Genomic DNA, 72,089 nt, shown 5'->3' on the forward strand with positions numbered 1-72,089 from the left:
AAGCATGGCATCAGAAACTATGATCTCTAAGTTGTCATTGCAAACATGTTCCTCTCACAACAAACCTGAACTAGGAACGATGAGCTAGTATATTTACAAAAACAAAATAGATCGAGTTCATACCAGCTTTTCCAGGCTCAGTCACTTCATCATATGTCAGCATTATTGCCTTCAACTTGCACGACCGAATGATGTGAACAATAATAAGCGTGCTCATGCATTGGACTACGTTGGAATCTGCAAGCAAACACAAAGGAGAAGACAAAGTAATATGGCTCTTTGACAGATAAACAGATATGCATGCGAGAGGCACAAAATATTGTAACCATGGTCTTCTACCTTGACCCAAAGAAAAAAAAACTATTTACACGGGAAAGCTCCCAACAAGCAAAAGAAGAAAAAGGAAAATCTTTTTGGGTTTTCTCAAACTAGACAGACACGCAAAAAGAAAACGAGAAAAAGAAATAAACTAGCATGGATGATAGAGTGGCAAAGTGTGAACGACAAACAAAGTGAAAGCATAAGCAAGATTATAAAGTCGGTGAGAAACACGTACTCCCCCAAGCTTAGGCTTTTGGCCTAAGTTGGTCTACTCCCAAGGAGGGAAATAACCAGCTCCGGTGTACTCCGGAGTGGACTAAGGATGCCACTGCTGTGTGAGATCCTCTGGCTCCCACTGATAAACTGGCGTGTGGTAGTCGACTGGTGGCTCGGGCACGGGCACCTATGGTTGGGCTATGCCCCAATATGCGTAGATGTCCGAGGGCATAATAATGTACCTGCTTGCATGAAGATTGAACAAAGAAGGAGCATGCAAAGTAATAATCTCACGAGTACCGTGAGTAAATACCAGGTTATAAATCATCCTTCTATTTATATCTCTATCAAGAAAGTCATGGAGAACCATGCTATCATAATCTAGATATCTCTCAGGAAGAAGAATCTCTTCTTCCTCGTCCAGTCTAATAGGTATCTCAAAATGTCTAGCAAGACGAGTAGCATAGATACCTCCATAGACCACGCCTTTACAACGGTTCATGTTCAATCGGTGAGCTACTATAGCGCCCAAGCTATAAGTTTTATCATTATAAAGGGCTTCGCGCAAGACTGCAAGATCTGGGGAGCTAAGGGACCCAGCTTTCCCACAGCCAATCAAACATTTTCCCACAAATAGTGAGAAGTACCGAAGCACGGGAAAATGTATGCTAGCAGCTCTAGTGCAAGAAACGCCTCTCTCTTCTCCTACAACAATAGTTTCGATGAAAGCTTCCAAGTCCCGTGGACGAGGTTCATGAATATCTCCAACAAAAGGCAATTTGCAAACATTGCAAAAATCCTGGAGTGACATGCGCTGGGGGATATCATATAATTTGAACTCAATCATAGGAGGATTCTTCCTAGGGTAGAAGTTAAAGCTTTGTACGAAGATATTAGTGAGGAGGAGGTATTGCGGACACTTATCTTCAATGAAGGCGGTAAGGCCTGCGTCCTCCACCAAGTAATAAAAGTCCTCATAAAGTCCGGCGGCGCGTAAGAACACATCGCTTGGCCACTCGCACGCTCGAACTTCTGCAACTCGAGGGACCAGATACTTGGGCTTCTTCTCACTTCCATCATCCTTGGGGTCATGGCTTGAAGAGCCTCTTAAGAACCTCCTCATCTTTTCCCTTTTCTATCTCTGAAAATTTCTGAAATTTTTGTGACTCTAAGGAAAAGTGAACAAGGCTCAACGAAACTCGGAGCAACTACTCCCACAAGTGCCTAGAGGCCATATTACGCATCCAAACTACTTGGGACCAGCTAAAATTAGCATGCAAAGCTCAAGAACATGGTCACCAAGGCAACAAAAACACGCAAAGTATAAGGCACTAGAGAAAAAACTAAGTGGACCAATGGAGGAGTCACTTACCAAGGAGTAATTTCCCCAAAACAGTTCGGTGAATGGTGCTTTGCACAAGGAGATCGAAAATCCCAGCAAGAAGAGCAAGAACACGGGTTTGAGCTGCGAAACGATTTTTCCTGGAGGTAGGAGAAGCAGATGGGAGCTAGAATGAGTGGAGGGGGTGCACATGGGCCCCACAAGCCTGGTAGGCACGGCCAGGGGGTTGCCCGCGCCTCTAGGGCTTGTGGCCCACTGGTGCAGCCCCCAGACTAGATCTTCGTCTCTGTATTTTTCAAAAATTCCAGAAAAAATTATACTTGATTTTCATGGCATTCGAAGAACTTTTATTTTCGGGGTACTTTTCTACGGGACGCTAAAACAGAAAACAGGGAAAACTAAACTAAATCTATCATTTTTCTTCTAAGCAACCGAAGGTGAAAGCTTGGAATAGAGGTTTGTGACTCCTCGATTCATCCATGTCATGGTCATCGAAGGTTGATCAAGTCTCCTTGACAATCTTTTTTGAATCGCAAAAGAGAACGGAGAATTTTCGAATAGTCATTAGGTCACCTCAATGGGGATGTGTATCTCCCCAACAAGCAAATCATACTTCATCTTAACAGGGGGTATAGGGCATTCAAAGCTCCCAATAAGAATCGATGAAGTTTTTTTGATAGCATTGATGCAATGTACTCGATATTGTTTCTTCGGAAAGTGCACTGTATGCTCATTACCGTTGACATGGAAAGTGACATTGCCTTTGTTGCAATCAATAACAGCCCCCGCAGTGTTTAAAAAGGGACTTCCAAGGATGACTGCCATGGCATCATCCTCAGAAATATCCAGGATAACAAAGTCTATTAAGATAGTAACCTTCGCAACCACAAGAGTCACATCCTCGCAAATGCTGATAGGAAAAGCAGTTGATTTGTCGGCCATTTGTAGAGAGATTTCGGTGGGTATCAACTTAGCTAGTTCAATTCTACGATAAAGAGAGAGACGCATAACACTAACACCGGCTCCAAGGTCGCATAATGCAGTTCTAACGTAGTTGCCTTTGATGGAGCAAGGTATAGTGGGCTCTCCGGGATCACCTAGTTTCTTAGGAGTTCCTCCCTTGAAGGTATAATTAGCAAGCATGGTGGAAATCTGAACCTCAGGTATCCTCCTCTTATTAGTCACAATATCCTTCATGTACTTAGCATACAGAGACATTTTGAGCATATCTGTCAAACGCATTTGCAGAAAGACAGGTCTAATCATTTCAACGAATCGCTCAAAATCCTCATCATCCTTTTTCTTGGATGGTTTGGGAGGAAAGGGCATGGGTTTCTGAACCCATGGTCCCCTTTCTTTACCATGCTTCCTAGCAGCGAAGTCGTTCTTATCGTATCTCCTAGCCTTAGGCTGTGGGTTATCGAGATCAACAGGTTCAATCTCCACATCCTTTTCATTGCTAGGTTGAGCATCAACATGAACATCACTATTGATATTATCATTAGGCTCATGTTCATCACCAGATTGTGTTTCAGCATCAGAAACAGAGGCATCATTTGGACTCTCAGGGGTAACAACATATGGGTTCCTAGTGTGCAAGTTCCTATCATCTTTCTTCTTCTTTCTAGGATGACTAGGTGCATCAGTGCTAACTCCTTGAGAATCTTGTTCAATTCTCTTTGGATGACCCTCAGGATAGAAAGGTTCCTGAGTCATTCTACCGCCTCTAGTAACAACTATGACCGAATTGTCATTCAACTCATTGAGCAAGTCATTTTGAGCCTTAAGTACTTGTTCTACCTGAGTAGTCACCATAGAGGCATGTTTACTCAGGAGCTTAAGATCATTGACATTTCTGTCCACACAAGCACCTAAATGACTAAGCATACGAGCATTCTGTTCCAATTGTCTGCGAACATAATCATTGAAACTCTGTTGTTTGGCAACAAAGTTATCAAATTCATCCAGGAATAAGATAGCAGGTTTATCAAAAGGAATATCACTCTCATCAAACCTAGCTGAGAATTTACTTCTACTACCTCTATCGGGTTATCAAGACCATGGATCTCTTCAATAGGTGGTAGATTTTTGACATCTTCAGATTTAATGCCTTTCTCTTTCAAAGATTTCTTGGCTTCTTGCATATCTTCAGGACTGAGGAATAGAATACCTCTTTTCTTCGGAGTTGGCTTAGGAGGTGGTTCAGGAATAGTCCAAGCATTCTCATTGCACACGATATTATTCAATAGGATCTCAGCTTGTTCTACAGTTCGTTCCCTAAAAACACAACCAACACAACTATCTAGGTGGTCTCTAGAAGCATCGGTAATTCCATTATAGAAGATATCAAGTATTTCATTATTCTCAAGAGGGTGATCAGGCAAAGCATTCAGTAGTTGTACGAGCCTCCCCCAAGCTTGTGGGAGACTCTCTTCTTCAACTTGCACAAAGTTGTATATTTCCTGCAAGGCAGCTTGCTTCTTATGGGCAGGGAAATATTTTTCACAGAAGTAGTAGACCATATCCTGGGGGCTACACACTCAACCAGGAGCAAGAGAAGTGAACCAAGTCTTAGCATCATCCATTAGCGAGAAAGGAAACAGCTTGAGGATATAGTAGTGGCGGATCTTTTCCTCACTAGTGAATAGGGTGGCTATATCGTGCAGTTTGGTAAGATGTGCTACGACCGTTTCAGACTCATAACCGTGAAAAGGATCTGATTCGACGAGAGTGATTAACTCAGGGTCGACAGAGAATTCATAATCCTTATCGGTCACAAAGATAGGCGAAGTAGCAAACTTCGGGTCGTATTTCATCCTAGCGTTCAAAGATTTTTCTTTCCACTTGAGCAGTAATTTCTCAACATCATAGCTATCCTTACAAGCAAGAAAGTCCTCAGCTATCTCTCCCTCCATAACATAACACTCAGGCATATCAGACAATTCATGTCTATGAGAGCTAGTTCTAGTAGGCAAAATAGCAGGTTCTACTTCAATAGTATCATCAGTTTCAGAAGTATCATCACATTCAACAGCAACTCTAGCAATTTGTGCATCAAGGAATGCACCTAGTGGCAAAGCAGTATCAAGCATATCATCATCATAAGCATCATGGGTAGCAGAAGTAGCATCATCAAGCACATGCGACATATCAAGATTTCTAGCAGGATGTGGTGTCGCAAACTTACTCATAACTGAATGTGAATCAAGTGCAGAGCTAGATGGCAGTTCCTTACCTATCCTCGTAGTGGAGGGAAAGACTTTAGTTCTTGGATCTATCGGATTCCTCATAGTGACCAGCAGACGTAAATCCCAAGTGACTCAGAGAATATAGCTGTGCTTCCCAGGCAACGGTGCCGGAAAAGTTTCTTGATAACCCACAAGTATAGGGGATCACAACAGTTTTCGAGGGTAGATTATGCAACCCAAATTTATTGATTCGACTCAAGGGGAAGCCAAAGAATATTCTCAAGTATTAGCAGTTGAGTTGTCAATTCAACAACACCTGAAAGATTTAGTATCTGCAGCAAATTATCACTAGCAAAGTAGTATGATAGCAGCAGTAGCAACAGTAACCAGTAGCAACAAAGTGACAACAGTAGCAACACAGTAACAACAGTAGTGACAGAGTAATAGTAGCAGCAGTGACGGCAGTAGCGACAAAGTAACATAGCAAGGACCAGTAGGAAAGACTCGTAGGCATTGGATCGGTGATGGATGATTATGCCGGATGCTATTCATCATGCAACAGTTATAACACGGAGAGATATGTAACTAGCTCCAGTTCGTCAACGTAATGTAGGCATGTATTCCGTATGTAGTCATACGTGCTTAGGGAAAAGAACTTGCATGACATCTATTGTCCATCCCTCCCGTGGCAGCTGATGTCTACTACGCAACCTTCTTGTTGTAGATGTTGTTGGGCCTCCAAGTGCAGAGGTTTGTAGGACAGTAGCAATTTTCCCTCAAGTGGGTGACCTAAGGTTTATCAATCCGTGGGAGGCGTAGGATGAAGATGGTCTCTCTCAAGCAACCCTGCAACCAAATAACAAAGAGTCTCTTGAGTCCCCAACACACCCAATACAATGGTAAATTGTATAGGTGCACTAGTTCGGCGAAGAGATGGTGAAACAAGTGCAATATGGATGGTAGATATAGGTTTTTGTAATATGAAATTACAAAAACAGCAAGGTAACAAATGGTAAAAGTGAGCACGAACGGTATTGCAATGCGTGGAAACAAGGCCTAGGGTTCATAATTTCACTAGTGAATTTCTCTCAACAATGATAACATAATTGGATCATATAACTAGCCCTCAACATGCAACAAAGAGTCACTCCAAAGTCACTAATAGCGGGGAACAAATGAAGAGATTATTGTCGGGTACGAAACCACCACAAAGTTATTCTTTCTGATCGATCTATTCAAGAGTCCGTAGTAAAATAACACGAAGCTATTCTTTCCGTTCGATCCATCATAGAGATCATACTAGAATAACATCTTAAGATACATATCAACCAAGACCCTAATGTCACCTCGATACTCCATTGTCACCTCAAGTATCCGTGGGCATGATTATACGATATGCATCACATAATCTCAGAATCATCTATTCAACCAACACATAGAACTTCAAAGAGTGCCCCAAAGTATCTACCAGAGAGTCAAAACGTGTGCCAACCCCTGTGCATAGGTTCCTAATGTCACGAACCCGCAAGTTGATCACCAAAACATACATCAAGTACTCACATGAATCCACGTGTGCCAACCCATATGCATAGGTTCCCAATTGTCACAAACCCGCAAGTTGATCACAACAGATAGACAAGTGCAAGACATACATCAAGTGTTCTCAAAGACTCAATCCGATAAGATAACTTCAAAGGGGAAACTCAATTCATTACAAGAAGGAGAGGGGGAAGAACATCATAAGATCCAACTATAGTAGCAAAGCCCATGGTACATCGAGATCAAGACATCTCAAGAACACGAGAGAGAGAGAGAGATCAAACACATAGCTACTGGTACATACCCTTAGCCCCGAGGGAGAACTACTCCCTCCTTGTCATGGAGATCGCCGGGATGATGAAGATGGCCACCGGAGATGGATTCCCCCTCCGGTAGGGTGCCGGAACGGGCTCCAGATTGGTTTTTGGTGGCTACAGAGGCTTGCGGCGGCGGAACTCCCGATCTAGGTTTCTTTTTGGGGGTTTCTGAATTTATAGGAATTTATGGCGGTGGAATTACGTCGCTTGGGCCCACGAGGAGGTCACAAGCCTGCCCTGCGCCACCTAGGGGGTTGGTGGCGGCGTCATGGCTTGTGACTCCCTCGTGGCTCTTCTGGCCTTCTTCCAAAGCTTCGGGGGTCTCTTTTGGTCCAAAAAAATCATCGTAAAGTTTCATTCCATTTGGACTCCGTCTGAAAATGGGCCAGAAACACGAAAAAAACAGAAACTGGCACTTGGCACTGAGTTAATAGGTTAGTCCCAAAAAAGATATAAAATAGCATATTCATGCATATAAAACATCCAAAGTTGACAAGATAATAGCATGGAACCATCAAAAATTATAGATACGTTGGAGACGGATCAGCAGCGGGGTCCTAACGGAAACTACGGGATATTAAGGTTCTCATTTTAATAAAGAACCGGACCAACGCATTAGCACTTAGTGAATACATGAACTCCTCATACTATGGTCATCTCCGGGAGTGGTTCCGTCTATTGTCACTCCGGGGTTGCCGGGTCATAACACATAGTAGGTGACTACAACTTGCAAGATAGGATCAAGAACACACATATATTGACGATAACATAATAGGTTCAGATCTGAAATCATGGCACTCGGGCCCTAGTGACAAGCATTAAGCATGGCAAAAGTAGTAGCAACATCAATCTCAGAATATAGTGGATACTAGGGATCAACCCCCGTCAAAATAACTCGATTACATGATAGATCACATCCAACCCATCACCGTCCAGCAAGCCTACGATGAGATTACTCACGAACGGTGAAGAACATCATGGAATTGGCAATGACGGAAGGTTGGTGATGACGATGGCGACGATCGCCCCTCTTCGGAGCCCAGAACGGACTCCAAATCTGCCCTCCAGAGGAAGAACAGGAGGTGGCGGCGCCTCCGTATCGTAAAACATGATGAACTCTTCTCCCTGATTTTTTCCGGATGAAAGGGACTAAATAGACCTGAGATTGGAGGCGGTGGAGTTCTGTGGGCCCCACAAGCCTGTCAGGCGCGACCAGGGGGGCCCGCGCCTGGTGGGCTTGTGCGCTCCGCACTCCACTTCCTCCGGTGATTCTTGCGCCAGTATTTTTTATATATTCCACAAAAATTCTCCGTAAATTTTCAGGTCATTCCGAGAACTTTTATTTCTGCGCAAAAACAACACCATGGCAATTCTGCTGAAAACAGCGTATGTCCAGGTTAGTTCCATTCAAATCATGCAAATTAGAGTCCAAAACAAGGGCAAAAGAGTTCGGAAAAGTAGATACGACGGAGACGTATCATCGGCGACGGCAGCTCATCGAGTATTTGCGATAGGAAGAGATTGACATTGTGGGACTGAAGGAGACGATTCGCGAGGATTTTAGCATGCATGAGCTCCAGAGGCTATCCCGTCACCAGTTTGCCTGGCAGTGGTTGCCTGCTACGGGCCAATCTGGGGGCATCCTACTCGGAGTAAGGGAGGATGCTTTCTCGATTGAGGTTATGGATCGTGGGGAATTCTTCGTGAGCATGTCCGTCATTGACCGACGAGTCCACCTCAGTTGGGAGGTGATTATCGTCTATGGTCCGGCGGACCATGGCCGCTCTGCTAACTTCCTCGCCGAGTTGAAAAACAAGGTGGAGAGGTGCTCCACTCCGGTGGTGGTGGCCGGCGACTTCAACCTCATTAGGTGGGCTTGTGATAAAAGCTCTCCAAATGTGGATCGGGTCCGAATGCGTCTCTTCAACGACTGCATTGCTGACCTGGCGCTCCGTGAGATAGCCCGCGTAGGAGCTAGGTTCACGTGGTCGAATAAGCAGGCGGACCCCATCCGGAGTGTTTTGGATCGGGTCTTTGTGTCTGCTCAGTGGGCAGTGATGTTCCCACTTTGCTCCCTCAAGGTGGTCACTCGGATTGGCTCCGACCATATGCCCCTGCTTTTCTCGTCGGGGGAGGGTTCCCCCTAGGACCCGTCGCTTTCGCTTTGAGACGTTCTGGCTGGGGCAACCGGGTTTCTTCAAGCTGGTTTGCGACCGCTGGCTTGAGGCGGTCTCGTCCCCGCCTCGTGTGTTTTGTTCGGTGGATGTCTGGCACCACTATGCTAAGTTGGATCGTCAGGCCATGAAGGGCTGGGGGCGAACCTGGGCGCTGACCTCCGGGCCCGTAAAGGGGCCTTGCTGGATGAGATTAAGGTGCTAGATGGCCTGGTGGACGGGTCGGGTCTGTCTCCTGATGACTGGCTCAGGAGATACTCCCTTTAGGCCTCGCTCATGGGCATCTACAAGAGCGAGGAGCTGTTCTGGCAGCATCGAGGGGGCCAGAACTGGCTCCTTAAGGGGGATGCGAACACTGCCTACTTTCAGGCGATTTCAAATGGCCATAGGCGGAAATGTGCCATTCCTTTCCTTTGGGATGGGGATGTTCTCCTGGAAAGCCCAGATGACATCTCCGCCCATATTTACTCCTTTTTATAAGGAGTTGTTCTTGGGTGAGCCGCCTGGAGGCGTCTCCCTCTGCGATGACTTCTGTCTGCTTACTGCCCAGGTCTCCGAGGTGGAGAATGCGGAGCTTACTCTCCCGTTCTCCCCCGAGGAGGTGGATCGGGCGATTGCTTCTATGAAATCTTGCTCGGCCCCGGGGCCGGATGGTCTCCCAGTAGTTTACTTCCAGAAATTCTGGGAGATCTTGTGTCCGATCATCATGCCCATGTTCCATGAGTTTTATATCGGCACCCTGGACATGGCTAGGATTAACATTGGCGTCATTGCTCTCATCCCCAAAGCATTTGGGGCTTCAGATATTCGACAATTCCGCCTCATGACGGTTATCAACGTGCTGGCGCGAATCTTTGCAAAGGTTTGTGCGACCCGTTTATCCCCCGTGCGGAAAGGATTGCCCACCCCCTTTAGTCCGTGTTCCTGAAGGGCGGGCGGATCCATGACGGTATTCTTGCCCTTCACGAGATTGTCCACGAGGTGGCGTTGAAGGGCTTAAGGGGTTCTTCCTCAAGTTGGATTTCCAGAAAGTGTATGTCCGTATCGACCGGTCCTTTTTGAGGTTGGTGATGCAGTGACGAGGATTTGACGAGAGGTGGTGTTCCTGGATCATGCAACTGGTTAAATCTGGTAACACGGCGATCAATATCAACGGGGAAGTGGGACCCTTTTTCCAAGCTTCGAGGGGGGTAAAGCAAGGGGATCCAGTACCCCCTTGCTTTTCAACATCGCACTGGATGCCCTCACCGACATCCTGGATAAGGCCAAGCTTTCCGGCCACCTTCAGGGTGTGGTTGGCGACCTTATTCCGGATGGTGGAGTTTCCCACTTGCAGTATGCCGACGACACCATGATCATGGTTGAAGGCTCAGACTCAGACATTGTTAATCATAAGTTCCTTTTGCTCTGCTTTGAGGAAATGTCTGGACTTAAGATTAATTTTGATAATAGCGAGGTTGTGGTCCTTGGCTACTCCGAGGCTGAGAAGCACATGATCGTGGATAAACTCAATTGCACGTTGGCTTCCTTCCCCATTTCTTACTTGGGGATGCCCCTGGCTGAGTCCAGGATCTTGGTGAGCAGGTTTGATCCACTTGTGGGACGAGTAGCGTCCCGTGCGGAGCCCTGGTGCGGTAGGTTCACTTCTAAGGGCAGCAAGACCATCCTTATTAGCTCTAACCTTGCCAGCCTCCCCATGTATATGATGAGGATGTACATCTTGCCCGAAGGTGTGCATAGTGCCTTTGACAAGGAGCTGTCTATGTTCTTCTGGCAGGCACGGGATGGTCGACCTAAATACCATATGGTGAAGTGGGATGACATCTGCCTGCCGAAGGATCGAGGGGGTTGGGCATACATGTGTCTCACCGTATGAACGTTGCCCTCATGCTACGTTGGGTGTGGCGGATCCTGCGGTGAGATGAGGGTTTGTGGCTACAACTGATTGAGTCCAAGTACCTGTAGGGTAAGCCCCTCTTGGCCTGCTCGCACTCAGCTGGGTCCCAGTTCTGGAAATCTATCCAGGCCATCAAGGATGATATTAGGTTGGGTTTGCGGTTCTCGGTGTGCAATGGGTCTGGGACCCAATTTTGATTGGACCCCTGGCTTGCTAGAGAGCCTTTGCACTTGCGGTTTCCAAGGCTCTTTGCTATTTGTGAAGACCCGGTTGTCCTTTTATCCGCGGCTGCTTTGGAGGACGGATGGCATTTTCCGTTCCGCCGCTCCTTCGGACCAGCTGAGGTATAGGAATGGAATGACTTGAAGGAAGTAGTCCCTCTTCCGGTCTCTGCGGTCAATGACACAGTTCTTGGAGTCCCTCAAGGTGGCAACTTCTCCGAGACCGTTTGCCTTCGGGGACTAAGGTGTTGAAACGCCATGGTCCGGGAAACGACATCTGTCCCTTGTGCCTCATACCGTAAACGGGAACACACATTTTGTTCTCTTGCATAGCTGCACAGGTAGTTTGATGCTTTGTGCATGAGGCTGTGGGACAGAGTGGGAGGCTCATGATCTTGCAGAGTTTCTGCAGGTAAGGGCCACTCAGGTTGGCCGTAAGCGCCGATTGTTCTGGCTTGTCTTCTTATCTATGATGTGGACTCCTTGGACTACTTGCAATAAAATGGTGATTGAGCACCTGTTCCAGCGGCGTGCCTCTGACTCGTTCTTCAAATTTCTTGCATTCTTGCAGCTGTGGCATCCGCTCGTTAGTCCCCGAGACTGTGACCGGCTTCAGCTGTATTTGGACGCGCTGCTGACATCCGCCCGACGGCTCTCCGTCCGTTCGCTTGCTTCTTTGCTTGCCCCTATGGTGTCCTTTTATGTTTCCTCTCCTTTCACTTGGGCGCGATTGTGCTGTGGCCCCAACAATTTTCTTTTTCTTCACTATGTTGGGTTGTGGTTGTTTGGATGCTGGAATATTTGCTTTATCTATAAAGCGGGGTGAAACCCTGTTTCGAGCAGTTGTGTATGAACGGTGGATAGGAGTAAACTTTACAATTCTGTTTGGGAACCACCAATAATGAGTTTAGCATGGAATATACTGAAAACCTTTGTCGTAATGTTGATAGTCAAGAACACCACTCAAAAACTATATCTTCAATCCCATTTTAAAACTTGAGCTCTGGCACCTTTGCAAATCAATGCTTCCCTCTGCGATGGGCCTATCTATTTACTTTTATGTTGAGTCATCACCCCCTTACTGAAAGCACGAGACCAGAGATCACTATTGTCATTCTTATCCATTGAGTCTAGTTAATGTTGGTTGTGAGCATGAACTCGATCTTTTCAACTCTGAATTTTAATGTTTAGTCGCTGCTTGAACCTCAGAGGTGCTCCGCATTTATGTATTGCGGTCTTAGAAAGGGCTAGCGAGGTACCATTTCACCATATTATATTATGATTGTTTAAAAAAATTGTTGGCATGTGACATATCTTATTATTGCTTGCTAGTTGGTTATGTATTTCCATGATTGAATATGATGCTTAATTTTTATCATGGATGTGATTACCTATGATTAATGCTAAAAACCTGAACACTAGCTAAGCATATATATACAACTACAAGAACAGACGAGTTTGTAAAAATTTCTTTATCACTTTCAGTTTATCAACTAAATGGCTTTAGGAAAAGCAATGAGTTAAGCTTGGGGGAATTTATACATCACCATCGTATCTATTTTTTCACACACTTTTTCTATGGTTTTGGACTCTAATTTGCATGATTTGAATGGAACTAGCCCCAACGGACGAAGTTTTTAGTAGAACTACCTTGGTGTTATTTTTGTGGAGAAATAAAAGTTCTCAGAATTGGACAAAACTTTTTGTGAATTATTTCAGGAATAAGTAAGGAATTATGGAGCGAAGAACTACCAGAGGGGGCTGCCTGTGGTACCCAAGGCAACATGGCGCGACCACCCCCTAGTTGCGTCGTGATGCCTTGGGCATCCCACGTGGCTCCTCTAACCCTAATTCCAGTCCTATAATTCCTATTCTCGGAGAAAAAAATAGAAGAGAAGATTTCATTGCATTTTATGAGACACAGTTGCCGCCACCTCCCATTGTTCCTCGGGAGGGCTGATCTGGAGTCTGTTTGGGGCTACAGAGAGGGGGATTCATCGTCATCGCCATCATCAACCCTTCTCCATCAACAATTCCACGATGCTCACCACCAGGTGTGAGTAATTCCTTAGTAGGCTCGCTGGATGGTGATGAGGTTTGGATGAGATTGATCATGGAATCGAGTTAAATTTGAGAGGGCTTGATCCCTAGTATCCACGATGTTTTGAGATTAATGTTGCTATGACTTTGCCATGCTTAATGCTTGTCACTAGGGTCCGAGTGCCAAGATTTCAGATCTAAACTTATAATATTCTATCTAAATATGAAATGTCTTTTGATCCTATCTTGCAAGTTGTATGCACCTATTACGTGGCTTGATCCGCATACCCCGAGGTGACAATAGATGCGATTCTTTCCGGTGATTGCCGTAGTTTGAGGAGTTCATGTATTCAGTATGTGTTAATGCTTTGTTTTGGTTCCCTATTAAAAGGAGGCCCTAACATCCCCAAGTTTCCAATAGGACCCCGCTTCCATGGGAGGGTAGTACAAAAGATGTCATGCAAGTTCTTATCGCAAGCACATATGACTATATACGGAATACATGCCTACATTATATTGATGTATTGGAGCTACTTATGTGTCGCTCTAGTGTGTAACTGTTACAAGATTGATGTCATCCATATCCTCCCATTGCTGACCCATGTGCACACCCTTTACAAATTGTAACGTCCCAAAAGGGACGCTCTAGAAGATTCCCCTTTTGTTCCATTGTCATCATGTGATTCATTTGGTTGTCACATTCATCATCACATCACTCGCATCATCCGCATTGCATCGACACTATGTTTCCGTCATTTTTCAAAACGTGCATCCGTTATTAGTTGCCGGTTCTCTCCATTTTTGCCGTTCACAGTTTCGAGACCAACGGGAGACGCACGCGCCCGCGACATCATTAAAAATATTGTTTTAAAAACTGTGTATGAAACTTTCTCGGATTGGGTCGAAATTTGGCGCGCGGTCTTATTTGTTTGTAGGTAGACCGCCTGCCAAACTTCATCGCAATCGGATTCCGTTTGATACCCGAACAGTCGACCATAACGACATCGTCATCAGTTTATTCATCGAATATTTCGGTGTTTTGAAAATCTTGTCACGGGCCGCATCTTCCCTCTCTTCTTAACACACAACCCCTCTCCACAACCCACTACCAGCTAGCCCCCCTCCACTTTTAGACCATCCGATGGAGATCAAACGGTCCGAAAACGGAGCAAATCCCCTAACCCTAGCCCCTCTTGCGATATATAGTTGGGCAAGCCTCAAATCCAGGGACCTTGTCTCATCCCCGCCACCACACGCTCCACCTTGTCGCCTCCACCTCGGGATCTCCCCTCCCAATCCAACCCATAGCCCAATGAGAGCCTTCCTTGAGATCCCCATCGCCTAACCCAAACTAACCAGCCTCTGGCCAAAACCCTCCATCCACTCCTTTAACCTGAGCCCGAGCAGCCCTATGTCGTGCCTCCCTCTACGCTCCTAGAACAAGAAGGTGGTAGCACTTGAGCTCCATGACCAGGCCACCCTCCTCTGCTGTCAGGCCCCGAGCTCGTCGAGGACCCCGTCGCCCCTGCGCGTCGTCGGGGCAGCACCGTGCCTAGGACGTGCTCTGCCTCCCATGTCCGAATCCCTATCTCTTCTTATTCCTTCCCTAATTTTCCCTATCTGAAGTCTTTGTCTTGTTTGCTTCAGGCAATAACACACATTAGGGACGCCAACTCCGGCAAGCCCCCTCCGTGCTACCTCGTGCAGATCCAGGGAGATGGAGCTCCATGCCCAAGCCGCTTCCGTTCAGGCCAGTGCCCCGTGTGCCCCTACTCCCTTCGCGTTGCTGGTGCTCTCCCTCTCTCTCCTATTGCTCATCTATCTTCCTCTTCTTTTCTTCAAGGAACAACCATGGCGCCGCTGCCCTGGATCTCCGCGTCCGCGCCGCCCCAAGCCACCTCGGGGCCGGGAACGGAACCCCTATCCCCGGATCTATTGAACCCCATCGTTCCCGCGCCGCTGGGCCTCATCCCCAAACCAATCCTGCACGTGCTTCGACCCAGGACGTGACTACACAACTATTTTGATTTCATTTTCGTTAAGTTTGCAACACGGTATGGTCTTTTATCGAACCGTGCATGATTTGGCATAGTTCCATGGCAGCACAACTGGTTAGCATGTTGGTATCCTTTCGAGAGATCTGGGTTCGAATCCCAGGTGTGGCAATATTTTTTTGCCCTGTTCTATTGATCTGCACGTTGTCCAAGTGCTACTTCATCCGCAGAAATTTGTGTGCAATATCAAAACAGATTGCTAGCCTACTTCAGTAGCGCAGCAACACCACATGCATGGGGTCCTCTGTTTTGACTCCCAGCTTCCCCAATATTTGCCATGTTTTTTCCTTTTGCACACACACACTATGTTCCGGCCCGGCCCAGCTCTAGCAGATTTGGCCCGTAATCATATTTTTTTCACGTTCAGATCTGGAAAGATTTCAAAATTAACATGTGGGGTCGTTTCAGAAATGATATATGTCATTTCTGACCTCATTTAACATGCCTAGATAGTGTAGCTTATTTATGCTTCACCTCTTTCCATGTTTAACAACATTTGGTATTGTTGTTTACCTAAACTAGAGTCAACCAAGTAATTCAAATATGGAGTTTTCTCAATATGCAACTCGTTGCATATTGAACTTCATTTAATGTGTAGTAATAAATTGTTGTGTTTGCCATGCCTTGCATAATTGAAATGGACATGCATCATATTGCTTGCAAGTCATGTCATGCATATGTGTGGTGTTATCGTGTGTTGATTGTTGTTCTGGATTGTTTCTTCTCGATAGAGTTCCGCAAGCGTGTCAGAGTGTGGGGATCCATTCGACTACGTTGGTTCGTCTGGTTCATGGATTCGTTCTTCTTCCAAGCAGGATCATGGGCAAGATGGACATTTCCCTAGATACCATTACTATCATTTCCATGCTACTTGTCTCATTTCTTTTGCTTGTCTTGGTGCCTACCACTTAAACACCAGCCTCCCAACATTGCCATGAAAGACTCTAACCCTTCACAACCCAGCAAACCACTGCTTGACTATGTTACCGCTTGTTCAACCTTCTTATAGTACTACTAGTTGCAGGTGCACTTGCTTTCATGTGAAAACGTGGGTTCCTTGTTATAGCACCATATAATTGCTATTTAATTTAATGCACCTATATACTTGGTAAAATGTGGAAGGCATGGCCCTCAAGCCTGGTGTGTTGTTCCACCATTGCCGCTGTCGTGGGTATAAGTCTGACAGTAGATGTGTAGGGTACGAAAGGATGGGCAGAGCCTTAGCTACGACAAGGATGTATGAGTTCAGGCCCCTCTACGGTGAAGGTAAAAGCCCTACGTCTCAGTGCTCTTGGGAGCTTAGTGTCAAGTCGAATATAGGATTACAGTAAATGCCAACCCCTGCACCAGTGGGGAAGGGCGGCTTATATAGAGTGCGCTGCCCTTCATAATGGCCCGGTGGACAGGGGTGGAATAGTGGCGAATAAATGCCTACGTTACAGGTAACGTAAGCCTCAAATGTTAATAATGGTGTATAGAAAAGTATGACCATTGCCCTCCTGGGATGTTACGATGCATAGAGTGGAATCCAATCGGTACGTTAAATATGCTCCGAGTGCTCGTCACCGACTGGATGATGGGGGAGTCCTTAGTTCAGTCGGAACTGTCTAAGGGCCTCGTCCTCTATGAAGGGTAGTCCTTGGGTAGGACCTATAGCGCAGGCCTATGACCCTACCCTGGGACTATAACCCCATCATTAGTCCCCGAATGGATCGGGGTTGGAACGATGAAGTGATGTCTGGAGTATGGATCCGACTGGTATGGAGGTGACTTTGGCGTTGTTTGCCTCGATCCATTTTCCTTTCAACCAGTGATCCGAGTGAATATATCAGTGAACCGAACCTTCAGGGACCGAGTGCTTCCGCGGAATCTTTCGACATGACTGGTCAAACTGACAGCACCGAATTTTCCGGGATCCTCAAATTTCGGTTGCCGCGCGCTCAGCGGGGATGTCGACATCGCCATCGAGTAGGTTTTGCGGCCTCGATTACCGCGCCTTTATCTTCTCCACTATCATCGCAGAAGCCGGTCAGGGAGATAAGATTTGGGGTCCATCTGTTAGTGACCCAGTCGAAAGCTTATTTAAGCCTCTCTGACGTGATTTCTTGTTGCGCTGCTCGTCTTCCTCGCATTAATCCCGCTCCTCCCGCAGCTCTCTGCACTCCTCAAGCCTCCTCCTTCCCCTCATCCTCTGCGGATCCGTCGTCTTCGCCATGATGAAGGGGCAGACCAGCAAACTTGAGTCGCAGAAGAAGAAGAAGAAGGGGGCGGCCCCTACTCAGCGGCGGCAGCGGGCGCTGCCGGCGGGTTGGATCCAGGGGGATTTCCTCCCCTCCTCAGTGACGAAGGACGACTTGCTGGAGCTGGTGGAGCACGGCATGATCGTCAACAAGTCGTGGAGGCTGTCGGAAGGCGAGACGGAGCCGGCGCTGAAAGAGGGGGAACGCGTTCTGCTGCTCAGCCACGTGCTCAAGGGTTTTTCCTTGCCTCCCCACCCCTTCTTACGAGGTATCATGACCTACTTCGGGGCGCAGCTCCATCATTTTCCTGCAAACGCAATAGCCCACCTTGCCGCATTCGTCACCCTTTGCGAGTGCTTTATTGGATGTCCCCCTCACTGGGGGCTCTTTAAGTACGTCGTCTCCGCTAGATCCCAAACCGTCAAAAAACTTAGCCAGTCGGACGATAAGACCCATCTCCTCCAGCTCTGCGGGGGTTTAGGTTTCCAGAAGAAAACAAAGAGTAGCTACCCCCCTCCAGTTGTCCGAGTCAGTTAGGAACTGGCAGTCGACCTGGTTCTATTGCCAGGACATTGCTTGTCCGAATGCCTCGAGCGGGTTGCCACCTTTTAGCCTAGACCGTCCAGGCCCTCCCAGGAAGCTTGCGATCTCTAAGGGGGGAAGGATCCAGATCCAGCCTTTGGTTGACGCGCTGATAGCCGTCGTCCGCAAGGGAGTCACCGGCACAGACCCGCTGGAGACTTTTCTGGGTCGGCGCATCCAGCCGCTGCAGGCCCGACACCACGCCATGTGGCACTATGCGGGTCCTTCGGACTCCACTCGGTCTCATCCAGAGTGCGTGACCAGGGAGACTGTGAGGGCGTGGGTCCGCGGCATCACAGGCGCGTGTGATAACCCCGAAGGAGCCCGGCGGGTGAAGCCCTTCCGCGTCGACAATCCTCCTCCGAATGAGGTAAGTGCATCTTGTCGAGTGCTTTTAATCTTCTTAGACTTATTGCTTTTCTTGTCCTGCTGACTGACGTTGCCGACCGTGTTTTGTGCAGGAGTGGACCAACTGGTACTCTGCCGTCTCGAACGGGAATCTAGCTGAGGAAGAGGAGGGCAGCTAGGAGGGCAACCTGGATAGCGGCGAGTACGTCTCCGACAGTGGGGAGACGGAGGAGGAGACGGAAGAGGAGGAGGAGGATGGGGAGCAGAGCTCGCCACCCTCACCACCAGAGCACTGAACCAAGCGCCGTCATGACCCTACTGCTCCGTCGGCTCCTCCAGCGGCTCCGAGTGCTCCGCCAGCTCCTCCCGTGGCCCCGAGTGCCCCGCCAGCTCCTGACGTGGCTCCGAGTACTCGGAATGTGAAGAGGACGAGGGACGCTGTCGCCGAGCCCGTGAACCAGCCGTCCAAGGTGGCCAAACCTAGCGGGCCCAAGCCTCGGAAAGCTTTGCCTCGGATGAGGATCGCTGTTCCGGTCGCCTCAGCGTAAGTGTCTTGTTCTTCCATCTTCCTTCAGTATCCTGTTGAACTCATGCTTATCCGTCGAGTGGATTTCACTCAACCGGGCTGCTACCTCCGCCACCTCTCTGCCGCGCCAGGACGATGATCCCATGGACACGGATAACGCCGCCACGTCCCAGCAAGGTACGTTGTCACGACTCCGAGAGCTGTATTATTGTTTCGTGAGTGCTGTCTTTGATCTTGACCTTTTTCTGTAATTTCATTTTGTTCAGTCGAGCTTCCTTCAGAGGTAATCCATCTGGAGGACGACGACCAAAAGTGGTCGGAGCCAGCTTTGGCGCCTGTCCTTGAGGTTTTCCCATCTACTGGTGCTCCCACCATGAATGTGCCGCCGACCGAGACGGTGCCGCCGACTGAGACGGTGCCCCTCACGGCGGAACCGACCGGAGCTGAGCTCGGGATGCCCAGGGAGTCTTCTGTCGCGCCGGGTCCGTCAACCGTTCAATATGACGCCCGACACCTCCCGGAAGACCAGGTGGGGGCCGCCAAGGACGCCATGTTGCAGGTGGAGCAGATGGTGGGTGATGCCAAGGGAGCGTATGACTCCATCGCGTCTTTGTACAAGAAAAGCTTGGAACTCCGAGACGATATCCGAGTAAGTGCGGTAGTAAGTGTTTACTTTCCTCTTGTCACCCACTGGGGGTTTCAGTGATTTACTCGGATATAGTAGGATGATTTTGCAGTGGGTTCAGTCCGAGTGAACCCAGTGGGTTTAGTCCCCGAGACTTCTGTCGAGTGCTTGTACCGGCAGTTGTCTTTATATGTATTTTCCGTGATCTGAACAGATCAGTGCTGATCTGCCCGAATGGTACCAGTGGGGGCACTCCGAGTGCACCCACTAGGTGTAGTCCCCGAGAGTAGTGTTACTAAGGTCGGGTAATAGTAGTCTCATAGATTTGTCTGTTTGTCATGGAGCTCAATAGGGCCGACCTGTTCGAGCTTCATGTCAGTGGGGTCACTCTTAGGGAACCCACTGGTGTAGTCCCCGGGACCACTGTTGATTGCTTGCATCGGCAGGGGTCTGAAAAACTTTGAGCTTTGATTGTTTTATCATATGTGTCGATACTTTTGCCTTGTTGAATGTGTCTGATCCTCCCTTTGTGCCTATTTGGCAGAAGACTTGCGAAATGGGATCTGCGTACAATGCTCTGAAGGCCGAGAAGATTCAGCTAGCTGCGGACTTGGAAGCAGCTGTGAATGACCTGGCTGGTGTGAAGGAGGCTCTTGCTGACCCAGAGAAGTATTTGGAGGAGTCTCGGGAGGCCAACAAGGCATTGCTAGCCGAAGTTGAAAAATTGAAGAGTCAGAGATCCGAATGGATGGGCCAGCTGAAGTTGATGAACACTCGGTGCATGGCGCAGGAGAAGTACGTCAGGGACTGGGCAAGGAAGATGGTTGCACTGCTTGGTGGTAAGTTGTTGTCGATTGTTTCTTGACCTTGGAGATCACTCTGCGCTTACTTTCTACTTGTCTTTTCTTTGCAGACTTCTTCGGGACGTTGAGGCTGAAGCAGCCGACATTGAACGGTTGGTTGTTCCGAACGTTCCACTCGGCGACGAAGCCAACCGGGACTTGCTCCGAGCGCATATTCGCCTTAGCAGGGTGGGACCTTTCATTGACCGCCTTAGAGAAGTCATCGGCCGGATCGACCAGGAGGTGTGGCGTGAAGACGATTCCCGGCAAGAAATAGATGAGTTGATGACTCGGCTGGAGGACGTCCCGAGCAGACTGGAGGCATGGAAGAAGTCTGCCGCTCGTTGTGGTGCGGACGTGGCACTATCTCTGGTCCGAGTGCACTGCAAAGAAGCTCGCGAAGAAAAGCTGAAGACGCTGCTGGTCGCCAACACCAAGAAGCTTCGATTCGAAGATTTCATGGAGACCTTCCTGGACACAGCCACTCGCATTGCAGACAGAATCGACCTTGACACCTTTATGGAGCCTGCCAGTCCCGGTGATGCTTGAAAAAACTTTATGGCGAACGCACATTTACCTTGGTATACCGAGTGGTATCTCTATTAAACTTTGGCCATTGCTATTGGCTATCACATTCATGGTTCGGTGTGGATAAGCTTGATTCACGCCGAGCCGACTAATCGTAGATCCAAGTTTGAATTCGAATCGGATATTTTGCTCTTCTTTCGCTAAGTTTTTTTTTGACACGATTTTGGCTCGTGGTTTTTGTTTGGCGTTTCTTGGTGAAGCCAATGGCAAACATGTGGAGCATGTAGTTGTCAGTTGTCTTCACATCCACATGAGCCTCAATGAGGGTCTGCCAAGTCTTCGAGTGCGCACTCGGAGCGAGCTTTTACTTAGGCGACTCTGGGTCGCGGCTAAGTCTCCGAGTGCGACTGTTAGTGCGTACTCGGAGCGAGTTGTTACTTAGGCGACTCTGGGTCGCGGCTAAGTCTCCGAGTGCGACTGTTAGTGCGTACCCAGAGTGAGCTGTTACTTAGGCGACTCTGCGTCGCGGCTAAGTCTCCGAGTGCGACTGTTAGTGCGCACTCGGAGCGAGTTGTTACTCATGTAGTTGTCAGTTATCTTCACATCCACATGAGCCTCAATGAGGGTCTGCTAAGCCTTCGAGTGTATCTGGAGTACACACTCGGAGGAAGCTTTTTACTTAGGCGACTCTGAGTCGCAGCTAAGTCCTCGAGTGTGACTTTTCGTGCACACTCGGAGTGAGTTTTTACTTAGGCGACTCTGGTTCGCAGCTAAGTCTCCGAGTGCGACTTTTAGTGCACACTCGGAGCGAGTTGTTTACTTAGGAGACTCTGGGTCACAGCTAACTCCCCGAGTGCGACTTTTAGTGCGCACTCGGAGCGAGTTTGTACTTAGGCGACTCTGGTTTGCAGCTAAGTCTCCGAGTGCGACTTTTAGTGCACACTCGGAGTGAGGTTTTTTACTTAGGCGACTCTGGGTCGCAGCTAAGTCCCCGAGTGCAACTTTTAGTGTGCACTTGGAGCGTGTTTGTACTTAGGCGACTCTGGTTCGCAGCTAAGTCCCTGAGTGCGACTTTTAGTGCGCACTCGGAGCGAGTTTGTACTTAGGCGACTCTGGGTCGCAGCTAAGTCCCCGAGTGCGACTTTTAGTGCGCACTCGGAGCGAGTTTTTTACTTAGGCGACTCTGGGTCGCAGCTAAGTCCCCGAGTGCGACTTTTAGTGCGCACTCGGAGTGTGTTTGTACTTAGGCGACTCTGGTTCGCAGCTAAGTCTCCGAGTGCGACTTTTACTGCACACTCGGAGCGAGTTTGTACTTAGGCGACTCTGGTTCGCAGTTAAGTCCCCGAGTGTGACTTTTAGTGCGCGCTCGTAGCGAGTTTGTACTTTGGCGACTGTGGGTCGCAGCTAAGTCCCCGAGTGCGACTTTTAGTGCACACTCGGAGAGAGGTTTTTAGACCGGAGTCTGCAAACGCGGAAGAATTTTGAATTGGCAAGAAATCAATCTTCTTTGTATTACTTCAATGATACTTGCTCTTTACATTGCCCCCGTCGGCGGTTATGTGTAGAAGTGCTTCAGGAGATCTCCATTCCATGCCCGCGGCTCATCCGTTTCCCTATCGAGGTTGTAGAGTCGATATGCTCCGTTGTTCAGCACCTTAGAGACGATGAAGGGTCCTTCCCAGGCGGGGGCCAACTTGTGTGGTCTCTGCTGATCCACTCGGAGCACTAGGTCGCCTGCTTGGAATGTGCAACTCCTGACGAGCCGCGCGTGAAATTGCCGAAAATCTTGTTGATAAATTGTTGAGCGAGTCAGTGCCATCTCGCGCTCTTCTTCTAGAAGATCCACTCCGTCCTGCCTGGCTTGCTCTGCTTCGGCTTCGGTGAAGAGTTCGACTCGTGGGGAGTTGTGAAGCAAGTCACTCGGAAGGACCGCCTCTGCTCCATGAACGAGGAAGAACGGGGATCGCCGTGTATATCTATTCGGGGTTGTGCGGAGGCCCCACAACACCGAAGGTAGCTCGGTGACCCATGCGCCGGCGGCATGTCCAACTTCTCGCAGGAGTCGAGGCTTCAACCCTTGAAGGATAAATCCATTCGCCCGCTCTGCTTGCCCGTTTGTTTGGGGGTGCGCCACGGATACTAAATCCACTCGGATACCTTGGCCTGTGTAAAAACCTTTGAATCTTTCTGAGTCAAAGTTTGTGCCATTGTCGGTGATTATGTTGTGTGGAACCCCGAATCTGGCGATGATGTCTCTGATAAACTTGATGGCTATAAGGGCGTCGAGCTTCTTGATGGGCTTGGCTTCGATCCACTTGGTAAACTTGTCAACTGCTACCAGCAGATGAGTGAATCCTCCTTGGCCTGTTCTGAACGGTCCGACTGTATCTCATCCCCACACGGCGAATGGCCAAACAAGAGGAATTGTCTTCAGCGCAGACATTGGCTTGTGGGACTTGTTCGAATAGAACTGACAGCCTTCGCATCGGTCGACCATATCTTTTGCCATTTCATTCGCCTGTAACCAGAAGAAACCAGCTCTGAATGCTTTGGCGACGATTGCTCTTGAGGAGGCATGATGACCGCAGGTTCCCGAGTGAATTTCTTCCAAGATTAGTTGTCCCTCCTCAGGGGAGATACACCGCTGGAGGACGCCTGAAATACTTTCCTGTACAACTGACCATCAATGACGGTGAAGGACTTCGACCTGCGGACGATTTGCCTAGCTTGGACTTCGTCTTCTGGTAACTCTTGCCTCAGGATGTACGCAATGAACGACACAGTCCATTCGGGGACGACAGCAAGAATCTCCATGATCGAATCAACCATAGCGGGGACCTCAACTTTAGTCGGATCTGTTGAACTCTTCCGTTGTACTGGTTCCTCTGTAAAAGGATCTTCTTTCACCGAGGGGAGATGTAGGTGCTCGAGGCATACATCACTTGGGACTGGTCTCCGGGTGGATCCAAGTTTTGCCAATTCATCAGCTGCTTGGTTTTTCAGTCGGGGAACATGGTGAATTTCCAGACCTTCAAACATGTTCTCGAGCTTCCTTACTGCATTGCAGTATGCGGTCAAGGTGGGGTTCCTTACGTCCCATTCCTTCATCACTTGATTAACCACCAGATCTGAGTCGCCATAGACCATCAGGTGACGGATGCCGAGTGTGGCGGCCATGCGCAACCCGTAAAGGAGAGCTTTGTACTCTGCTTCGTTGTTGGAAGAATCAAAATGTATCTGCAACACATACTTGAGTTTATCGCCTTTTGGGGATATGATCACTACGCCGGCGCCGGAGCCATTCAACATCTTGGACCCATCGAAGAACATGGTCCAATGTGCCGAGTAGATGTGAGTCGGTTGCTGTTGTTCTACCCATTCTGCTATGAAGTCAGCCAGAGCTTGAGACTTTATAGCTTTTTTGGCTTCGAACTTGATGTCGCAGTATAGCATCTCCATTGCCCACTTTGCCACTCGGCCTGATGCGTCCCAATTGTGGAGAATTTCCGACAACGGATCATCAGATATGACAGACACCGAGTGGTCTTGGAAATAATGAGCCACCTTCTTTGCAGTCATGCAGATCCCATAAATAAGCTTCTGATAATGGGGATACCTTTGCTTGGAAGGAGTCAGGACTTCGGAGACATAATATACTGGCCGCTGAACCTTGTACGCTTTGCCTTCTTCTTCACGTTCGACTGTTAGAACAGTGCTGATGACTTGATTTGTAGCCGCGATGTACAGAAGAAGGGGTTCTTTACTGAGCGGGGTAGTTAGAATCGGCTGGGTGGAAAGCAGGGCTTTGAGGTCGTCGAATGCGATTTGGGCTTCGTCTGTCCACTCGAAGGTATCTGATTTCTTCATGAGTCGGTACAGAGGTAACGCCTTCTCGCCGAGTCGAGCGATAAACCTGCTCAAAGCCGCTAGGCAACCTGTGAGCCTTTGAACATCATGTATTCTTACCGGCCGCTCCATTCGGACAATGGTCCCGATCTTTTCGGGGTTTACATCGATACCTCGTTCGGAAACGAAGAAACCGAGTAACTTTCCGCTGGGAACGCCGAATGAACATTTGGCTGGGTTGAGCTTGATATCGTACCTACGTAGGTTGGCGAATGTTTCTGCCAAGTCAGTCAGCAGGTCGGAACCTTTGCGTGACTTGACTACGATATCGTCCATATATGCCTCCACATTTCGACCGATCTGGTCTAGGAGGCATTTTTGGATCATGCGCATAAAAGTTGCTCCTGCATTCTTCAAACCGAATGGCATAGTGATGTAGCAGAAACACCCGAATGGGGTGATGAAGGCTGTTTTTAATTCATCCGGACCATACAGACGGATCTGATGATAGCCCGAATAGGCATAAAGGAATGATAAACGCTCGCAACCCGCAGTCGAATCAACAATTTGATCAATGCGGGGGAGCGGGAAGTGATCTTTCGGACAGACCTTATTGAGATGCTTGAAATCGATGCACATACGGAGAGACTTGTCCTTCTTGGGCACCATGACAACATTAGCGAGCCACTCGGAGTGGTGCACCTCGCGAATGAAGTTGGCTGCCAAAAGTTTAGCCACCTCCTCTCCGATTGCCTTCCTCTTGTGCACGGCGGACCGACGCAGGCGTTCTTAGACGAGCTGAGCAGCAGGATCCACATGCAGTCGGTGCTCAGCCAACTCCCTGGGTACACCTGGCATGTCAGCGGGCTTCCATGCAAAAATGTCCTAGTTCTCACGGAGGAATTGGATGAGCTCGACTTCTTATTTTGGATCGAGGGTGGTGGAGATGTTTGTCGGGGCAGCGGCGTCGTCCGTCGGGTGGATGCTGAATTTCTTCGTGTCTCCTGCCGACTGGAATGCAGACTCGGAAGCTGGCTTCTTCGAACGCATCAGGTCAGCGGGGTCGGCGGTCTTCTTGTACTCATCCAGCTCGAGAATAGCCATCTGCTGATCGACAATCCTCGACCCTTGCTGCAAACACTCCTCGGCTCGCTGCCGATTGCCTGTGACCGTGATCACACCTTTGGGACCTGGCATCTTCAGCTTCAAATACACGTAACATGGACGGGCCATGAAACGCGCATACGCCGGACGGCCCAGAATCGCATGGTATGCACTCTGGAAGTCCACCACCTCGAATGTCAGCTTCTCCTTGCGGAAGTTCTTGTGAGAGCCGAAGACGACATCCAACACGATCTGGCCGAGTGACTTGGCCTTTCGTCCTGGGACGACTCCGTGGAACTGCATACTGCTCTCGCTAAGTTTGGACATCGGAATGCCCATTCCCTTGAGAGTGTCGGCGTACATGATGTTCAAACCGCTGCCGCCGTCCATTTGGACTTTGCGCAGTCGGACTCCTTCCACCACCGGGTCGACGACCAGAGCTTGCCTCCCTGGGGTGGGTACGTGTGCTGGATGGTCCGACTGATCAAAGGTGATCGCAGTCTGTGACCACTTGAGGAACGTGGGGGTGGCTGGGGTTGCCATGTTCACCTCCCTGTTCACCAGCTTCAGTCGACTTCTGCTTCCGACTGCTGTTTCCATCTCCATTGGCGACTGTCTTATGCTAGCCGCTACGTATGCGGTCCTCCTCTTCACCATTTGCATAGCATGCGGCTATCTCCATCATCTTTCTCATGGAGATGTCGACAGTCCGACCAAACTTCAGGTACAGATCTCTGTACCGCACGCTTGCCTTGAAGGCGCAGACCGCTTGATGCTCCGTGACATTCTCTACCATGTGGTAGGGGGTCGTCCAACGCTGGATGAAATCGCGCAAGGGCTCGTTCTGCTTCTGGACGCAGTGCTGGAGCTGTACGAGACCAGCAGGGCGTTTGCACGTGCCCTCGAATGACCTGATGAAGACTCGGGACAGATCTGCCCAGCTGTAGATGCTTGACGGAGCCAACTGGTTCAGCCAAGCTCGCCTGAGCCGTCGAGCATCAGGGGGAGATGCTTCATGGTGACCTGGTCATCTCCGTCGCCGATCTGGACCGCCACTCTGTAGTCGTCCAACCACGTTTCTGGCTTGGACTCTCCTGTGAACTTGCTGATTCCCGCCGCCAATCGGAAGTTGGGAGGGATGTCAGCTGACCAGATGGCCCGACTGAAGCACTCGGGACCAGAGACGACGGTCCTACTTCCACTCGGACAGTCTCTATCGTGACCATCACGGTGGGCTCGACTTCTGTCGACCTTCTTCTGGGCGATGTACCCTCTTGCATCGGGGCTTGGATCATGCATGTCTCCGACTGAACGACGATCATCGTGATGCCGGGGCCCGTAAGGCCCACCCCGCGGAGGGGTGCGTGAACGGCAACGATCTTCAGGATTCCTGGAACGGCTGCCCCCTCTGCGTCGCTGATGAGAGTCGGGGCTGAAAACCGATCGATGCGTGTTCGCGTGAATAGAACTGTTGTGGATCATGTTGTGCGACTGGGAGACCGCCGAATTTTTCTGCTGCGCCGTATGCAACAGGGCAAGGATCTGCTCGATCCCTCTGCCAGCCTCCGAATCAGTCGGCTGGAGAGAATCGGCTATCCTGGCAGCCGCAGCCGGGTTGAGGATGGGTGTGCGGAACACCTCGACCTCGCTCTGGCGAGTGCGTCGGCTGGCAGAACGACGGTGTTGACGACGAGCGCCGGATGACTCTCTGACCTCATGCTCGTTCCAACCAGTTCGGAGGGGACCTTCATCGGAATCGGCCATGAGAACTTCGGCTTCATGCCCGCGACCCAGGTACTCGGATGGTAGCTCAGTCGGAACTGAGTCCAAGCACTGGGATGGCAGCGCGACCACAACCGATTCGAGCACCGCCACTTGAGAGGACACGCTCTGTCGCTCCTGGGCGTGTCGCACCCAACGCTGGAGCCGGGGCGACGGGATCGCTTGTTGCGGCGCGTGACGGGAGCGAGGATCGACACCGGGGCCGATGGCTGGAGAAGAAGGACGCCGCGAGAACCGGCACAGAAGTGCGTAGCCCCGCGACTGGGGAGCGCCTCGACGTCGAGGGGCGCATCCCGAAGCCATGCTGAATCGTCGACGATGAAGGAGAGTGCGCCAACGAGGATCTCGTGACCCATGCACAGATCTCCGCCGGACGACATGATGAAAAGATGAAATCGCAAACTTGCTGGAAGTCGCTTAGACGCCTGCCCCACGGTGGGCGCCAACTGTCGTGGGTATAAGTCTGACAGTAGATGTGTAGGGTACGAAAGGATGGGCAGAGCCTTAGCTACGGCGAGGATGTATGAGTTCAGGCCCCTCTACGGTGGAGGTAAAAGCCCTACGTCTCAGTGCTCTTGGGAGGTTAGTGTCGAGTGGAATATAGGATTACAGTAAATGCCAACCCTTGCACCAGTGGGGAAGGGCGGCTTATATAGAGTGCGCTGCCCTTCATAATGGCCCGGTGGACAGGGGTGGAATAGTGGCGAACAAATGCCTACGTTATAGGTAACGTAAGCCTTAAATGTTAATAATGGTGTATGGAAACGTATGACCGTTGCCCTCCTGGGAGGTTACGATGTACAGAGTGGAATCCAGTCGGTACGTTAAATATGGTCCGAGTGCTCGTCACCGACTGGATGATGGGGGAGTCCTTAGTTCAGTCGGAACTGTCTAAGGGCCTCGTCCTCTATGAAGGGTAGTCCTTGGGTAGGACCTATAGGGCAGGCCTATGACCCTACCCTGGGACTATAACCCCATCAGCCGCCTTAGTTTTGGCTACCGGTGTTATGTTCCATAATTGAGCACTCCTAACATGATTGGATTGTTATGGGGACCCCCTTGATAATTCATCTTAGTTTAAAAATCGTCTGGCAAGGCCCAACATTGGTACTACATTTTCCTAATAACCTAATAAAATTGCAAAGGCACTTTCCGGACCTCGTGGATAATAAATCCACCCCTGGGCCAGTGCTCCGCATGAGTGTTGGTCCAACCTGTCAACCACCGGTGGCTACCAGGGGCAACTTTGTGACTGGCCTACCGAAAGTTTCAACAATCCGCCGTGTCCTGATAACGAGATATGCGACTCCTATCGGGATCATCGACACGCTGGGCGGCCTTGCTGGACTTGTTTTACCTTTTAGGAAATATATTGTGCGAGGGATTCCGAGGATACTTTGGGCTATCTCGAGGTTGAGGTTTTCCAATAGGAACCTAAGGAGATCACGAGTTTTCCATGGTTGAGGTCATTTCGGCGCATCTTGTGGTAGTTTGTGATGGACTAGTTGGAGAACCCCTACAGGGTTAATCTTTCGAAAAGCCGTGCCCACGGTTCTGTGGCAAACTTGTAAAGTTTGTTTGACATCCCGTTCTAGATAACTTGAAGTAAACTTAATTAAAATATTCCAACTATGTTCGTAACCGTGACTGGCTCTTCTCGTGAGTTCTGTATCTGGAAGAGTACACGATGGGGTTATGTTTGACGTAGGTGTTCAGGATCACTTCGTGATCATGATTAGTTAACGTCCTTTATGTGTAGATCATCCCTTTTTTTTGTTCTTGTACTTGTAATTTAGCCACTCAAATAAATGCTCAGTTGCTTGTTGCAGCCTCACCACTTAACCATACCTCACCCATTAAGCTTTGCTAGTCTTGATACCTTTGGAAATGAGATTGATGAGTCCTTGTGGCTCACATATTACTACAACAACAGTTGCAAGTATAGGTAAAGCAATACTTTGACCTGAGCACGATGATTTTGCTATTTGAAGTTTCTTCTTCTTCTTCTTCTTCTTCATCGATCTAGGATGGGTTCCAGGCCAACAGTCTGGGATAGCAAGGATGGACATCGTTCTTTTATCGTTGATTTTCGTCCATAGTTGGACCGTGCTATTCTACTTGGTGATTGGATATGTTATTGTATTGATGTGATCTTGATGTAGCTTGTGGCGAGTGTAAGCCAATTCCATATACTCATCTCTTCTGTACATGGACTTGTAACGATATCCATTCTTGCAAAACGACGAGATGCGCTTCTATCGCTGTCGAGGCCCTCGTGCCAAAATAAGGATAGGATCGCATCTTGGGTGTCACAAGTTGGTATCGGAGTAGTACAGACCTAGGAGCCCCCTTGATTGATCGAACTTGGCCGAGCCGAGTCTAGTGAAAAACTGCTTTGAGTCTAGTTATATATGGGAGAGTAGGACTCCTTTTACTCCTCTTCTGTGCTCTAGTGATGAATCTTGACATAAGAATTTTAATTCTACTTGTCTTCTCACTCAAATTTTTTAGGACCACACGAGTATTTTGGAATTTGTATGATGTCAATGTGACGGAGTTCTGACTTGGTGGCTCCTGTCTGACTTGATTTCTTCCAAGGAGTTGAGCTCCACGGGATTCTTGAGCACATCGTTATCATTCAGTTTCCTTAGTATCTCAGGACAGAGGATGTTCAAAATTGCTTCAATACTAGTACTCGTGAGAGGAGTTTAGCATCCCTCGTACTGGTGGAGAGCGTCCGGATGTACTACCATACTTGGTATCGTTGTGATTACGAGGGCTTGAGGTAGATGAGTTTCTGGTTATGTGTTAACAAATGTGATACACTCGGCGGGTATTGTTATAGCTAGGAGTTGAGTGATGGATTTTATTTCTTGTATCCATGGACCCGATTGCATAGCCATAAAATTTCGGAAGTTCCTAGGTGGGAATTCAATTAGTTACTTAGGGTTATCTTCCAACAGATGCATGATGCGAGGTTAGGGTTCGACATCTTGTGGATTCGTTTGTTCAGAGTCTTTCTTATAGAGGACAATCTTGATATATGTCATTAGATATGTTTCGTCAAGCCTTGTAGTTCGCTACGCCTAGTGAGCATATTCGAGCGTCATTTCAATATGACAATCCAATGTACGATCGAGCTCGTGCGAACCTTACCACGAAAATATCGGACAAAATCCCTGTCATGAATTTGTCGTGGTGTTCTCGTGATCATTCTCAGCTTGGTAGACCAAAGAAGTTTTCTCTTAATCCTTGGTCCATTCTCTTGAAGATTTTATTTCGGCTTCATGCTATCCTCTCAATTGTTTCGATCATGAGGAATTCTTCTCATATATATCCGGTGCATTTCAGAGTTGTTGTCGTTTGTCAATCCTCCGAAGACCATCATTTCAGAAGATTTGTTTGTTCTCAGCTTTCAGCTTTCATTCTCAAGTCTTCTCAATTGTTGTGTCTTCGTTCGTCTCTTAATTACTCCGGTGCTTCATTCTAGTTGTTGCTAGTCGGATTGTGATCTCTTCGTTCTCATGGATTCCATTCATTTCTAATATCCCCATCTGTTCTAAATTCTTGCCGGTGGGTCATGATCTCTTCATTCTCAGGTATCACCATTCATTCTAGGTATCCTCATTCATTGTGAATTCTTACTCGTGGCTTGTTCAAGCATTCTCTAATTCTATCATGCTCTCGTTGTCCTCATGTAGCCCAGTTCATTTGAATTATCCTCTTTCATTCCAAATTCTTACCGGTGTTTCTTCCAAGACTTCGTCAACATTGTTCTCTATCTCTCTCTCTACAATCTTTCCAAGAAAAATAAGTGGTATGCTAAATCCATTGCTTGTCATGAATTTAACTGATGAAGGATAAGCATAACATAATTCTTATTCTTGTTTCATCAAGGTGATTTCATTCTTTTTCGAAGTTGCTCATCGTATCAACTCTTGATTCTAAGTTGTTCATGTTCTCTTGTTTCCGGAGTTGAAATTTTCTCAAGTATATCTTTGTGAAGCTTCATCTAAATCTTTGCAAGGTCATAATCTTATACTTTTCACCCTTCAATTCTTTTCTACCATTCTTTCATTCCAGAGTTCTTCAAAGGGTTCTTCATGGTGGTTCTTCAAGGGTTTCATTCATTCTCAAGGTGTTCTTGAAGATTCTGTTGGAGAATCTCAAGTGTTATTTCTCTGGCATTCCAAAGTGCAACTCTTCCTCCATTTTCCCCTTTGAGGTGGTGTTATAGCATTCTTGTTAGTGGAGGAGTCTTGAAGGGAATTTGTTTCAAGAATGTGATATTTTAACCCACCAATTCCTTCAATCATGACATATTTTCAATGCATGATTTCTTCATTGAAGTATCTTGGTTTAGATTTCACCTAAAGCTTTTCCAATGGATTGTTGCTATTAGGGTGATTATTTTTTACCCAGTTTCTCAATATATCCTATTGGCACAAGAAGTTTTGCATATCTTATTGCTTCCAAGCAATCCCTGTTTCCGTTAGTGGCTGGTTCTGTCCTAATAATTTTTGGAATGCTTTCCATAAGCCCACTACGAGTTTGTTGTTTTTGCTGTTGATTTTCCAACAACTCCATTCAATCCTCGTTTGTAAGGATCCTCTTCAATTCAATTGTGATAGTAGTTGTCATTCTCATCTCCATTATTTCTTCCCAATGATCTAGTTAATGTTCCCTTGTTCTGGAGTTATCGTGATGTTGCTCTCTTCGTTTCATCATCTCTTTTGTCAAGTTCACGTTCTTTCCTTGTTTAATTCATTTAACCGGACTGTTGTGTTTTGTTTCATGTTCTTTCATCTTATCAAATTTTGCCCTCTATCCTACCGAAGTGTTGCTGAAATTTCGTTTGAAATCTTGTTTGTTACTCACTTAATTCTTTATCTCCTTGCAACCTTCCAGGATCATTGGATTCACTTGTTTGTAAAGAAGCAACTAAGTTTTACCTCTTTCTCTTTCTTCCCCTCTTCCCCTTTTCAATCTTAGATCTCGGGTCGAGATCTCTTGTTAGTGTAGGAGAGTAGTAATAGCCCAGAAATTGTCTTGTGATTCGTTTGGTTGTCGCATTCATGATCGCATCATTTGCATCATCCGCATTTGTAACACCATGTGTTTAGCTTTCCTCACTAATTAACTTATTTCAAAAATTAGGACCAATTTTTTTAGAATGCTTGGGATGCTTGAAGTGACTCTTGTTTGCTTGCTTGCTGGTATGTTTGTGTTGATTCTCAATAATTCTTGCTATTCTCCATACTCATCTCCTTAGCCCAAAACTTCTGCCTAATGATCATGCCATGTGTTTAGGACCAGAAATCATTTTTACCAAACATTATTTTTACCAAAAAGGATTTCTTGGAATTAAACTTTCAAACCCGTGAGATGAGATATGTACTACAAGTCCCCAAATTACGGAATTCATTTTGCACCAAATATTTTATTTAAAACTTATTATCAAAATTTCTTCCAAAAACCACAATATTATTATTTTAAAAGTAATTTTATTATTTTACTTAAATGCCTTTCTGTGAGGCCAAAAATGGTCTCTTATGAAGGAAAGTTATTTCTATGGCTTTCAAAATATTTTAGAAAATTTAGGGAAACTCAGTGGATATATTTATTCCATATATATGAGTTTCAACACATGGTCATGTTCAAAATATTGGGCAAACCACTCCAAAACCCTTCCTGCCTATTTCAATCTTTTGGAATATTTCTATAAGAAATATTCTCCATAAATTCCACTAAAATTCCAGCATGTCACCTATGATATGTTTGATGATCTTGCCAAGTTTCATCTCAATCCACGTTGATTTGACTCCCCTAATTATTTTAAAACCCTACCTGTCCAGATCCAAATTTGAGCAACTCTACATTGTAAATTATCTCCAAATGTGTTCAAATTTGGTAGACATGTTCTGATACTCCAATAATGCATCCACACCAAGTGGTGCATCAAGGAGAACAGAAGAACTTGTCCCAAGCCCCTCAAAACCCTCCCTGTTGATTTTTGACTTTGGGAAACTTTACATTATAAAGTTTCTCCAATTGCCCCAAACTTTTTGTGCATGCCTTAATGCTCAAATAATGCCCCCACACCAAATATTGGTTTTGTGGGAATTGATTTGAATGGATTTGTAGTCAGAAAGCCATTTCTGCCCATTTCAAGGGTTTTCCAAGTCTACATCGGAAACCTTCTCCACCAAATCCCAAATTTGGTGTCCAAGCTTATTTTCATCTATTATTTGATCCTGTTAAGTTTCATATCCATTGAATACCATCTGATTGCTCTGCCACTCATCAAACACCTTGTGTGCATTCACTTTATTGGCTACTTTGGCCCCTTCCACCTTAACCCTTGAGCTTATCTTTCTACCACAGCTTCATATAGTTACATTTTACCTCCAGTAACATTTCCATGGCCACTGGTCAATTATTGGAGAGAGGCTCCATGTAACTATTCCTCATTTTACCCTTGGAATCATCATTTTTACCCTCTTGCCCCACATCTGTTTAAGCCAAAGGCCCCACCTCTTGCCAGAGGGTCCCTAGCAACCCAAAGCATTGTTTAAAGCCAAGAGATGACATGCTCATGTGGAGAAAATGAGCAGCAGATCCTCAAGTTGAATTGTGGCTGAAATATAGCTTTGTACAACAAGTAGTAGCTATCCTCCCTTGCTTGAGCTGAAACTTTGCAGAAATGGAGTCCTTGCATGCCTAAGGCTGTTAGACATGCTTTCTCCCCATTATCTCTCCTGTTAGTGCCCTCATTATTATCACTAAGTTTGCTACTACAAACTTAACACCAGTTAAAACCTATTCAAACCAACTCCAGATCTGTCCAAACTCTACCAGTTATTTTGGCATGCATGCCTTGCATCTGTGACACCTTGCTCTGGCCAGGGGTGACTTTGGACACGTAGAAGGGGTGGTGACCACCAGCCTGGCCTGTAGTATGGGTGCTCTGCGCCTTTTTTTCCTTCTTCCAGACCAAATTCGACCATTTCTTAGTGTCTCAGAGCACCAGTGCATCTCCATTGACTGGTCGAAGCTCTTCCCGGCATTGGCTAACCTCCAAGATGCCCCTGGGACGCGTGTCCTTTCCCATGTCACAGAGCTCCGAGAGCTCCGAGCTTCGCTTCAGCCGCCCCTCTTCATTTGACCCTGTCATGAGCCCTCCTGCACCCTGATATCTTTCTCCTCTCCTCCCAGGAGCCCTTGGACTGAGCCATTGGAGCGCTCGAGCTCCCCATGCCTCTCATGGCCGCGAAGGAGCCGCCTCAACCTCGCCTAGCTTCCAACTCTCCTGAGCCCCTCCCTTCTGTTCTGCAACACTGGGGCGTTCCCCTCGCTTCCCCGAAGCTTCTCCTCAACCTGTCTCCCCCTCTCCCCTGCCGAGTAGCCCTGCCGATGCTCGTCGTCGCCGCCCTCCATCTACCGCCGTCGCGAGCGCTCCCGCGTGGACCTCGACGGCTACGGGAGTGGTGGTGAGGCCGCCGCCGTTCCCTGCCTCCTGCAGTGGCTCGGGCAGTCGAGCGGGTCCCCAGGAGCGTCGGTAGAGCCGGCGAGGCTGCCACTGCCTCCCCCGGCGGGAGGTAGAAGAAGACCTGCAGGCGGGCCCCCTCGTCAGCGAGCCAGGAGGTGGGCCGTCCGTTTAAGTGAAGGCACCTTGGCGCGTCGTGCCTCCTCCTCGCTGAAGACGCACTAGGCCGGTGCGCCTCTTGCGTGGCCAGCCTGCCGGTGGCCAGGGCAGTTGGGCCGACCCATCTCTCTATCTGGCGCTTGCGCGCGCAGCATAGACTAGGGAAGAGAACCCCCTTTCCATTTATCTTTTATCAGTGAATTCATAAATCCTTAGTAAATTCATTCTAACTCGAATTTGTTAGATTCAAACTCCTACAGGTTCCTAAAATCAAGACCTATCCAAATATGTGCTTTGAACATTTTTCCAAACAACTTTCATACTGTATTAATATTTAAATACAGATTTGGGATGCTTCTAGATCCCCTTTCAAAAATCTTGTAGGATTCAAATCAACTCCAAATGGAGTGATTCCAATTTCTAGAGCCTTCTAATATCATGCCCTATTTTTAGAGCCTTGGTTAACATTTTTATCACGCTTTATTCTGTTGTATTAAATAAATAGATTCCTATTGCTATTTATTCCATGTTAGAAAATTCCTAGAATATTCATTTCAACTCCAAATCAAGTGAAACAACTTCCTAGATATTTCTAAAATTATTCTCTGTTAAATGAGTGCCTCCACTCATTTTTATCCTAATAATTTCTGTGGGCTTCGTAAAGAATCCCCTACTCCTCCTTTCCTCCATTCAGAAATCCCTGATGATCCAAACCTCCTATGTCAAGCTTCAGGTATTTTTCTTATGACCAGAGAGGTCCAAGAAAAATAGAACTTCTATTTATGTAGCAATTCTATATCTGCCTGTTGTGTGGCTTGCCGTGGTTGTTTCCCACGATAGTTGACGGGTAGACGAAGTGCTCGGAGTTGGAGCGGAAGACTTCGAAGGCCCCGAGGGCTTATGTGAGCAAAGGCAAGCAGCCCTTTGACCATGACTGAGAATATGTTGTATTGCATGCTAGAGTAGCAAATATTTCCATTACATATGATCATAAGTGCCGGTAAATCATCGATGTGATGTTATCGATGGCTCCTCCAGAGCACATGCATTAAGCTTGATCCTACCACCTATGAGGGTCATGCTAATATCAAGTTGACAATTAAAGTTAGAATAGTATTAGCATGAGCAAGATGATGACATAAATCAAAGGTTTAAGAAAACCCCGTCGGGTGCCACTAATGCCCGAGGGTGATGATGAGTTAGGTGGCCACTTTCGGAGAAGTGGTGCACCTGGTAATTTGAGTGAGTATGGTTTCGGAAATGGGATTAGATTTATGATGTGTCGATTGTTCCAACCTTACCTGTACGACCATGTTACCCCTTTATGGGACGGGGCTTTGTTGATTACTCCAGTCGGTGCTAGCAAAGAGCCACATTACTAGTGGTGGGAGTGATATGTGGTCACTCTCGTGATGGGGTCGTGCCAGGTAGGGCGACTATGCTATTTTGATGGGTTCCAGGCACACCGTTGGTCCTCACATGGTTGATACTGTCGAGAGTTGGTGCTTGTAAGACATACAACATGTGGGCTGGGTACCAATCGAGTGGACCTCTTTGTCTAGTATCGTCAACGGAAAGGCATTGATCGGGTACCTACCTCGGGTATGCTATATACCGCGAGTCGTGGATGACACGAAAGTTTCCCGGATCTCATGGGTCCAACGTACTACCTCTGTAGAGTGTAAAACTATTCGAATAGCCGTGTCCACGGTCAAGGACAGTTGGGTAATCCTGCTTAAACTACGTCCAGTTGTTTCCGCATAAACCAAGTGTGTGTGTGAGTTGTGATGAAAAGGAGTTATTATGAAAGTAATGATATGACCAAGTTCGGTGACTTGGCATATAGGGTGAACGCGGATGGTTCAGCCCTCAACAGATATATGGATATCTGTAGCCTGTTCTTCAAGAGTAATTAATTAACTTGATGCATATTCATGATCATTCCACCAAGATGAATTCCACCCAAGATGCATGTTATTGTTATTCTTCACTTTCATTGTTCATATCATGGACTGTTTGCGAGTACATTCAAAAGTACTCATTAGCTTGCCACTGGTTATATCATTGACCAGGTATGAGAGAACAAGATACGGTGAAGAGTAACTCGGTGAAGTTCTTGTGAGCTAGGACGCTATTGGTCCAGTTTGGTGTGTTGGCCTTCAAGTCCCTATACATGTAAGACTCGACCGCAGTGGTCATTTATTGTATCAAACGGTATGTATGGATGCAAGACTCTTATTATTCAGTTTCTGTTTGTTCGTTGAGCATTGATCTCTCGGATCACTAAGCACGTTCATTCGGCGATCTCGACTCGTAAGTCGGGGTCCCCACAACATTGCATCCACACTCTATTGCCGTCATTTTTCAAAACTTGCATCTGTTATTAGTTGGTTGTTCTCTCCTTTTTGTTGTTGACCGTTTCGAGACTAACCACACACACACGCGACCGCGACACCGTTAAAAACATTGTTTTAAAAGTGTGTTTAAAACTTTGTTGAATTGGGCTGAAAGTTTGGGTGCGGTCAAATTTATTTGTAGGTAGACTACCTACCAAATTTCATCGCAACCGGAGACCGTTTGATACCCGAATGGCCGACCGTAACTAGACCGTCATCTGTTTATTCGTTGGACATTTCAGTGTTTTAAAAACTTGTCACGAGCCGCATCTTCCCTCTCTTCTCAGCCCACAACCCCTCTCCACTGCCCACTAACGTAGCTAGCCACCCTCCTCTTTCAGACGGTCCGATCAAGATTAGACGGTCCAAAAATAGAGCAAATCCCCTAACCCTAGCCCCTCTTGCTATATATAGTTGGGCAACCCTAAAATCTAGGGATCTCGTCCCATCCCTGCCGCCACACGCTCGACCTTGTCCCCTCCACCTCGGGATATCCCCTCCCGATCAAACCCACTACCCAACTTGAGCCTTCCTCGAGATCCCCATCGCCAAACCCAAACCAACCACTCCTCTTTATCACCAGCAAAACCCCAACCTCTGGCCAGAGCCCTCCATCCACTCCACCAGCCAAAGCCCGAGCAGCCTTGCATCGTCCCTCCCTCTGTGCTCCTAGCACAAGGAGCTAGCTCTCGAGCTCGATGACCAAGCCACCCTCCTCTGCCCTCACGCCTTGAGCTCATCGAGGACCCCATCGCCCCTGCGCGTCGCCGGGGCAGCACCACGCCTAGGCCATGCTCTGCTTCCTGTGCCTGAATCCCCCTCTCTCTTCTTCTTCCTTCCTTAAGTTTCCCTCTCTGAAGTCCGTGTCGTGTTTTCTTTAGGCAACAACAGACATCAGGGATGCCAACTCCGACAGCCCCCGTCCATGCTACCTAGTGCCGATCGAGATGAGATGGAGCTCCATGCCCCCAAGCCGCTTCCGTTCAGGCCAGTGCCCTGTGTGCCCCTGCTCCCTTCCCCAAGACGCATGAGTGTTGGTCCAACCTGTCAACCGTCGGTGGCTACCAGGGGCAACTCTATGACTGGACTACCATAAGTTTGGACAATTCATCGTGTCTTGAGAACGAGATACACGACTCCTTTTGGGATTGTCAACACGCAGGGCAGCCTTGTTGGACTTGTTTTACCTATTAGGAAATATCTTATGCGAGGGATTCCGAGGATACTTCGGGCTATCTCGAGGTTGAGGTTTCCCAATAGGAACCCGGGAGATCACGTGTTTTCCATGGTTGAGATCATTCCGGCGCAGCGTGTGGTAGTTTATGATGGACTAGTTCGAGCACCTCTGCAGGGTTAAATCTTTCGGAACGTCGTGCCCATGGTTATGTGGCAAACTTGGAACTTTGTTGAACATCCGGTTCTAGATAACTTGAAGTAAACTTAATTAAAATATGCCAACTTTGTGTGTAACCGTGACTGTATCTTCTTGTGAGTTCCGTATCCGGAAGAGGACACGATGGGCTTATGTTTGACGTAAGTAGGTGTTCAGGATCACTTCGTGATCATGATTAGTTCACGTCCGTTATGTGTAGATCACCCCCCTTTTTTATTCTTGTACTCGTAAGTTAGCCACTCAAATAAATGCTTAGTTGCTTGTTGCAGCCTCACCACTTAACCGTACCTCACCCATTAAGCTTTGATAGTCTTGATACCTTTGGAAAGAGATTGTTGAGTCCCTATGGCTCACAGATTACTATAACAATAGTTGCAGGTACAGGTAAAGCAATACTTTGTTGTGAGAGCGATGATTGTGCTATTTGGAGTTTCTTCTTCTTCTTCTTCTTCATCGATCTAGCATGGGTTCCATGCAGGTATCCTGGGATAGCAAGGATGGACGTCATTCTTTTATCATTTGTTTTCGTCCGTAGTAGGACCCTGCTCTTCTACTTGGTGATTGGATATGTTATTGTATTGATGTGACCTTGATGTAGCTTGTGGCGAGTGTAAGCCAATTCCATATACTCATCTCTTATGTACATGTACTTGTAACAATATCCATTCTTGCAAAACAACGAGATGCGCTTCTATCCCTGTCGAGGCCATCGTGCCAAAATAAGGATAGGATCGCATCTTGGGCATTACACAAATACTGAATCTTGCTAAATTATGACTATTGTGTTACTATCAGACCTGGTACTCAATTGCTACTGATACTGCCGTTACCAAAATTGCTGCTATCACTATTACCGCTAGTACTATTATTTGTCGTGGTACTAAATCTTTTGCTGCAGAGAGATATCCCAGGTGTGGTTTAATTGACAACTCAATTGTCAAGGCCTTTAAATATTCTTTGGCTCCCCTTGTGCTGAATCAACAAATTAGGGTGAAATACTACCAGTGAAGACTGTCGCGATCCCTATGCTTGTGGGTTATCACGTTGCCACACCCACCATCGCAACTTCATCTTCGGTGGTAGCCACCTCCTTTGCCTCGAACCGTGCCAGCTTCGCCACCCAAAGTCACTTGAGCGTGGGGGAGGGGAGATGTGGTCGAGGTAATCGAAGTTGCTCCTCGCCCGCCGATCGAAGCTGCTGGACAACACACCATGCTTCCTTGCCTGCTCCTTGTGCCACTCCTCCATGGTGGGTGGAGGGAGGATCTCCCAGCCGCGTTGTCATTGCGACACTTGCATGGCGGCAAAGCTTTATGCCCCCTCGGCCACCCCTACCACAACCGGAGCTCAACATCGAGGCAAGCTTTCGGCGTGTGTGCGTGGCAAATCATGAATGGAGGAACGAGGTGTTGGGATCTACCATAGGTGCAGCACATGCAAATAAAAAAATTCATATGGGCAGAACAACCAAGAACATGCTATGGAGATGGATCACAAATCGTTATGACTAGATGCGCAGTGTTGTGCAGCAGAAGTAGAGTTGTGGCAGCGCATCCTTGAGGCCCGTCTTCTCCTCCTTCGATCTCCCACGAACAACCGATTGTCGGATCCTACATATAGGTTCGCCGGAGCAACACAAGTGCACCGCCTCTAATGGTATCCACGCGTGCACGAGGAACACCATGCGGTGGACTGCTAGGTCTGGTCACACAATTGGCCGGGAGTGTAGGTGGCTAGTTGCAAGACATGCAAAGCTCTAATGATGGCACCAAAGTGATCCCCTGATTAAGTGTGCTGCACCTCCACTACATATATGCATCCGTCGCGGGCTCAACATTTGGGACTCGCACGGATCCTAAAGCGCATGTGTTCCTTCCCTTAAGGGCGACCCCTTAGGTTCTCGCTCACTTGGCCGTAGATGAGATTATATCTCGCTCGACTAGTTGGTAGTGGTCTCTAGGAAATAGTGCCGACTCCAAGTGTCCGATGAAGGTGGTCAGGCCAACCTGTACTTCATACTTATGTTCCCTTTGCCACATGATATATGTTGTCGTTCACAAGCCGACATGGTCATCCTTGTTACAGCTCGACATATTTCTCGTTCCGATGAATCCAAACAACTCTTTGGATTATCTCATAATCCTCATTGCGTGGCCATGCTTATCCAGGTTGAATCACGTGAGGGGCCGATAGTATCTCTCTCTTGATCGAGGGGTAAATCCCATCTTGCTCAACCATGTTTGTCACCATCCCGAGTACATGCGCCAGCTCACGTCTTAGGACATAGAATGTATGTTGTACTAGAGACTCACAAATGACCGCTAGTTGTGTGATAACCCACAAGTGTAAGGGATCGTTTGTAGCCTTTTTCAATAACTAAGAGTGTCAAAACCAACAAGGAACTAAAGGTAGAATTAATAATCTCTCAATTTTTATCGGCCACAGATACAACTCTACGCACGCTAACACTTACTTTAACTAGAACAAGTATGAAACTACTTTGCGGGAAAGAAACTAGAAGTAATTAGCAGGTGTAATAGATAGGTTTGCAAGGTAATAAAAACATGTAAATAAAAATTAGGTGATGTTTAGATAAAGATTAATAAGTAAGTTGTTTAGTAGAAATATTTTTTGTGCAACACAAGATAAAGAGTGTCCATAGGCAATTGAATATAACATGATAGATACTTATCATATGCAATGAGGGAGAGGCATACACTAACACATTTTTTATACTTGGATCATATGCACTTATGATTGGACCTCTAGCAAGCATCCGCAACTACTAGAAATCATTAAGGTAAACCCAACCATAACATTAAACATCAAGTCATCTTTACTCCCATACGCAAACAACCCCCTTACTCGGGTGTAAGCTTCTGTCACTCTAGCCACCCACTATAAGTGAATTATGAACATATTGCAAACCCTCCAGCGGGATTCCTTCATGTGTGAGTCTCATGGGAGGCATATTAGGACAACACCATATCAACACACAACTTATATTAATAACATCATATCACAATTAACCCGTAGGGCAAAACAGATCTACTCAAAAATCATAAGATAGCCACACATCTTTGGGTAATAATATATAACATTAAGCACCATGTTTAAGTAGAGATTATAGCGGGGAGAAGAGGGTTGACACTGCTTCATGGAGAAGAAGAAAGTTTGTGGTGACGGTGTCGAAGTTGTCGGTGTAGATCGCCGTCACGATGGTTCCCCCGGCGGCACTCCGGCGCTACCGGGAGAGAAGGGGAGAGAGCCCCCTCCTCCTTCTTCTTCCTTGGCCTCCTCGCTAGGTGGTAGGAGGGTTTCCCCTCTGGTCCATGTCCGCCATCGCTCTCGGAGGGCAGCAATCCTTCCGGGATTGGATCTCTTTCTCTGTTTCTCTCTTGTTTTTCACTTCTGATTTCCGGCCCTTCAATGTTTCTTCAATATCCGGAAATCCATAAATCCGACCGGGCTGAAATTTTGAGATTTTTATCACGAAAATATATTTCTTGAGGCCTAAGGAGATCTCCAACCGACTTAAGAGTTGGCCACAAGCCATCAGGGTGTGAGCCCCCCAGGTCGCGCCTTGTTGGCTTGTGGGGTCCTCAAGCATTGTCTTGCGTTGATTATGATTCCCAAAATTCACATATATTTGGAAAAAAAACTCCATATGTTTTTATAGCGTTTGGATTCCGTTTGATATGGAATTTCTCTGTAACAAAACACACACAAAGAACAGGAATTGGTAGTGGGCACCGGATAAGTAAGTTAGTCCCAATAATAATATAAAATGTTTCCAAAAGTATATGAAAGTTGTAATATATTGGCATACAAAAATAAAAAATTATAGATACAACGGAGATGTATCACTGTGTCTCATAATTTGGGTGTGTCCAACTTGGACCGTATCTCAACTCAGATTCAATTATGTCTAATCCGACCAGATCTTTCTGAGTCCATATTATCCATCTAGCATCCAATTCTACATGGTTAGTGAGATCGGGCCATCCATCGTGTCATATGCTAGTATGAATGGTTGCGTGTGCACACAACCCTTTCAACTAGGGACCATTTATGACAGCCATCATACAATGCATAGTCTCAGAAACAAGTCTTGGACTTGTTAATACACATCATTGATAATGTCCAAGGACTATCTTTGTTCATAAACACATAGTAAATATCATCATACATGACTGCCTCTAGGTCATATCTCGAATAGTCTCCCACTTGAATTAGGGCCAATCAAACACACATTGAATGCCAATAGCTCTAATGTGCCCCTCATGCTTGGGTTGTGGAAGCGACTTAGTCAATGGATGTGCAACATTTGCATCCCTGTGAATCTTGCATAAATTAGTATCACCATTCTGTACGAGCTTTTGTATCATGTGATATTTTCGGTCTATGTGCCTGGTCTTGTGGTGTTGTCTCGGCTCCTTGGCCTATGCGATGGCACCAGAGTTATCACAATAAAGGTCCAACGGTTTTGACTATCCTCGGAACACACCAAGATCTTCCAGGAACTACAGAATCCAAACACCTTCCTTCGGCTGTTGTTGTGGAGTCAGCCACCGTATCTTGCTTGGAACTCATCCAGCTCACTGCTCATGAATTCATGACATACATGAATCTAGTTTGCGATTGACAATCATCCCTATCGGTTTGGAAACTAGCATCAACGTAACTCTTTATGTAGAGCTCCTTCGCACCTCCATAAACTAGGGACATCTATTCAGTCCTTTTCAGGTACTTCAAGATAGTTTTCACCGCTGCCCAATGACTCTCAGCTAGGACGGCCTGGGATCTGCCTGTTAAGCTTATTGCATAGGCAACATCGGGCCATGTACATAGCAAGGCATACATGATGGACCCTATTACTAAGGCATACAAGATCCTACTCATCCGGTTTTGCTGATGAGAAGTCATAGGACTCTCAATCTTACTTAGCCTATACCATGTGAGATGGGAAAGAACCCTTTCTTGGCCTTTCTCTTGTTGAACCGCTTCACACTTTGTCTATGTACGTGCTCTAGCTTAAGCCGAGCAGCCTTCTCGATCTATGTCTATAGATCCTGCTGCCTGAACTATACACTACCTCTCCAAGGTGTTTCATCAAAAACTTGCCATTCAATGATTCCTTGAATGAGTCCAGCATCGAATCATCATTTTCGGTCATTAGTATGTTATCCACATACAACATCAAAAATACTACCGAGCTCCCACTAGACTTCTTGTATAAACAATAGTCCTCTTCGTTCTTTTTGAAGCCAAGGTCAATGATGACTAAATCAAAACGAATATTCCAACTCCGACCTGCTTGCCTTAATCCATAAATGGATCTCTTGAGTGTTCATATTTTACCAACATTAGTTGGATTGAAAAAACCTTCCGGCAATATACACCCTCTTTTAAATTTCCATGAAGGAAAGTTGTTTTGACATCCATTTGCCATATCTCATAATCGAAATATGCAGCCATAGCTAGTATGATCCTCACGGACTTCAACATCGTTACCGACGAGTAGGTCTCATCGTAGTCAACTTCTTGAACTTGTCCATAACCTTTAGCGACAAGCCGAGCTTTGTTGACCTGAACATTTCCATCCACATGAGTTTTCTTCTTAAAGACCCATTTGGAAGCAATGGCTATTGCGCCAGGCAGTGTATCAACCAAGTCCCAGACTTGATTGTCATCCATGGACTTCAACTCGTATCTCATGGCCTGGAGATATGCCTCGGAATCTGGGCTCACCACCGCTTGTGTATATGTGGTTGTATTTCGCTTTCTAGCAACAATGCATCACGCACTCTATGCAATCTATCTGACCTCCGTGGCTCTGGTTCCAACTCCACCGCCGGTTCTTTGATCGACTTCAGCATGATCTTATCACCAGTCGAGTCATCCCGGTGTGGCTCCCAAATATCGTCGAGCCGCACCGTTCTTCCACTGTCTTCCCAACTAAGAAACTCGTCCTCTAGGAAAACCATGTTCCGAGCAACAAACACTTTGTTCTCTTCTCGGTAGTAGAAGTTGTATCCCAAGGTTTCCCTTGGATATCCCACAAATATGCATTTATCCGACTAGGGTGTAAGGTTGTCCGACATGAGTCGCTTTTCTTCACAACCCCCAACCTTTAGAAAAGACAAACTATGACTCTTCCCAATCCACATCTCATGTGGTGTCTTTGTTGGGGAACGTCGCATGGGAAACAAAAATTTTCCTACGCGCACGAAGACCTATCATGGTGATGTCCATCTACGAGAGGGGATGTGTGATCTACGTACCTTTGTAGACCGTACAGCAGAAGCGTTAGTGAACGCGGTTGATGTAGTGGAACATCCTCACGTCCCTCGATCCGCCGCGCGAACCATCCCGCGATCAGTCCCACGATCTAGTGCCAAACGGACGGCACCTCCGCGTTCAGCACACGTACAGCTCGACGATGATCTCGGCCTTCTTGATCCAGCAAGAGAGACGGAGAGGTAGAAGAGTTCTCCGGCAGCGTGACGGCGCTCCGGATGTTGGTGATGATCTTGTCTCAGCAGGGCTCCGCCCGAGCTCCGCAGAAACGTGATCTGGAGGAAAAACCGTGAAGGTATGTGGTCGGGCTGCCGTGGAAAAGTCGTCTCTAATCAGCCCTAAAACCTCCGTATATATGGGCGGAAGAGGGGGAGCCTTGCCTTGGGGCTCAAGGAGCCCCAAGGGGGTCGGCCGAGCCAAGGGGGGAAGGTCTCCCCCCCAAACCGAGTCCAACTTGGTTTGGTGGGTGGAGTCCTTCTTCCCTTTCCCACCTCCTCCTTTTTTTTCTTTTCTCTTTGATTTTCTTCCTATGGCGCATAGGGCCTTCTTGGGCTGTCCCACCAGCCCACTAAGGGCTGGTGTGCCACTCCCAAGGCCTATGGGCTTCCCCGGGGTGGGTTGCCCCCCCGGTGAACTCCCGGAACCCATTCGTCATTCCCGGTACATTCCCGGTAACTCCGAAAACCTTCCGGTAATCAAATGAGGTCATCCTATATATCAATATTCGTTTCCGGACCATTCCGGAAACCCTCGTGACGTCCGTGATCTCATTCAGGACTCCGAACAACATTCGGTAACAAACCATATAACTCAAATACGCATAAAACAACGTCGAACCTTAAGTGTGCAGACCCTGCGGGTTCGAGAACTATGCAGACATGACCCGAGAGACTCCTCGGTCAATATCCAATAGTGGGACCTGGATGCCCATATTGGATCCCTTATATTCTACGAAGATGTTATCCTTTGAACCTCAGTGCCAAGGATTCATATAATCCCGTATGTCATTCCCTTTGTCCTTCGGTATATGTTACTTGCCCGAGATTCGATCGTCAGTATCTGCATACCTTTTTCAATCTCGTTTACTGGAAAGTCTCTTTACTTGTTCCGTAATACAAGATCCCGCAACTTACACTAAGTCACATTGCTTGCAAGGCTTGTGTGTGATGTTGTGTTACCGAGTGGGCCCCGAGATACCTCTCCGTCACACGGAGTGACAAATCCCAGTCTTGATCCATACCAACTCAACGAACACCTTCGGAGATACCTGTAGAGCATCTTTATAGTCACCCAGTTACGTTGCGACGTTTGATACACACAAAGTATTCCTCCGGTGTTAGTGAGTTATATGATCTCATGGTCATAGGAACAAATACTTGACACGCACAAAACAGTAGCAACAAAATGACACGATCAACATGCTACGTCTATTAGTTTGGGTCTAGTCCATCACGTGATTCTCCTAATGACGTGATCCAGTTATCAAGCAACAACACCTTGTTCATAATGAGTCTTCATTCAATACAACTAGAGGCTTGCTAGGGACAGTGTTTTGTCTATGTATCCACACATGTAAATGAGTCTTCATTCAATACAATTATAGCATGGATAATAAAGGATTATCTTGATACAGGAATTATAATAATAACTATATTTATTATTGCCTCTAGGGCATAATTCCAACAGTCTTGTCTTCAGATTTTGATGGTAACCCATTAAGTGTGAAAGCTGCAGTTTCTATAGTGTATCCCCAGAATGACAAGGGTAAATCCGATTTGCTCATCATCGACCGGACCATGTCCAACAAGGTTTGATTTCTTTGTTCTGACACTCCATTTCTCTCAGGCATACCCGAAGGTATGAGCTGAGGTACTATACCTCAACTTTTCATATGATCATCAAACTCATGGCTCATGTACTCATCTCCATGATTTGATCGCAGAACCTTTATTGTCTTGTTGAGCTGATTTTCAACCTCATTCTGAAACTCTTTGAAGTTTTCAATTTTTTCTAACTTATGCCTTATCAAATAGCGATATCTATATCTACTCAAGTCGTTGGTAAAAGCCACGAACTACCGATGGCCACCTCTGGCCGTTGTGCTCATTGGGCCACACACATCACTGTGTATAAGCTTCAACAACTCGAACGCCCTTTCACAACTCTTTGCAAAAGTAGACTTAATCATCTTGCCAAGCAAGCATGATTCACATATCTCGAATGACCCGAAGTCGGACGAAGTTAGGATTCCATCATCATGGAGTTTCTTCATGCATTTCACACTAATATGTCCAAGCCAACAATGTTAAAGTATATTAGATTTACCCCACTAGGCTTATGCCTCTTGACATTCATGTTATAGACCGGTTCCATTTCTAGATTCAAAATAAATAGCCCATCTACAATGGGTGGATAATCGTGGAACATTCCATTCAAATAAAATGAAAAAACCATTACCCTTTAAATCAAATTCATAACCCTGACCCTACAAGCATGAGGCAGAAATAATGTTTTAACTAAGTGTGGAACTGTAATATCAATTATTAAATTCCAAAAAAATCCAGAAGGAAGCTAGAGCTGCATCGTGTTGACCTCCAAAATAGCAACTCTTGCTTTGTTGCCGACCCTGATGTCAATATCGCCTTCTACCACACACCTAGTTCTTACCTGCCCCTGCATCGAGTTGCAAATATGAACAACCGATCCTGTATCAAATACCCAAGAGCTACTAGGTATGTCAGGAAGGTAAATGTCTATAACATATGTAACAAGTGTACCTTTGCCTAAATAAGAATTTCCAACCTTCTTGCCACGCTCACCTAGCCACTTGCTACAGTTCCTCTTTGAGTGACCAGTTTGGGCTCGACGGTGGAGACAACCTTCTCTGTGCCCTTTGCCTTAGCCTTTTTCTTGGACCAACTCTTCTTGAACTTAGCTGAGTTCTGCGCAATCAACACTTGATGCATGCCTTTCTTAATATCCTGCTCTGCCACCATGAGCATCCCGTGCAATTCAGCGACCTTCATATCCATGCCATGCTTATGATAAATCGAGATGAACGTGCCATAGCTGGATTGAAGAGAACCCAGAATTACATCGGTAGCGAGATCATCCAAAAGCGGGAAGCCCTACTGATCCAAACCTTGCATGTATCCGATTATCTTGATCACATGCGGGCTTAGTGGATCTCGTTCCTTCAATTTACAATCCATCAAGGATTACCACATGTTGAACCTTTCGTTCTTAGAATGCATCTGAAACATGCTCTTGAGACTCTCGATCATATCGAAAGCCGCACTATCTTTGAAATTTATTTTCAAATCAGGCTCCATACAAGCGAGCATGAGGCAGTTGATCTCGTTCGACTCATCAACAAGTTTCTGGTAGGCATTCTTGGTTTTGGCATTAGCATTATCCACAGGTACCTCTGGAAGTGGATCTTCTAGAATATGTTCCTTTTTATTGTGCTTGACAACAATTATCAAATTTCTATACCCGGTGGTAAAGTTTGATCCATTCAGTTTATCCTTTTCCAGAATTTATTTCAACAGAAAGTTTTGAGCAGGTGGTGCCATTGATCTACAATAGATATGCAATCACTAAGAAATGTGTTTACGTAGAGTAATTCAAGCCTTAAACAGAACTACTCCCACTAAAGTTGGCATCCCTCCGCAAACTTTCAATGATTCAGGGTCCGTCTAGCGCGACTTGCCTATCCGGTAAGAAACTCCTTGGTAATCGCATCTCCATACGACTCCTGTCGGTCAGGTAGGTATCTTATACCACTGCTCCCGACCTTCTTTGCCACAAGGCACAAAACCGTTTTGATAGCTTTGTCAAGTTATCCTCATACAATGCATGTCTGTGTCAGACACTAACCTCGCGATCAAGGATACCTAGTAGCACCTCAATTTTATGAGCCCACCATTCGACGTACTTGACGTGCGAAGGTGAAACATCTGGAATGGCAATATGCTTCATATCAATGAAGGATCTTTCTACCATTATAACATGCATAGAAACAAGAAGCAATATCAATCACATATAAACACCAATATGTTCATCATTTCTAGAAAAATGTAGTAACATCAACCAAAGGTGGTGCATATTTTTCCATGTCATTTTTGGTTGCTAAATTAAATTAATAAGTATTTGAATTGGAGTTATGAAATCCTATAAACAATTATATAGCTCCAATAATTCTAGAACTTTTTATGTGGATTTGGATATTTTACATCTACCCTCATATTCATTGTGAGAAGCAACAAAATATGTTTAGTATTTTTACTAAATCGGAAACACAGTTACAAAAAAATCAGAAAACAAAAATAAATTAAATAGGGGAAATCTAACCTCAAGCCCAGGAGGTGGCCAACCCACTGGCCCATTGCCAGTAATCTCCTATCTTTGTGAGAAGGCACACACAAAGCCTGGCATGATGAGGCCGCCACGCCACCTGCCTGCCTGCCCCTTCCCCGGCCAGCGCTGCATTGTGAATGACCCCATGAGAGGCGTCTCGATCGGGCCCATGCCCTGCCATTCGCTGCTTGCTCTTCTCTCATTGTTCTCTTCCATGGCCGAGACCTTCTTCTCCCTGGCTTTGCGTAGCCATAAACAACATCGTCATCGTGCCCAAAGATCATGTCCTAGAGCTCTGACTTGCCTCCACACCTCGACTGGACCATGCCTGCGACCCCGGAGGCACCGCTGCGACTCCTTTATCCTCTTCATCATCGTCGGCCACTGGACCTTCCCGACTTCAATTCACCCTGTCTAGGTCGTCCCTGACCTCACTGCCGATGCTTACGCAACCGCTGTGAGGACCATTCATTTTCCCCTAACCCCGTCGCAAGTTTCCTTTCCTAACCCTGCTAGGCAATGCACCCGAGAGCTTCTACCGCCGGCCATGTTGCCGTCGTCATTCCGGTTAGCCCCTTTCACATTCGAGCCTACATATGGGATCGCTGAGCTCCGAGGAGGCCATAACAAGCCTCGTCTTCGGCCACCACAGCGCCGTGCCTGATCAAGCCCGAACTTCGGCCACCGCCCCGAGTATGCTCTCGTCGAACTCCGGACACTGCTCGCCCTCCTGCATGTCCCACACGACGCGGGCCACCGGGAGCTATGCCCTAGCTGCTTGAGGTGCCGCTCCCGTGGCCTGTAGCACGGACACTACCATGTCCCATGGTCGCCGGTGACGAGCTCCGTCGCCTCAGCCACGGATGGTGGGTCGTGCCATCCAGTAGATTAATTACGTGCTAATCACCCAGTTAATTAATTAACATTGGGTCTGTGACATGTGGGCCGATCGTGTTAATTTATAGTTATGTTTAATTTAAAATCCTATTAACCAACCGTGTCTATGACACGTGGGGCCCACCCATGAGGTTTGACCTGTGCTAGCGCCTTTTACTAATGACATTATACTGAGGCCATGGTGACGCAATAATTACATTTCTGGATTTTAAACCAATCTAAATGGTTTATTAAGTCCAGAAATTGTTAAAAACTTTGAAAAATCATATAAAATAATCTATAAGTCATATGGAAATAATTTATGTATGAAAAGTGATGAGAAAAATCCATTCTACCCATCTATATCATTTTCATGCATGATTGAACAACTTGTACTCATTGAATTGGCACTTCATTAAATGGCACTTTAAATGCTTTATGCGAAGTGTGCACTTGAAGCTTTGGTTCAAATGGGCTTCATTCAATCTCGCTACTAGATGCATTAGCCCAAATCACATCATATTTCCATGATACGTTCCCGCATCATTCTGTCACAGTTGTTATGTATTAATTTGTTCCCCTTCGGTGATGTTCTTCGCGATTGGTTATGTTCCCGAGGATACGCTCGAGTATCCAGCAGAAAAGCTGTAATCCGTTGTCGATCTGCGAGGCAAGCAAACCACCTTGAGCTTTTCAATATAATCCCACTCTCTCGCTCTTGCTCTTATTTATTGCATTAGGAGAAAAACGTTTCAAATTTCATATGTGTTTCGGTAGTTGAACCCATTCCTTTGCATGATCTGTTATTGTCACAATAAATAGCTAAACCTTCCTAGCATGATTAGGAGTTGATTAAGTCATGTTGTGACCACATCCATGTCATGCTTGGTATGCTTAGAGTCGTGTCAGGTTTGATCCATCGGGTGATGGTTTGGAATGAATGTGTTCATGTCCTAATGAGGAGAGCTAAGTGCGTGAAGCCGATTTGGTAAAGGTAGCGATGAGAGGCCATGTAGGAGTACATGGTTGGTTGTCTCAAGAGATCGTCCTTAAGCATAGAGTTTCGTGTATGCTATCTCAAACTAGCTACTACCACACATTGGGTTCCGGTAACTTGACCTCTCTTGGCTTATTAATTGCCCCGATCTCCATCCAGGAGTGGCAACTAGTTTCTGGTGTTTATAGGTCGTGTTAGTTGTCTATGAAGGGCACCCGGTACAGGTGGGTTGGTAGAGACTAGGCACCGTCTCCCAATGTACCAACCGTAGACCAATCCGAGGAGCTGGGCTTGGGAACCATGTATACATCATTTGGGACCATAGAGGAAACTTTGGCCGAACTTCCTTTCGGGTTCAGTCTCACATAGGCGATTAACCTGGACTAGAGACTTGTGTGGTTAGTCAGGTCGTGACTGACACCCATGCCTGTGTTTCTAATTGAAGGTTGCCGAGATGCATGACGTGCATATGGTGATAAGTGGTGAGAGCGTGTGTGAAGAAGTACACCCCTGCAGGGTAAGTTATCTATTCGAATAGCGATGTTCACGGATAAAGGCTACATGGAAGCTTATATGCTACATGGACAACTTAAAAGGATACTCTAAAATGCACCAAATAAGTGTGAGTGCTTGATACGTCTCCATTGTATCTATAATTTTTTATTTTTCATGCCAATGTTCTACTACTTTCATATACTTTTGGCAACATTTTATATTGTTTTTGGGACTAACTTACATATCCAGTGCCCTATGCTAGTTTTTGTTTTCCGTGTCTTTTTTGTTTCACATAAATTCGATATCAAATAAAGTCCAGACACGATAAAAATGTATGGAAATTTTTTGGAATATATGTGAATTTTGGGTAGAATAATCAACACAACACGGTGCCCGAGGGAGGCAGAGGCCAGCAGGGCATGACCAGGGGGTTGTCCGCGTCCTAATGTCTTATGGCTCCACCTTAAGTTAGTTGGGGACCTACTTTCGCTCCAAGGAAGATAATTTTCTGATAGAAATCCCCTCCAAATTTTAGCCCGATTGGAGCTACACATCTCCGAATATTTAAGAAATACTGAAGGGCTAGAAAACAGTAGCAAAAACAAGAGAGAAACAGAGTGAGAGAGATCCAATCTTAGAGGGGCTCTTTCCCTCCGGGAGCCATGGCGGCCATGGACTAGAGGATAAACTCTCCTTCTCTACTTAAACATGGTTCTTAATGCTATATATTATTACCCAATTATGTGTGTCTATCCTATGATGTTTGAGTAGATTTCTTTTGTCCTATGGGTTAATTGTGGTATGATGTTATTGCTATGATTTGTATGTTGATATGGTGTTGTCCTATGGTGACTTACACGAGGCGCACACGTGAAGGATCAATGCTGGAGGGTTTGCAATATGTTAATGGTTCGCTTATAGTGGGTGGCTAGAGTAACAGAAGCTTACACCGGAGTAAGGGGATTGTTTGCGTATGTTAGTAAAGAGGACTTGATGTTTAATGCTACCATAGGGTTTTACCTCAATGATCTTTAGTAGTTGCGGATGCTTGCTAGAGTTCCATAGATGCATATGATCCATGTACGAAAAGTGTGTTAGCGTATGCCTCTCCCTCATTGCATGTGATAGGTATCGATCATGTTATATTCAATTGCCTATGGATAATCTTTCTCTTGCGTTACACAAAAAAGATTTCTACAAAACAACTAACTAAATTAATATTTATTAAACTTGTACCTAAAATTTATTTTCATGTTCTTTATTATCTTTCAAAACTATCTATTACACCTTCTAAGTATTTGCACTTTCCTTCCCACAAAATAGTTTCATACTTGTTCTAGGTAAAGTAAGCGTTAGCATGCATAGAGTTGTATGGGTGGCCGACAGAACTTCAGATAAAATTAATTCTAAATGTAGCTCCTCGTTGGGTTCGATACTCTTTCTTATCATAAAAGGCTACATATGATCCCCTACACTTGTGGGTTATCAAGAATTTTTTCTCGCGCCGTTGCCTGGGAGAAATAGCGTAGCGGTTGATATTCTCGTGTGTGCTTGTTTGCTTTATCACTTATTAATTTTATTTTCTGTTTGAAGTTGCTTTCTATATTTATAAATGCAAAATGCCAAAAAGATATATTTGCTAACTTAGCGGTTGAGAAACCACCCAAAATGTATCGTATGTTGGGGAACATTGCATCCGAAACAAAAAATTTCCTACGCTCACAAGATCAATCAATGGTGATGACCATCTACGAGAGGAGTGATTTGATTGACATACCCTTGTAGATCACTAAGTGGAAGCGTATATAACGTTGTTGATGTAGTGGAACGTCTTCGCAATCCAAATCGCAGCCCATCCCGCGATCTCATCATGATCCGTCCCGTGATCTCATCACGATCCGTCCCGCGATCTCATCACAATCCTTCCAGATCTAGCGCCGTACGAACGACACCTCTGCGTTCAGCACACGTACGGCTCGATGACGTCTCCTCCTTCTTGATCCAGCAAGATATGAAGGAGAAGTAGATGGGAGCTCAACCAGCACGATGGCATGGTGGAGATGATGGTGGAGCAGTGCGAGTAGGGCTTCGCCAAGCGCTGCCGGAACCGATCTGAGGAGAAAACAGAGTTATGGGAGAGGTAGGGCTGCCACCGAGGCGTGGGAATTGGTGTATTCAGCCCCTCCCTCTGCCCCACTATATATAGGTGGCTAGGAGGAGGGTTGGGTTATAGCCCTAGCCCCTCCTCTAAGGCAGGGGCGGAGGCCTAGGGAGGTTTCCTCCCTCCCCAAGACACCTAGGAGGTGCCTTCCCCTTTAGGGACTCTTCCCTCCCAACCACATGGGCCCGTGGGGGCTGGCACAACAAGGCTTGCACGCCCCCCTTAAAGACCATGCACGTCCTAGGGGCTCGAGGAACCCTACCGGAATCCTCCGAAACCCTTTGGAACCTTCTAGAAGATTCCCGGTACAACACCGATAAAACCCGAAACATTTATGATAGCCAAAGTAGGACTTCCCATATATAAATATTTATCTCCGGACCATTCCAGAGCTCGTCGTGATGTCTGGGATATCATCTGGTACTGCGAACAACATTCGGTCACCAACATACATATCCCAATACTACTCTAGCGTCACCGAATGTTAAGTGTGCAGATCCTGCAGGTTCGAGAACTATGTAGACATGACCGAGACACCTCTATGGTCAATAACCAATAGCGGTACCTAGATGCCCATATTAGTTTCTACATATTGTACGAAGATCTTTATCGGTCGAACCACGGTGTCAAGGATTCAATCAGTCCCGTATGGAGTTCCCTTTTGTCCATCGGTATGTTACTTGCCTGAGATTCGATCGTCGGTATCTCCATACCTAGTTCAATCTCGTTACCAGCAAGTCTATTTACTCGTTCTGTAATACAAGTTCCCGAGACTAACTCTTTAGTCACATTGCTTGCTAGGCTTATTGTGATGTTGTATTACCGAGTGGGCTCCGAGATACTTCACCATCACACGGAGTGACAAATCCAAGTCTTGATCCATGCCAACCCAACACACACCTTCGAAGATACCTATAGAGCACCTTTATAGTCACCTAGTTACGTTGTGATGTTGGATACACACACGGTATTCATCCGGTGTTCGAGAGTTGCATGATCTCATGGTCATAAGAACAGATACATTGACACGCAGAAAACAGTAGCAATAAACTGACATGATCATATGCTACGTTCATAGTTTGGGTCTTGTACATCACGTCATTCTCCTAATGATGTGATCCCGTTGTCAAACAACATCTCATGTTCATGGCTAGGAAACCTTGACCATGTTTGATCAATGAGCTAGTCCTTCAAAGGCTCACTACAGCGGCAACTGGTTTGCCATTCGTGAAGTATCCCTTCTTGCCTTTGCCGTTCTCGAAACTACTGGTTTTACTAACCATCAACAATTGATGATCGTACTTGATTTGTACTTTCACGGTGTCAAACATCGCGAATAACTCGGGGATCATCTTGTGCATCCCTGATATGCTATAGTTCATGATGAAGCTCCAGCAGCTTGGTGGCAGTGAATTTGGAGAACTATGTCAATCACTATCTCATCTGGAAGATCAACTCCCACTCGATTCAAGCAATTGTAGTACTCAGACAATCTGAGCACATGCTCAACGATTGAGCTTTTCTCCCTTACTTAGTAGACAAAGGATCTTGTTGGAGGTCTCATACCTATCAACACGAGCATGAATCTGAAATCCTAATTTCAGCTCTTGGAACATCTCATATGTTCCGTGACGTTCAAAACATCTTGGCGCTTCAATTCTAAGCTGTTAAGCATTACACACTGAACTATCACGTAGTCATAAAAACGTGTATGTCAGATGTTCGCAACATCCACACACGATGCCGGGGGCGCACCTCACCGAGGGGTGCATTAAGGATATAAGCCTTTTGTGCAGCAATGAGGACAAACCTAAGTTTACGGACCCAGTCCGCATAATTGCTACTATCATCTTTCAACTAAGTTTTCTCTAGGAACATATCAAAAATAGTGGAGCTACAACGCAAGCTACACCATAATTTGCAAAGGCATTTTGACTATGTTCATGATAATAAGTTAAATTAATCATATTACTTAAGAACTCCCACTCAAATTGACACCCCTCTAGTCATTCGAGTGACACATGATCCAAATTCACTAACTCAAGTCCGATCATCACGTGAGTTGATTTAGCTTCAATGGTGAACTTCTCTATGTTGATCATATATACTATATGACTCATGTTCAACCTTTTGGTCTCGTGTGTTCCGAGCCATGTCTGTACATGCTAGGCTTGTCAAGTTTAACCCGTGTGTTCCGCGTGTGCAAAACTTTCTTGCACTCGTTGTATGTGATCGTAGAGTCTATCACACCCGATCATCACGTGGTGCCTTGAAAGGACGAACCGTCGCAACGGTGCACACTCGGGGAGAACACTATTTTATCTTGAAATTTTAGTGAGGGATCACCTTATAATGCTACCGTCGTCCTAAGCAAAAATAAGGTGCATAAAAGGATTAACATCACATGCAAATGATAAGTGACATGATATGGCCATGAACTTGTGCTTCTTGATCTCCATCACCAGAGCACCGACATGATCTCCATTGTCACCACCGCCAGACCATGGTATCCATCATCATGATCTCCATCATTGTGCTTCCATCGAGGTTGTCACGCCAACTATGCTATTACTACCAAAGCTAGTGAACTAACGATAAAGCTAGTGACAACCCTATGGCTCCTGCCAATTGCCGTAGCATCGACGTGCAAGTCGATATTTAACTATTACAACATGATCATATCATACATCAAATATATCATACCATGTCTTTGGCCATAACACATCACATGAATATGATGCAAAAACAAGTTAGACATCCTCTAATTTGTTGTTGCATGTTTTATGTGGCTGCTATGGGTATCTAGTATGATCACATCTTACTGACGAAAAACCATGGAGGTGATATGCAAGTTGCTATTTAACCTTCTCCAAGGACCGCCTCGGTCAAATCCGACTCAACTAAAGTTGGAGAAACAGACACCCCCCAGTCATCTTTATGCAACAAGTTGCATGTTAGTTGACGAAACCGGTCTCTCGTAAGCGTACGAGTAATGTTGGTCCGGGCTGCTTCATCCAACAATACCGTCGAATCAAGAAAAGACAAAGTAGGGAAGCAATATGAATATCAACACCCACAAAATTCTTTGTTTTCTACTCGAGATGTCATCTACGCATAGCCCTAGCTCATGATGCCACTGTTGGGGAACATTGCATGTGAAACAAAAAATTTCCTATGCTCACCAAGATCAATCCATGGTGATGACCATCTACAAGAGGAGAGATTGGATCCACATACCCTTGTAGATCACTAAGCGGAAGCATATATAACGCGGTTGATGTAGTGGAACATCTTCGCGAGCCAAATCACAACTTGTCCCGCGATCTCATTAGGATCCGTCCCGCGATCTCACCATGATCCTTCCCGATCTAGCGCCGAACGGACGACACCTCCATGTTTAGCACACATACAGCTCGATGACGTCTCCTCCGTCTTGATCCAGCAAGAGAGGAAGCAGAAGTAGATGGGATCTCAACTAGCACGATGACATGGTGGAGATGATGGTCGAGTAGTGACAGCATGGCTTCACCAAGCGCTGCCGGAACCGATCTAAGGAGAAAACGGAGTTATGGGAGAGGTAGGGATGCCACCGGGGCGTGGGAATTGGTGTCTTCAGTCCCCCTCTCCCCACTATATTTAGGAGGCTAGGAGGAGGGTTGGGTCGCAGCCCTAGCCCCTCCTGCAAGGAGGGGGCGTGGGCCTAGGGAGGTTTCCTCCCTCCCCAAGGCATCTAGGAGCTGCCTTCCCCTTTAGGACTCCTCCCTCCCAACCGCATGGGCCCTTGGGGGCTGGACCAAGAAGGCTTGGATGCCCCTTACAAACCATGCATGTCCTAGGGGCTAGAGGGACCCTTCCGGACTCCTCCGAAACCCTCTGGAACCTTCTCGAACCTTCTCGGTACAATACCGATAAAACGCGAAACTTTTCCGGTAGCCAAAATAGGACTTCCCATATATAAATATTTACCTCCGGACCATTCTGGAGCTCCACGTGACATCCAGGAGCTCATTTGGGACTCTGAACAACATTCGGTCACCAACATACATATCCAAATACTACTCTAGCATCACCAAATGTTAAGTGTGCAGACCCTACGGATTTGAGAACTATGCAGACATGACCGAGACACCTCTACGGTCAATAACCAATAGCCGGACCTGGATGCCCATATTGGTTCCTACATATTCTACGAATATCTTTACCAGACAGACCACGATGTCAAGGATTCAATCAATCCCATATGCAGTTCCCTTTGAACATTGGTATGTTACTTGCCCGATATTCGATCGCCAGTATCTCCATACCTAGTTAAATCTCATTACCGGCAAGTCTGTTTACTCGTTCTGTAATACAAGATCCCATGACTAACTCTATAGTCACATTGCTTGCAAGGCTTATTGTGATGTTGTATTACCGAGTGGGCTCCGAGATACTTCACCGTCACACGGAGTGACAAATCCCAGTCTTGATCCATGCCAACCCAACACACACCTTCGAAGATACCTATAGAGCACCTTTATAGTCACCCAGTTATGTTGTGATGTTGGATACACACAAGGTATTCCTCCGATGTCCGGGAGTTGCATGATCTCATGGTCATAGGAACAGATACATTGGCATGCAGGAAAGAGTAGCAATAAACTAACAGGATCATATGCTATGTTCATAGTTTGGGTCTTGTTCATCATATCATTCTCCTAATGATGTGATCCCATTGTCAAACGACATCTCATGTCCATGGCCTGGAAACCTTGACAATCTTTGATCAATGAGATAGTCCTTCAGAGGCTCACTAGGGACAGTGTGTTGTCTATGTATCCACACATGTATTTGTGTTTCCAATCAATACTATTCTAGCATGGATAATAAACAGTTATCATGAACAAGCAAATATAACAATAACCAATTTATTACTGCCTCTAGGGCATATTTCCAACAGTCTCTGAGTTGCACTAGAGTCAATAATCTAGTTCACATCACTATGTGATTAATGAATCTAACACCCATACAGCTGCGGGGTTTGATCATATCTTGTTTTTAGTCAACGAGTCTGAAACATTCAGATCCGTGTGCTCTTTTACAAATCTCTATGTCATACTGTAGATGCTTCTACCACGCTTCACTTGGAACAATTCCAAACAACTACTCCACTATACGAATCCGGTTTACTACTCAGATTCATCCGGATTAGTGTCAAAGCTTGCAGCAACGTAACCCATTACGACGAACTCTTTTATCACCTCCATAATTGAGAAATATTCATTAGTGCACTAGTTACTAAGGGTAACTTTTGACCGCTGTCCAGTAGTCCATTCCTGGATCACTTTTGTACCCCTTGACAGATTCATAGCAAGGCACACATCAGGTGCGGTACACAACATAGCATACTATAGAGCCTATGACGAATGCACAGGGGACGACTTTCGTCCTTTCTCTTTCTTCTCCCGTGGTCGGGCTTCGAGTCCTACTCAAATTTCACACCTTTACAACACAGCCAAGAACTCCTTCTTTGACTCATCTATTTTAAACTCCTTCAAAATTCTTGTCAAGGTATGTATTCATTAAAAGTTTTATCAAGCGTCTTGATCTATCTCTATAGATCTTGGTGCTCAATGTTCATGTAGCTCAATCCAGGTTTTCCTTTGAAAAACTCCTTTCAAACAACCCTTTATGCTTTCCCGAAATCCTACATTATTTTCGATCAACAATATGTCAACCACATATACTCATCAGAAATTCTCTGGTGCTCCCACTCACTTTCTCGGAAATACAAGTTTCTCATAAACTTTGTATAAACCCAAAAACTTTGATCATCTCATCAAAGTGTATATTCCAACTCCGAGATGCTTGCTCCAGTCCATAGAAGGATCGCTGGAGCTTGCATACTTGTCAACATCCTTAGGATTGACAAAACTTTCTCGTTGTATCACATACAACCTTTCCTCAAGGAAACCGTCGACGAAACAATGTTTTGACATCCATCTGCAAGATTTCATAATTGAAAAATGCAGCAACTCCTCACATAATTCAAACATACTTTTAGCATCACCACGGGTGAGAAAGTCTCATCATAGTCAACTCTTTGAACTTGTCAGAAACATATTTGCAACAAGTCGAGCTTTCCTAATGGTGACATTTTACTATCATCGTCTGTTGTCCTTTTAAAGATCCATCTGTACCTAATAGCCTTACGACCATTAAGTAGTTCTTCCAAAGTGTACACTTTGTTTTCATACTTGGATACTACCTCGGATTTCATGGCGTCCACCCATTCATCGAAATCTAGGCCCACCATTGCTTCTCCATAGCTCGTAGGTTCATTATTGTCCAACAACATGACCTCCAAGATAGAAAAACCGTACCACTCTGGAGCAGTATGTTTCCTTGTCGACCTATGAGGTTTGGTAGTAACTTGATCCGAAGCTTCATGGTTACCATCATCAAGTTTCCACTTCAACTTGTGTAGGCCCATATGAACATCTTCATGTGCCCTGTTACTCATTGCTTGAAGTGACGATTCAATAACCTCATCAAGTTTCCACCATCCTCCCACTCAATTCTTTTGAGAGTTTCTTGTCGGCATTTTGGGACTTGGGGTACCCAGACGTGCTTGCTTGTGGCCCAGCGGGGGCCTGCTTCACCAGAGCAAGCCAGCAAGCTCGGCATCGCTAAAGGGAAGTCCCTCGTGAGGGGCCAAGCCTCACGAGGAGGAGCAGCGTTAAGACCCGCAGGGGGGGCTCCTCAGGACCCCTCTGGAGCAGCGAATATTCCAAGTCAAGGTCGGGCCTCAGGAGTCAAGGGTGACTCCAGGAATGGACAGACGAGCAGCAGGTGACATGACGGGACAGTCTCCCCTTTTGTGCAAAGGAGGCGGGGGCATACAGGTTTCCCAAAGGCATCTTCCAAAGGTTTCCCTTTTGGTGCAACAAAGCTGCAGTCTCCCACCAACAGGGCAAACGTCATCTACAGGCCTATCTCTGCGGCGTGAACGGCTGCTTTGCAGGTGAAGACCACCTTTGGGCAGGGGATCATGTTCCCCTGTTCCCCTTCAAAATTGGCCGTTGTGGGATCCCTTCCTGCCGAAGCTATGAGGGGAGAGGACCCGGGTCTCCGCTATATATAGATAGGGTAGGACACTTGAGAGAAGAGGGTTGATGGGGACAAGAGAACAAGACAATTAGTCACACTGCCTCCGGAGGCCGAAGAACACCATACTAACTCCTCCACCAGCCCTGCGAGAGGCAATCCACCGAATGCAGGAGTAGGGTATTACGCCTCGCGGTGGCCCGAACCTAGGTAAACTGTTGTGTTCTCTGTTCCCTCACCATCGAGTGAGTCCTTTATCATTTCCATCGAGTATTGAGTTAGGGGAGGCAAAGCAGAGGAGATCTTTGTACACGCCCCAGTGTTCGAATCCTTAGGGTTTTGCGGAGCCCGAAACTTGACATTTGGCGCGCCAGGTAGGGGCGTGTCGAGGTTCTCTCCAAGCTCCGTCCTCACCAAGCTCCACGGCTCCGATGGCTCACGCTCGCCGGGTACGCGCAGAACGCGGCGCAACCCGCATCCCCCAGACCGCGCCCGCCGTTGCCGTCGGCGCGCGCCGTTCGCCGTCACCCGTGGTGAACGCTGCCACCGGTCCCGAAGCTCAAGAACAAAGGGCTCCTCCCAGCCGCAGACCGAGCAGGTCGACGGCCGCACCGCCACGCCGTCGCTCGCCAGGCCTTCGGGGTCGGCATCATGCGCCCGGCCAGAGATGCCCCACGTCCGCCGCACGCTTGCCATGGCCAGAGAGCTGCTTAGTTACCGGCTGGCTCCCGACCGCTACGACGATTGGCTCCATCGCATCGCGGAGCTCATCGCTGCCACCGAGGACTCAACGGCACTCTCCTATTCGGTCCGGCCCCAGCCGTCCCTGATGAACAATGAGGAACAAGACGCACCGCCCCCGCCTCCGCGTCGTGTCACGGAACCGAGCCCGGGCAGGAAGCACGACCCCGCGCACGACCTCGTGAGCCCAGGTCGGGGCCCGGGGATGAAGCAAGCGGCTAGATGATCCCCCGGCCCTGCGGCAACACGTGCGCGCCCCCGGCGTTGCAGATCTCGTCCTCGAAGCGCACCCCGCTCGAGGTAGACCCTGTGGAGCAACAAGACCCGGCAGCCCCCGCACTTACCGTGCCTATTGGACCGGTGGGATGCTTCGCCATCGCCCGTGAGCTCTACCCCGTCGCCTGGCCCTGCAAGTTCAAGCCCGACCTACCCCCACATTACGATGGCACCCAAGACTCGGCTAAGTTCCTGCAACTCTACACGCTAAACATCAAGGCGGCATGAGGAGGCGACAAGATCGTGGCGTGCTGGTTCCCGATGGCGCTCAAGGGCGGCATACTCTCATGATTCGTCAACCTCCCGAAGGCGTCTGTCACCTCCTCGGACGGCCTGCGCGAGCGCGTCATCGCCAACTTCCAGGGCACCCACGATCGTGCCCCACCCGTAACCGACCTGCGGCGCATCAAGCAGCAGGACGGAGAGACCCTGCACAAGTTCATACAACGCTTCAGTGTCATGCGCCTCAAGATCCCCAAGGCGTCGGACGAGGCCGTCATCTCGGCTTTCTCCGACGGAGTCACCGACCTCAAGATGAAGGAAGAGCTCGCCATGAATGATGAAATGAGTACCGCAATGGAGATGTTCAATTGCCAAGCAAGTGCGCCAAGGCGGAAGAAGGACGCCTGTTGCTCCTCCGACCCCAGGCGGCAGACCCAGAAGAGAAGAAGGCCAAAGCCAAGGAGGTGAAGCGCAAGGCCCCGACGATGCTTGTCGCTAAGCCCGAGGCGAAGCATAACCGAGGGGGAGAGCGCCCATCCGGAGGAGGGCCGACATGCATCTTCCATGGCACCAGCAACCATGACACCTCTGAATGTCAAGAACTATGTCTGATTGGTGCTGAACACTTCAACAGGAACCCCGGAAGGTTCGACACAAGCCGTGCGCTCGGAGGAGGCCGCAATAGGGGCTGCTGGAATGATCGTGAGCCACGTCAGGGGTGGAGCGACCAGCCTCAGGAGGAACCCTAGTGTGCCCAGCCTCAGGAGGACTGCTGGCGTGATAATCCTCAGGAGGAGCAGCGACGCGGCCAACCTCGTGAGGCTTGCCCTCAGGAGGCCGGGCTGCCCCCACTGCCCGCGTAGCCCAGGAGGAGGGATGAAGACAGGCAAGACGATGGGGCTGGGGGTTTCCAGGAGGCTAGGGCAGTGCCCAGACCCCAGCCTCCATCCGAGCCTTCAAGAAGTTTGCCCGGGAGGTCAATACAACCCTCCCGAGGCCTTAAGCAATGGGTCCCCTCAACTGGTCCAAGACCACCATTGCTTTCGACCCAAGCGACCAGCTCAGGTGTTCGTTCATGGCCGGGAAGCTCCCAATGATGTGCACCCCAACTATCAGCAATGTCCTCGTCACCAAGACCCTCATTGATAGTGGAGCTGGCTCAACGTCTTCTCAGTCGAGACCTTTGAGATGCTCCAGCTGCCGTCTTGTAACACCCTCGATTTTGCCCATTCCTTTTTCTTTTGATTTTGGTTTGGTTTTGCTTTTCTCTGGCTTAATAGTTTTGAAAACCAAAGGGATCACCCTTGATTCCTCTTCCCTAGTGACTTGCCAACCTCCAAACCATCCCAAGACCCTGTCATTTCCATCTTGAGCCAATCCCAATAATATTTTCCCTGGGAATATTATTTTTTCCTATTAAAGGAATAACCCAGTTGCTCTTGGTTGTGAAGCAACCCACATTTCTATCCTTCCAAAAAAATTCCCAAATAATTATCATAAATCTCTTGGGTCATATCTTCCTCAGATATGACAAAATCTTTCCTTGCCATGTTCAAGAATATTCCTTTTCTGATTCTGCCCTATCTGTCAAGTTGTGAAGCTAGTACCCTTTATATTTGCTTGCTTTCTCTCAAAATTTGTGGGCACTCTTTCCTATCCATATCATTGCCTCATGCCAAAATTCAACTCAATTTAGCTAGTGAATAATTCTTGGCAACTTTCAAAAGTTTCTGATCCAGAGGAAGCTTTATGAAGCAAGTGGTAGCTAAGAGTATTCAAATGAGTTGAAACGTTGCCATCATCTAATTATGCTCAAATTATGCCTCTCCACCAAATTTGACCATCACTCCTTCAACCATGTGACCACAACATCAACTCTTTGTCTCTGGTCATTATTTTGGATCGTGAAGAAACTATGCTTTCTGTTGCTCCATAATTTCTGAACTTTTACCACGACATTCTCCTATCTATAAAGCATATATGAACCAAGTTTGAGGTCATTTTATCAAGCCAATTATTCCCAGTATTCTTCCTAAAATTCTGTCCAGCAGGATGCTGTGTGAAGGAAGTATCACTTTGGTTCATCCAGATGATATGAAATTTATACATCATCTTTATAATCCTAAATAATGCATCTCCTCCAAGTTTCATCTCTACCCAAGCCAGTATGTGAGTGCCCCATCCAAATCCTTGTTCTGGACCAGATTAGTCAGTTGCAAAGCAACCCTATTATATATTGGTCATGTGCTCCTCAAATTTCACACGATTGTAGTCCTTCCTACCCTAAATCTCCCACACATGATGCTTTGCCCATATCTCTTCTTTGTTGATCATAGTAATAGGGTCAAGTCTGCTATAGGAAACTTCCAGTGATGTTTCCCATCATCTCTTGGTGTCTTTTGGTGATCTATTACCTCAGTTGGACCCCTCGTTGGATGGACTATCTGCTAGACATGGTGTGCCAGCCTGTCTTGTCCTCTCAGTGCCAACGCATGCGGTGACCATGCCTTTGGCATGACAAACGCGTGCTCTATGCATTGGGGCCCTTAGCTCCGTCGATTTCTTCTCTCCCTCGAGCTCTAGTCATGTCCAGCAGTCCCCCCTAGTCGTCGTCTTCCTCCTAGACCCCTCCCCCCTCCGATTTCTGCCTTGCCGCACCACGACAAGCCCCCCTTTTTTGTTAGTGCCCATCGTTGTCATCTTCTTCCCCGAGCTCTCTCGAGCTCGCCTGAGCTGCCCCCTCCCCTCCTCGAAGCCTCTCGTCGCCGCAAGCGTCCAGCCACGTTGCCCTGGAGCACCAGTGCGTGGCTAAGGATGCCACGATGGCCGTCCTCATCTGCTCCCGTCGCCATGACTATTTAAGCAGCCCCGGCGTGCCTCGACCTCTCCATCCTCTCCACCCCATTCTCCTGATCCTCCCCAACCCATCCAACCGTCGCTCGAGCCTCCCCTCACCTCTAATTGCCGTCATGGCCACCGCACCCCTCTGCTCAAATTTCAGAACGGTCGGCCTCCTCTCCTCCTTCTTTCCCCACCTGAGAAGCTCTCGGAGTCCGAAGGAGCATCTCCGCCCCTTTTCTCGTCCTCTCGATGCCCTGGAGCCCTAGCTCGAGCTCGCCCCCGCCGCCATCTCCCCGATCATCGTTCGGCCACTGCGGTACACCCCCGGCTCCCTCTCCGCTAACTGCGGGCGCGGTATGGAGCGGTGCATCCATCCCCGATGGTGCCCAGGATCACCGTGGCCTCTAGTCACCAGCGCCGGCGAGGCCGAAGCGCTCTGTGGCTCCATTGGGGAGAAGGAAGGAGGAGGAAGAAGAAGATAGAGGAGGAGAGAGAGAAGGGCGCGGGCCCCATGCGTCGGTGACCCAAAGGCCGGCCCCGCCTTGCCACGTCAGTTAAGTGGAGGCGCACGACGTGAAATTTGTTTCCCCTCGGGGAAACGTATTCCTTCAAAGGCGCCAGCGGGTGTACTCTTAGGGACCCAATTGCAGATATTTTAATTACATATTGGTTCCTGATCTTCAATTGTTCATATCTTTTCATCCGTAGCTCCGATTCCGGTGATTCCAAAGCCCACGTCTTCGTCTCGTCGAGCCCAACAAGATGGTACTATGTGTTCCCATAATGGAAATGACCATGTTGCCCTCGCCCATAAACAGCTCCTTTGAGGGAGAACTGTTTCCAGCGATTCCTTCCACGAGCTTCTCGCACTTCTTCCGAGTGGATCCCTCATCCCAGGCAAGACACAACCCTCATTTCCATGATTGCATTGCAATATCCAAATTTAAGTTATTAATTTAACCGCAATTACAAATATTTGTAGTATAGAGGAGACTATGCAATGTTTGAATAAACTCTCGAATAGATGACTATCATAGCGAGTACGGGATTGTTAGTGACTAGTGTCTTACCCACTAGTTGATACCATGATGTTGAGATTACTGTGTATGATTACTTTGAGTTGCATCCGGCAGTTTGTGGATATGAGTCAACAGTAGTAGCATGAGCTTATTGGTTTATTATGATATCGGAGTGCCAGCTATGACAGAGATAGTGTTCAGGGATAAGCTACTTAGTTGGTCGATCGAGAATCACGTGTTCCGGCTTATTTGTGCAACCACATTTGCCGATATGGGATGACATTGACTTGGTCTGATTGTGTGCTCTTTCACCGGTACCTCCAAAGAGGGACGGTTATGCACGCGTGCTACCTTGGCCCGGTAGGTGGTGATAACCCTGTGAGCCAGTTGAGTTGTTTTGTGCGCACGTCCCCGTTTGGTACAGTTTAGTTTGGCCACAACGGTGGCATGTGTCATGAGGACACAGGGCCACCCAGGGTAGGACTCTGGGGGAGGATGAACGCCGGTGGTACGATGAAAGAGTCACGAGTCAGACAAGTTTCGTTGGAGCAACACTGGTCCACCCGAATGGGATCACGAGGTCAGTGTGAGTACTACATGATATGGGTAAAGTGTGCAACCTCTGTAGAGTGTCAAACCTATTAGAATAGTTGTGTCCATGGTATTGGACAACCTGTCCAGACCTCAGTAGGTGGTCAACCGTAACTATGATATTAATGATGGAAGAAGTCGTCTGAGTATGGTAACAGTTGGGCATCATGCCGGTGACAAATCTTGGTGTCCGTCTTTAGGATATTTGCTAAAGTTGGGAGTAAGATCACAAGGGTTGGTATGACCAGAGTACGGTGAGAGTAGCCTGGTATAGTTATTTTTCAACTATTCCTGTAGTGATAACGAATCTTTACCTACTCATGATTGCTATGATGTTGTCTTGCCTTAATACTGATGTTTGTTGTGATCTTGAGAGTACATTCAAAGTACTTACCTGGCGTGTCATGCCAGCTTGCAGGTCATGCCATGATTGCTTGTCAAGGATTCCTAGTTGCGAGCTAGGATACGCGTTCCTGCTAGAGTCCCTGCGGAGTGGAGTACATCACATCGGTCGTTGTTCTGCTGCTAGTGTAGAAATTACCGTAGGGAGGTGTAGTATCGCCAAGGCGATGTAATCCATGTATCCTTGTAATCTTTTTCATAGTAATAAAGAGCTGATTTGTTCTATGCCAGCGGTGTCGTATTCCATAAGACTGGTCCTTAGGCTGGAATACAGGGCGTTCCGGTTTCCTCTGAGCCGGGCTGCCATAAGAGTTGGTATCAGAGAAGGTGTGGCTGTAGGACGCCATAGACCGCACGAGCGTTAGAAACCGGTAGTATAGGGTCTAGTTGGATTGTTGCATTTGATTGTTCATAGCATGCATATAGACTAGATATTTTATTATTAGCGATGGATCTGGTGAGTGTAGGTGGCATCGGTTTCGATTCACCACATGCACTCTCCAGCTTGCATTCTTGTTCCTTGGTGTGGTGTCATCTTCGCTCTAGCGGAGTGATGCCAAGGTGCCTTGTTGTGTCGATCCCTTGTCGGATGAATGCACCGGTACCACACCAACTCATTCTCTTTAGCCGCCCTATTGTTTCGGTGCTAGACATGCTTCTATCCCGGATCTTGCCCATCCCTCTAGCCGTGTCGGCAACCCTTACTAATCTTGCTTATCAGGAAAGGGCAATGCTCGCAAGCCTTATTTTCATCATTATCCCGCCCTGCCATCCATTCTCTGGACGAGTACGATTTTTTACGTACACTTGATGATGACGTGGTCGAGACCCATGTGTTCCGACCCATGATCACCAAGTTCGTCCTTGCCACCGTGTCCGTCCAGACGGAACCAGTGTAAGCCCCTGTTTGGTCTAGCTTTGTTTACACCAACTTCCTTCCACACATTGATTCACATTCGTGCACATCGCCAAAGCATGTTAGACCGTAGTACCAGAGTTCTTGTGAGATTTTTGGTGCCTAAGTAGGAATGCATATCGTTGCTATCAATAGCTGTAGAATATGACGTTGCCGATGTGTGATCTTGCTGCTTCGTGTGTTTGTCTTTTGCTTCTTTCTTTGGGCCCTTGGTGTTACCTTATTTTCCCCTTATGGAAGTTTCTCACCAACATTGGACTCAAAGAGTCAGTGAAGAGACATTCATTTGGAAGCTCAGTTCATCAATATAGAATTTTGGCGCACTGCGCTATATCGGGAATATCGGACCTGGGTAAAAATGATATCCTGACGGGATGAGTTATCAGCAGCAAGTATACATCATTGCAACCTTTGCATCAGCAATCATTGAATCAGCAAGAAAGCAAGGATGTGTACACTTCGAGTCAAAGGTATGATTCATATATGTGGGTGAGTCTGTTATGAATACAACTTGAAATCTGCTATATCTCGAAAGGAAGTCGGATTGAGCTATGAACTCAGTGTTCAACTAGAAAGATAGCTGAATACCCTGTTGCATACACCAAGGATATATACATGCACCTAGCTTGCGTATGGCAAAAATAAAGATTCAGGTATAAGCAACCCAGTCTTTCCCCGCAAGCTTATGACACAAGGTTTCTGTGACTTCCTCAATATGACACATGGTTATTTGCCATACAAGACATCCCTGCTTCTCCAGTAAGTTATCAGTGCAAGCTTCCGTCATAAGGTACTCACTCTTACCTAGCCATTCTTCAAGGAAGGAAAGCATTTGGGATATGATAACCAATCTTCTACAGAAGCTACTCCGATAGAAGCATCGAGCATAAGCTACCCAGTCTTCCTTGACACGATATTCTTGATGACTTGCACGATGAGCTAAGTAACCTTTGTCGTGAAGGCATCACATTATCACTCGTACAAGTTATTCCACCGACAGTTGGCGACATATGACCATGCATTCCAAGGATCAAATCCGCAACAGTTGATCAGAAGGCAAAATAGTCAGTCAAGATACAAGCCTGCTCCAGGAATCAAGCACTCAGCCACATAGACCCAATATATATGGTGGACATGCTACCAAGGCCATGTGAATTAATCATACAACGATGCCAGCCCGGTGAGAATCCAACTATTGCATGAGCTATATAATAAGAAGAACGCCAGTGAGATGACCAACAACGCATGGATATGCTGTATGAGACACGGATGAACCCTTGCCCGTCTTTCTTTGGTGACGGCACCACACGTGTGTTCTGAGCTGTTTTCGACCGTCCGGGGTGGATGCCGATTTTTATTTCTCTTGTCATCAACTGGCCCGTGTTCTAAGATGCTTTTCGGCCATCTCGGGCAGTTGTTGAATTTCTTTCCGTAGTAGTGACCCTATGCTCTGAGCTGTTTTTCGGCCGTCTTAGGGAACTGCTACTTTCTTCCTATCGACACCGTCTCATGCTCTGAGATGCTTTTCAACCGTCTTGAGTTGGGATTGAGTTACTCCAGTAATGTCCCAGATCTAAGCTGTAAAGACCGTTCTGGTGGCTATTGGTTTGTTTGCCGGTTTTATTCAAGGGTTCAAACGGTCGTTATCCTACATCTACAACTTGTTAAGTAATATGCCTACCGGAATATGGTACCTGGAAGCATCCATGGTCATCCGAAGAATCAATAACACAACAGGCCAAGCTCTTTCAACTAAGGATCCAGGCAAAGAGAATCATAATGAAAGAGCAAGATTGCCCATACAGGTATGATAATGGTTGCAAGATCAACATGGTACAGATGCTCAAAACTATCTGGTTCGATATCAATCACCGTGGAAACACACCCATGAGGTCTATTCCATTTGCAAGGACCCTATGTCGAGTCAACTCGCTCATCCCAACCAGATATGCTCAGATCGGAATATTCAGATATGTGAGGATGACTCAATAGTTGGATTTCAGCAACAGTGTCAAAGCATTACATGGCCTCTAAAGGTGTCAACAGATGGAACGACCAGAATGTTGGACAACAACCTCTGAGCATGTGTCCTCACATATGGGAATTGGTCAAAGGATAGCTTGCCGTAAACAAGATCTTTCTGCCAGAATCTCCGTCAGTCAAGCCAGTATGCATAAACGGATGGAAGTTAGAGTAACATATGAGGATCGAGTGAAATAAACCACCCCGAAGCCAGATGGTCAGTCATTTGATACCGAGAGCATTATACTGAGGTAAAAGGGAACCCGAGTTGGAAATGGTTTCGTCAAGTGAGATATTCATGCCTGAGCCCTGAGCAACCAAATCTCGAGGACGAGATTTCTTTAAGGGGGGTAGGTTTGTAACACCCTAGATTTTCCCATTTCGTTTTCTTTTGATTTTGGTCTGGTTATGCTTTTCTGTGGCTTAATAGTTTTGAAACCCAAAGGGATCACCCTTGATTCCTCTTCCCTAGTGGCTTTCCAACCTCTAAACTATCCCAAGACCCTGCCATTTCCATCTTGAGCCAATCCCAATAATCTTTTCCCTGGGAATATTCGTGTTTTCCTATTAAAGGAATAACCATGTTTCTCTGGGTTGTGAAGCAACCCACATTTCTATCCTTCCAAAAAAAATCCCAAATAATTATCATAAATCTCTTGGGTCATATCTTCCTCAGATATATAAAAATCTTTCCTTGCCATGCCCAAAAATATTCCTCAAAAATTCATTTTCTGATTCTGCCCTATCTGTAAAGTTGTGAAGCTAGTACCCTTTATATTTTCTTGCTTGCTCTGAAAATTTGTGGGCACTATTTCCTATCCATATCATTGCCTCATGCAAAAATTCAACTCAATTTAGATAGTGAATAATTCTTGGCAAATTTCCAAAGTTTCTGATCCAGAGGAAGCTTTGTGAAGCAAGTGGTAGCTAAGAGTATTCAAATGAGTTGAAACTTTGCCATCATCTCAATATGCTCAAATTATGCCTCTCCACCAAATTTGAGCATCACTCCTTCAACCATGTGACCACATCATCAAATCTTTGTCTCTCGTCATTATATTGGATTGTGAAGCAACTATGCTTTATGTTTCTCCATAATTTCTGAAATTTTACCAGGACATTCTCCTATGTGTAAAACATCTCTCAACCAAATTTGAGCTCATTTTATCAAGCCAATTATTCCCAGTATTTTTCCTAAAATTCTGTTCAACAGGATGCTGCGTGAGGGAAGTATCACTTTGGTTCATCAAGATGATATGAAATTTATACAGCATCTTTATAATACTAAATAATTCATCTCCTCCAAGTTTGAGCTCTATCCAAGCCAGTATGTGAGTGCCCCACCAAAATCCTGATTCTGGACCAGATTAGTCAGTTGCAAAGCAACCCTATTAAATATTGGTGTTGTGCTCCTCAAATTTCACTGGATTGTAGTCCTTCGTACCCTAAATCTCCTAGACATGATGCTTTGCCCTTATCTCTTCTTTGTTGAACATAGTAAGAGGGCCAAGTCTGCTGCAGGAAACATCCAATGAAGTTTCCCATCAACTCTTGGTGTCTTTTAGTGATTTATCACCTAAGTTGGACCCCTCCTTGGATGGACTATCTGCTAGACATGG

This window comes from Hordeum vulgare, chromosome 7H, assembly GCF_904849725.1.
Source record: "Hordeum vulgare subsp. vulgare chromosome 7H, MorexV3_pseudomolecules_assembly, whole genome shotgun sequence".
NCBI lineage: Eukaryota > Viridiplantae > Streptophyta > Magnoliopsida > Poales > Poaceae > Hordeum > Hordeum vulgare.